The 72089-nt window shown below is 35.3% G+C and overlaps 1 protein-coding gene across 1 annotated transcript; it reads right to left on the bottom strand.

Annotated features, from left to right (window-relative positions):
• Window positions 1-19686: 19686 nt before the first annotated feature.
• Window positions 19687-41354, bottom strand: SYT4 (synaptotagmin 4). The gene is made up of 4 exons (XM_082416191.1): window positions 38180-41354; window positions 34472-35286; window positions 32649-32769; window positions 19687-31246 (listed from the first exon to the last, which is right to left on the bottom strand). Exons 1-4 carry the CDS (start codon window positions 38211-38213, stop codon window positions 30939-30941), a joined length of 1278 nt encoding a protein of 425 aa, XP_082272317.1. The 5' UTR covers window positions 38214-41354; the 3' UTR covers window positions 19687-30938.
• Window positions 41355-72089: the final 30735 nt, after the last annotated feature.

The raw sequence follows: 72089 nt of genomic DNA, 5'->3' as shown, positions 1-72089 counted from the left end.
CTAACTGAGCAAGCATGGCCTACTCAGTTGCTGCCTTTGTCCCCTCTTACCTGGGTGGGGAGCAGATGCCTGAGGATGGCCCACATACAGAGTTGGGGCCAAAACCAAAGCTGAGCCCCAGGGGCTGTGTGACTAAGGACAAAGAACTGAAATCTCTCCATGCAGCTGCACAAGCCACAGATTAAACTCCTGTGATTAGCTTGGGAAATCCAGCACCTGAGGAATATCTGAATGGACAATGATGCTCTCACAATCCAGAAGTGTCTAGCTTAAGCAGCTGTGGACTTTGTGGGCATGTACACATGGGAGTTTGGCCAGGTCAGAGTCTGAGCCACCTCCACAGTGCCCACAGTGTGTCCAGAGACCTACCTAGAAGTCTTGGAGGGCCTTCTGGGGAGGTGGGGGTTAGGTGTGGCTCACCATGGGTGCAAGGACACTGATAGTGGAGGCCCCAGAGAATTTTGTTGTTGCTCTTGTTGTCATTGTTGTTCTATTTATTTATTTTATTTAGTTTTATTTTAATTTTTAAAATATTTTTTACTTCTCTCTATGTTATTTTGTTTGTTTTGTTATTTTAATCTTTTTTTTTTGTATTTTTGTTGTTGTTGTTTGTATTTCTTTGCTTTTTTTTGTTTTTTGTGGGGTTTTTTTTGGCTTTTGGTTTTTGTTTTTGTTAGTTTTGTTTTTATTGTTTGTTTTGGTTCTTGGGTTTTTTGTTTGGTTGTTTCCTTTGTTTTCTTTATTTGTTTGGTTTTGTTTTTATTGTCTGTTTTGGTTTTTGTTTGGTTGTTTTCTTATTTTTTATATTTTTGGCCACACAATCTGGCTTGCAGGCTTGTGGGGTCTTGGTTCCCTGGCCAGGGGTTGAACCTGAGGGCCCACAGTGGAAGTGCCACATCCTGACCCCTGGACCACCAGGGAATTCCAAGCCTCAGGGAATATTAATTGGCATAATCCCTCCCAGAGGTCCCTAGCTCAGCATTAAGACCTGGCCCCACTCAATAGCCTGCAAGCTCCAGTGCTGGAACACCTCAGGCCAAACAACTAGCAAGACATGAACACAGCCCCACCCATCAGCAGACAGGCTGGCTAAAGTCATACTACACACACAGATAAACCAAAACACACTCGTTGACGCAGACCTGCCCACCAGAGGGACAAGACCCAGCTCCACCCACCAGAGGGCAGGCACCAGTCCCTCCCACCAGAAAGCCTACACAAGCCCCTGGACCAAACTCACCTACCAGGGAGCAGAAACCAGAAGCAAGAGGAACTACAACACTGCAGCCTGCAGAGAGGAGACCATAAACACAATAAGTTAGACAAAATGAGATAAAAGACAAATATGTGGCAGAAGAAGGAGCAAGGTAAAAAACTACAAGAACAACTAAATGAAGAGGATATAGAAAGTCTACCTGAAGAAAAATTCAGAATAATGACAGTAAAGATGATTCAAGATCTCAAAAAAAGAATGGAGGCATGGATCAAGAAGATACAAGAAATGTTTAACAGGACCTAGAAGAACTAAAGAACAAACAGTGATGAACAATACAGTAACTGAAATTTTAAAATACACTAGAAGGAATCAATAGCAGAATAACTGAGGCAGAAGAACAGATAAATGAGCTGGAAGATAGAATGGTGGAAATCTCTGTCACAGAAGAGAATAAAGAAAAAATAATGAAAAGAAATGATGACAGTCTCAGAGACCTATGGAATGACATTAAACACACCAACATTCCCATTATAGGGGTCCCAGAAGAAGAAGAGAAAGAGAAAGAGACAGAGAAAATCTTTGAAGAGATTTTCGTCAAAATCTTCCCTAAAGGAAATAGTCACCCAAGTCCAGGAAAAACAGAGATTCCCATACAGGATATACCCAAGGAGAAACACGCTGAGACACATATTAATCAAACTAACAAAAATTAAACACAAAGAAAAATATAAGCATCAAGTGAAAAGCAACAATTAAAATACAAGGGAACTCACAAAAGGTTATCAGTTGATTTTTCAGCAGAAACCCCACAGGCCAGAAGGGAGTGACATGATATATGCATGATATATTTTAAGTGATGAGAGGGAAAATCTTACAACCATGAATAATCTACACAGGAAGGCTGTCATTCAGATTTGACAAAGAAATAAAAAGATTTACAGACAAGCAAAAGCTAAGAGAAATCAGTACCACCAAACCAGCTTTACAACAAATGCTGAAGCAACTTCTCTAGGCAGGAAGCACAAGAGAAGAGAACAAAAGAAGAAGGGAAGAAAAAAAAACCAAAACAGAAAACAATTAAGAAAATGGCAATAGGAACATACATATTGATAATTAAGTTAAATGCTCCAACAAAAACACACAGCCTGCCTGAATGGATATAAACACAAGACCCATATATATGCTGTCTACAAAAGACCCACTTAAGACCTAGGGACACATACAGACTGAAAGTGAGGAGATGGAAAAAGATGTTCCATGCAAATGGAAACCAAAAGACAGCTGGAGTAGGAATACTCGTCAGACAAAATAGACTTTAAAATAAATATTCTTAAAAGAGACAAGGAAGGACACTACATAATGATCAAGGGATCAATCCAAGAACAAGATATAACAATTGTAAATATATGTACCCAACGTACGAGCACCTCAGTACGTAAGGCAAACATTAACAGTAATAAAAGTGGAAATCAACAGCAACATAAGAATAGTGGGGTATTTTAACACCCCATTTACACCAATGGACAGATCATTCAGAGAGAAAATTAATAAGGAAACACAAGCCTTAAATGACACATTAGACCAGATGGACTTAACTGATATTAATAGGATATTACACCCAAAAGCAGCAGAATACACTTTCTTCTCAAGTGCACAGTGAACATTCTCCTGGATAGATCACATCTTGTGTCACAAATCAAGCCTTGGTAAATTTAAGGAAATTGAAATCATGTCAAGCATCTTTTCTGACCACAATACTATGAGATTAGAAATCAATTGTAGGGAAAAAACTGTAAAAAACACACAAACATGAAGGCTAAACAATATGTTACTAAATAATAAATGGATCACTGAAGAAATCAAAGAGAAAATCAAATATATCTAAAGACAAATGAAAACATGATGATCCAAAACCTATGGGATGCAGCAAAAGCAGTTCTAAAAGGAAAGTTTATATAAATACAATCCTACTCCAAGAAAAAAGAAAAATCTCAAATAAAAAACCTATCCTTACACCTAAAGCAATAAAAAAGAAGAACAAACAAAACCCAAAGTTAGTAGAAGGAAAGAAATCATAAAGATCAGAGCAGAAAAAATGAAATAAAGACAAAGAAAACAATAGCAAAGATCAATGCAACTAAAAGCTGGCTCTTTGAAAAGATAAACAAAATTGATAAATCTTTAGCCAGACTTATCAAGAAAAAAAGGGAGAGGGCTCAAATCAATAAAATCAGAAATGAAAAGGAAGTTACAATGGGCACCACAGAAATACAAATGACCATAAGAGATTGCTACAAGCAACTATACGCCAATAAAATGGATAACCTAGAAGAAATGAACAAATTCTTGGAAAGATACAACCTACCAAGACTGAACCAGGAAGAAATAGAAAATATGAACAGACTAATCACAAGTACTGAAATTAAAACTAATTAAAAAGCTTCAACAAACAAAAGTCTAAGACCAGATGGTTTGACAGGTGAATTCTATCATATATTTAGAGAAGAGCTAACACCCACCCTTCTCTAACTCTTCTAAAAAATTGCAGAGTAAGGGAGACTCCTAAGTTCATCCTATGAGGCCACCATAACCCTGACACTAAAACCTGACAAAGATATCACTAAAAAAGAAATTTACTGACCAATATCACTGGTGAACAAAGATGCAAAAATCCTCAATAAAATATGAGCAAACCAAATCCAACAACACTTTAAAAGGTTCATACCTTATGATCAAGTAGGATTTATCCCAGGGATGCAAGGATTTTTCAACATATGCAAGTCAATCATATATTGACTTATATATATATCACACAGTACATTGACATATATTGTGTGATAAACCCACATCAACAAATTGAAGAATAAAAACCATACGATCATCTCAATAGATGCAGAAAAAGCTTTTGACAAAATTCAACACCAAGTTATTATAAAAACTCTCCAGAAAGTGGGTCACAGCGAAGTTCATTCTCAGTGGTGAAAAACTGAAAGAATTTCCTCTAAGATCAGGAACAAGACAAGGATGTTCACTCTTACCACTTTTATTGAACATAGATTTGGAAGTTCTAGCCATGGCAATCAGAGAAGAAAAAGAAATAAAAGGAATCCAAATTGGAAAAGAAGAACTAAAACTGTCACTGTTTGCAGATGGCATGACACTATACATAGAATATCCTAAAGATGCTACCAGAAAAATGCTAGAGCTCATTAATAAATTTGGTAAAGTTGCAGGATACAAAATTGATACACAAAAATATCTTGCATTCCAATACACTAACAACAGAATGTCAGAAAGAGAAATAGAGGAAACAATCCAATTTACCATTGCATCAAAAGAATAAAACACCTAGGAATAAACCTACCTAAGGAGGCAAAAGACCTATACTCAGAAAACTATAAGGTATGATGAAATAAATAAAAGATGACAGAAAAAAGATGGAGAGATATATCATGTTCTTGGATTGGAAGAATCAGTATTGTGAAAATGACTATACTACCCAAGATTCAATTCAATCTCTCTCAAGTTACCAATGGCATTTTTCACAGAATTAGAACAAAAATTTTACACTTTGTATGGAAACACAAAAGACTGTAAATAGCCAAAGCAATCTTGAGAAAGAAAAATGAAGCTAGAGGAATCAGGCTCCCTGACTTCAGACTATAATACAAAGCTACAGTCCTCAAAACAGTATCATACTGGCACAAAAACAAAAATATAGACCAATGGAACAGGATAGAAAATTCCGAGATAAACCCATGCACCTACAGTCACCTAATCTATGACAATGGATGCAAAAATATACAATGGAGAAAAGAAAGTCTCTCAATAAGTGGTGCTGGAAAAACTGGGCAGCTACATGTAAAAGAATAAAGTTAGAACACACCTTAACACCATACACAAAAATATACTCAAAATGAATTAAAGACCTAAATGTAAGGCTGGATACTATAAAACTCTGTGAGGAAAACATACGCAGAACACTCTTTGACATAAATCGCAGCAAAATGTTTTTCGATCCACTTTCTAGAGTAAAGAAAATAAAAATAAAAATAAAAATAAATGGGACCTAATTAAACTTAAAAGCTTTTGCACAGCTAAGGAAACCATAAACAAAACAATAAACAGCCCTCAGAATGGGAGAAAGTATTTGCCAACCAAGCAACTGACAAGGGATTAATCTCCAAAATATACAAACAGCTCATGCAGCTGAATATCAAAAAACAAACAATCCACTCAAAAAAGGGGCAGATAATCTAAATAGAAGATTATGTCTTAAAGAAGACATACGGATGGTTTAACAGCACATGAAAAGGTGCTCAACATCACTAAATATTATAGAAATGCAAATCAAAACTATAATGTGGTATCACCTCACAAGTGTCAGAATTGCTATCATCAAAAAATCTACAAACGATAAATGCTGTAGAGGATGTGTAGAAAAGGGAACCATCCTACACTGTTGTTGGGAATTTATACTGGTAGAGCCACTCTTGTTATCAGTATGGAGGTTCCTTAAAAAAACAAAAGTAGAGGTACCATTTAATCCAGCAATCCCACTCCTGGACATATATCTGGAGAACACTGTAATTCGAAAAGATACATGCACCACAGTGTTCACTGAAACACTCTTTATAATAGCCAGGACATGCAAGCAACCTAAATGTCCATCAACAGAGGAATGGATAAAGAAGATGTGGTACATATATAAGGTGGAATATTAGTTATAAAAAAGAACGAAATAATGTCATTTGCAGCAACATGGATGGACATAGAGAATGTCATACCTAGTGAAGTAAGTCAGACAGAGAAAGACACATATCATATCGATTATATGTGTAATCTAAAAAAAGCTACAAATGAACTTATCTACAAAACAGAAATAGAGTTACAGAAGTAGAAAATAAACTTATGTTTACCTGTGGTCAGGGGTGGGAAGGGATAAATTTGGAGATTGGGATTGAAATATACACAGTACTATATATAAAATACATAAATAATGAGGACCTACTGTATAGCACAGAAAACTCTACTCAAAACTCTGTAATGACATATGTGGGAAAAGAATCTTAAAAAGAGTGGATATATGTATACATATAACAGATTCACTTTGCTGTACACCTGAAAATAACACAACATTGTAAATCAACTATACCACAATAAAAATTTTTTAACAAAAGAGATAAAAAAAATAAAGTACTTGCATCAATAACTTAAAAAAAAGAAACAAATATATAGGTGTTAATCAATTATTTAGTTCCACTGACTTATATGTGCATTCCTATAGAAATATAATATTTTTAAATTTCTGTAACTTTATACTAAGTCTTGAACTTTCTGTTATTCTGTATATACTCATTATTTATTTTTAAAATATAATATAAAATATAATATAATTATACATTTATTACATATTATTTTTCTTAGAGCAATTGTCATTTCTTAAACATCCATTTTGTTCTTATAATGTTATTTCCTCTGTTAAGTTTTCTGTTTCCTCATTGAAAGCATATTTTCCTTTAATGATATGAACTTATTTTACAATAGTTAATTTATAGTGTTTGCTAAATCCAGGTTCTGTATTACTTCAAGGTCGATTTTTATTTACTGACTTTTTTGTATATCTAGTAATTTTTTCTTTGTATAATGGACAATGAAGATATTATGTTGTAAAGTTTTGGATTCTGTTATCCTCCTCTGAAGAATGTTGACTTTGTAGTAGGCAGTATAATTACTCAGTCATTACCTTGTACTACTATAGGCTTGTTTTGATGAATTGTTAGGGCAGCTCTCTGGAAAACATAAAATGTTTCCCTCTAGCTGGATGGTAATCAAACTCCAAACTATGTCTTTCTTGCATATCTTGTAAAGGTTTAATTTTGGACTTTGTTAGAGTGGCTCTGGAGTAAGTCCTAATCTAGGGTGCAGGGCTTGCTTTTTATAGAATTTTCTGGTGTCTCAGCTGGAGGTCTGTGTGCTAATCAGGTACTAGAAATTTCTCCCACACTGTTTAAAAATATGATACCCCCTTCCCAGAATCACTAGACCTCTAGTATCTCTATTCTGCTCTCAACTTCTATTCTTTGGTCACTCTCTTAGGCATTCTCATTCTGTACATATTCCTGCCTTCCCTCAACTAAAGACTCACATGAGACCCAAAGAGGCTTCAGGAGATAACCTTACTCAATTCTCCCTTCTCTGCTGCATTGCAGATACCAACTGCTTCAGCTTCTCCTCAAATATATCTGTGCCTCCTCGTCTCAGCATACTACTGTGTTCTGACTAGATTCTAGCTCATTATGCTGTAGTCAATTATCTTTCTCTAAGCAAAGAAAGACCTGGAACAATTTGGGGACTTATTCTTGAGTTTTCTATCTCTCAGGATTTTCAATCTTACTTTTTTTCCTGTTTGTGATTTTGACTTTTCTCCTCTGGTACCCAGTTTTCCAATGTACAAAATGAAAGCTTTAATCCTGATTGATGTCTAAATTCTTTCCCATTTCTAGTCTTCCATGAGTCTGGAATATATGAGTGACTTTGTTTGCAATGTAACTTTTGTTTCCCATGTCTAGCAGTCCCTACAGTGTTTGAAAGAAACATTAAAATATATTTATGATAAACTATACACAAACATATATAATCAAATTTCATAAATTTAAAAATATGCTGCAATTTCTTGAAATCTATGTCTAAAACTAATATTGAAGAGTAAGCTACATTAAAGATTTGTAAATAATGTCTGTAAGTAATATCCTTCAGCATTTCAGGCAAGTTCAAAAAACATTACAACTAAGAGGTTGAAGAATCTACTTCTCCAATTACTTGAGTACACTTGGAAAGAAATAGAAAAATCTCCTTATAATCATAGCAATTCAGCCTCTTTTACCCAAGAGTATAATTATCAGAGATGTTTTTGCACCTGGATTCACACTTAATATTGGACCACCATGGAAAAAACATTATCTAAATTATTCAAATTAATGAAGTAACTATGTCAAAAAGCACCTTATAGAGAATTTTTTCATTTCTTATTACACGTCAAAAAACATTTGAAAAAAGTTAGTCTTTCTTAAATAGTATACCTTTTTTATTAAAGTATTAGTAACTTACAGTAATATTTTAGTTTCAGGTGTACAACATAGTGATTCAATATTTTTATATCTTACAAAATGATCACGAGGATAAGCCAAGTTATCATCTGTCACCATACAAAATTATACCATATTATTCACTATATATTGTATGTTGTACATTACATCCCATGACTTATGATTTATTTTATAACTGGAAGTTTGTACCTCTTAAACTCTCTCACTAATCCGCTCATCCCCCCACTCCCCTACCTCTGGCAATTGCAAGATTATTCTCTGTATCTATGAGTCTGTTTCTGTTATGTTATGTTTCCTTCTTTTGTTTTTTAGATTCCACATATAAGTAAAATTTTATGGAATTTGTCTTTCTCTGACTTATTTCACTTAGGATATACCCTCTATGTTCATCCATGTTTTCAGCAATGGCAAGCTTTCACTCTTTTTGTGGCTACTATTCCATTTTATATGCATACCATTTCTTCTTTATCCATTAATCTATTGATGGACACTTAGATTGCTTCCATATTTTGACCATTATTGATAATGTTGCAATGAACATTTGGGTGCATATATCTTTTCAAAGTAGTATTTTTGCTTTCTTCAGAAAAACACCCAGAAATGGAATTGCTGATCATATGGTAGTTCTATTTTTAATTTTTTGAGGATTCTTTATACTGTTTTCCATAGTGGCTACACCAATTTACATTCCCTCTAATAGTACACAAGGGTTTCCTTTTCTCCGCATTGTCACCAACTCTTGTTTTTTGTTGTCTTGTTGATGATAGCCATTCTGTATGGTGTGAGTTGGTATCTTATTGTGGTTTTGACTTGCATTTCCCTGATGATTAATGATGTTGAGCATCTTTTTATGTGTCTGTTGGCCATCTGTATGTCTTCTTTGGAAAAAAGGTATATGCAGGTGGTCTGCCCATTTTTTTAAATTTAGTTGTCTGTTTCTCAGATGTTGAGTTGTATGATTTATTTGTATATTTTAACTCTTTACAGGATGTATTGCTTGCAAATATTGTCTGGCATTCAGTAGGTGGCCTTTTTGTTTTGTTGGTACTTTTTTTTTTTTTTACTTTGATGTGGTCCCATTTGTTTATTTGTGCTTTTGTTGCCCTTACCTGAGGAGACATATCTAAAAAATATATTTCTAAGACTGATATCAAAGAGTTTATCCCCTATGTTTTCTTCTAGGAGTTCTATGGTTTTAGGTCTTACACTTAAGTCTTTAATCCATTTTGAGTTTATTTTTGTATATGGTGTGAGAAAGTAATAAAATTTGATTCTTTTGCATGTAGCCGCCCAGTTTTCCCCACAACATTTCTTGCAGATGCAGTTTATTCATTGTATATTCTTGCCATTGATAAATTGATAAATTGACCATATATATTTATATATATACAGAGAGAGAGAGTGAGATCTGGTCTAATATGTCATTAAAGGCTGATAGCCTATGGGTGTTTTCTTGTATGTAACTTATTTTCACCTTGCTGCTTTTAATATTTTCTCTTTATCTTTGCCATTTTAATTATAATATGTAACATGTCTTGGTGTGGTCCCGTTTGGGTTTTTCTTTTTTGGGATTTTCTGGACCTGGAGGTCTGTTTCCTCTCCCAGGTTAGTTAAGTTTACAACTTTATGTCTTCAAATATGTTTTTTGCCCCTTTTCTCTCTCTTCTTCTGAGAACCCTATACTGTAAATATTAGTATGCTTGAAGTTGTCCCAGAGATCTTTTAAACTTCTCATTTTCTTTTAGACCTTTTTTTTTTTCCGGTTCAGATTGAGTGATTTCCACTACTCTGTCTTCCAGGTCACTAATCCATTCCTGTATATCATCTAATCTACTGTTTATTTCTTCTAGAGTATTTTTTACATCAGTTATTGTATACTTCACCTCTGCTTAGTTCTACTTTATATTTTCTAACTCCTTGTTAAAATTTCTAATTTCTTACTCTGTTCATTCAGTCTTCTCCCAAGTATTTTCAGCAACTTTATGATCATTACCTTCAACTCATTAACTGCTAGAGTGCTTATATCCACTTCACATAGTTCTTCTTGGGTTTTATCTTTTTTCTTCATTTGGAACATATTTCTCTGTCACTTCACTTTTCTTAATTTTCTTTTTTTTTTTAATTCTATGTGTTTTGTAGGTTGGTTACTTTTTCTGATCTTGAAGAAGTGGTCTTATGTAGGAAATGTCCTAGGGGACCCAGCAGCACACTCCCCACTAGTCAACAGAGCTATATGCTTTAAGGGTGTCCTCTATGTATCTATGTGGGTCCTTCCAGTGTGGCAGACTGACTACTGTTGGCATGCTGGTAGGCTGTGAGGCTGCTGGTATGGTTGGTTGCCAGGCCTTGCCTCGTGTGGATGTTGCTGGCTACTGGTGGGTGGGACCAAGTCATGAATGGCTGGTTGCATGGAAGGGGAGTCCTGGTCCTGGTGCTTGCCCACAGGTGGCAGGACCAGGTTATGAGGCAACTGGTTATACGCTCCAAGTGGTCCTAAAGCTGGTGTTAGTGTCCTGGTGGGTAGGACCAATTCTTGACACAGCTGGCTACTATGTCTGGGGTAACCTAGATCTGATGACAGCCTGCTTCTTTGTGAGACTGGATCCTGACATGGCTATCTGAGGGGCCAAAGATTTTCTGAAGCTGATGTAGGCCCACTTTTGGGCAAGGCCAGGATCCAGGGCATCCCAAGGTCTTGCTGACCTGCTGGTGAATGGGTCAGGTGTTTACACAGCTGGCTGTGGGGCCCTGCTTGTCCTGGGACTGTTGCTGCCTCATTGGTGGGCAAGGCTGGTAACCTGGGGGTTGATAGACCCTGATCCTGGGGTCTCTAGTTGCATGGCCCTAGGGTTCCCACAATTAATGTCTGCCTAAATGTGGGTAGGGCTAGGACTTAATGGATCCCAGGGAGGGTGCCCACCTAATGGTGGGTGAGGTTAAGTTCCAGGGCTAGTGTCAGTCTGCTGGAAGGCAGGGCTGTATCTGGCAGCTAGTTGCAGGACCCCTGTGGGTACTGGAGCTGGTGCTGGTGCACTGCTGGGCAGGGCCAGGTCCTACATCTGCTGATGGGTGAGACTGTGTCCCAGGGCAGTCAGGGGCTCTGTGGGTCCAAGGCAGATGGCCTGCTTGTGGCTAGAGCTGGGTCCTGACACTAGAGAGAGGATGAAAACGGCACTTACCAGTACCAGTGTCTTTGTGGTGGGTCATGTTCCCCCAAATACTGATGCCAGTGCCGATGTCCCCAGGGTGTGTTTCAATTGCCTCCTGCTTCTCCCAAAGGCTCTCCAAGATCAGCAAGTGGGTCTGACCCAGGCTTCATTCAAATTACTGCTTTTGCCCTCTGTCTCAGATTGTTGATATATTGTGTTTGCCCTTTAAGAGTGGAGTCTCTATTTTTCACAGCCCTCTTGCTAGCCTAAAAGTAAGCCCTGCTGCTGTTCAAAGCCAAACATTCTGGAGGTTTGTCTTCCTGGTATGGGACCCCTGAGCTGGGGAAACCAACTTGGGACCTGGACCCCTTGCTTGTTTGGGTGGACTCTGCAATTGTAATCATCCTCTCATTTGTGGGCCACCTACCTGTGGCTAGGGTTAGGGGTATTGACAATACCACATCTCCACCTCTCCTCTCTGTCTTGTTGTGGTTACTTCTTTATATCTTAGCTGTAGAAGATTTTTCTGCTAGTCTTCAGGTCTCTTTCATGGACACTTGCTCTGTAAATAGTTACATTTTGGTGTGCCCATGGGGGAGGTGAACTCAGGTCTTCCTGGTGAACTCAGGTCTTCCTACTCTACCATCTTGGTCACTTCCCCCTCAACTTCATTCCTTTTATCAACATTTAACAGCTTTTTCAGTACAGGTCTTTTATCTCCTTACATATATTGATTCATTTTAGATAAAGTTTTAAATGGGATTATTTTCTTAATTTATCTTTCTAATAGTTCATTGCTGGTGTATACAAATGCAACTGATTTCTGTATAAATTTTTTATATTTTTATTTTATTTATTTATTTTCTTTCTTTCTTTCTTTCTTTTTTTTGTCTGCATTGAGTCTTAGTTACAGCACATGGGATCTTCATTGAGGCATGAGGGATCTTTCGTTGTGGTGCACGGGCTTCTATTTGTGGCGCACAGGCTCCAGGGTGCATGGGCTATGTAGTTTGCGGCACATGGGCTCTCTTGTTGAGATGTGCAAGCTCAGTATTTGCAGTGTGTGAGTTTAGCTGCCCTGCAGCATGTGGGATCTTAGTTCCCTGACCAGGGATCAAACCCTTGTCCCCTGCATTGGAATGGATTCTTTACCACAGGACCACCAGGGAAGTCCCCCAGTGTATTAATTTTTTATCCTGCAAATTAACAGTTTGTCAGCTCATAATCTTATTGGAATTCCCTTGAATATATCTAGTGGCTGTTCTCTTGCTGCTCTTAAGATCCTCTCTTTATTTTAATTTTTGCTATTTGAATTATATGCCTTGGTGTTTAACTCTTTGGGTTCATCTTCTTTACTACTCTATGTGCTTCATGTACTGGATATCTGCTTCCTTTCCTAGGTTAGGGGTGTTTTCAGCTATTATTTCTCTTTTTTTTTCTATGTAAATTTTTTAACTTTTATTTTATGTTGGAGTATAGTTGATCTACAATGTTGTGTTAGTTTCAGGTGTACAGCAAAGTGGTTTAGTTATACATATATCTATTCTTTTTTAGATTATTTTCCCATATAGATTATTACAGAGTATTGAGTAGAGTTCCCTGTGCTATACAGTAGGTTCTTGTTAGCTATCAATTTTATATATAGTCGTGTGTACATGTCAATCCCAATCTCCCAATTTATCCCTCCCCCCACCTTTCTCCTTTGGAACCATATGTTTGTTTTCTAAGTCTGTAAATCTGCTTCTATTTTGTAAATAACTTCATTTGTATCATTTTTTAGATTCCATATATAAGTGATATCATATGATATTTGTCTTTCTCTGTCTGACTTACTTAGTATGATAATCTCCAGGTCCATCCATGTCACTGGAAATGGCATTATTTCATTCTTTTTAATGGCTGAGTAATATTCCACTGTATATATATACACCACGTCTTCTTTATGCATTCATCTGTCTATGGACATTTAGGTTGTTTCCATGGCTTGGCTTGTAAATAGTGCTGCAATAAACATTGAGGTGCATGTATCTTTTCAAAGTATGGTTTTCTCTGGATATATGACCAGGAGTGAGATTGCTGAATCATATGGTAGCTCTATTTTTCTCTATTTTTAGCTTTTTAAGGAAACTCCATACTGTTCTTGATAGTGGCTGTACCAATTTATAGTTCAACCAACAGTGTACGAAGTTGGTTTTCTCCTTATACTCTCCAGCATTTATTGTTTGTAGTTTTTTTTGTTGTTGTTGTTGTTTTTGATGATGGCCATTCTGACTGGGGTGAGGTGATACCTCATTGTAGATTTCATTTTCATTTCTCTAACAATTACTGATATTGAGCATCTTTTATATGCCTCTTGGTGATCTGGATGTCTTCTTTGGAGAGTATCAACTTAAATCTCCTGTCCATTTTTTTACTGGGTTGTTTGATTTTCGATATTGAGCTGCATGAACTGTTTGTATATTTTGGAGATTAAACCCCCATTGCTTTATTAAATGTTAAGTTGTTTATTTGAGATTTTTCTTGTTTCCTGAGGTAGGATTGTATCACTATAACCTTTCCTCTTAGAACTGTTTTTTCTGCATCCTATAGGTTTTGGATCATTGTGTTTTTGTTTTCATTTTCCTCTAGGTAGTTTTTGATTTCCTCTTTGATTTCTTCAGTGATCCATTGATTATCTAGTAGCATCATGTTTAGCCTCCATGTGTTTGTGTTTTTTACAGTTATTATTTTTATTGTATTTGATTTCTAATCTTATAAAATTTTAGTCAGAAAAGATACTTGATATGATTTCAATTTTCTTAAATTTATCAAGGCTTGTTTTATGTCCCTGCACATGATCTATACTGGAGAATGTTCCATATGTACTTGAAAAGAATGTGTATACTACTGCTTTTGATTGGAATGCTCTATAAATATAAATTAAGTCTATCTGGTCTAATGTGTCATTTAAGGCCTGTGTTTCCTTATTGATTTTCTGTCTGGATGATCTGTCCATTGATGAAAGTGGGATGTTAAAGGTCCCTCACTGTTATTGTGTTACCGTCAATTTCTCCTTTTATAGCTGTTAGCATTTGCCTTATATATCGAGGTGCTTCTATGTTGGGTGCATATATATTTACAATTCTTATATCTACTTCTTGGATTGATCCCTTGATCATTATGTAGTGTCCTTCCATGTAACAGTCTTTATTTTAAAGTCTATTTTGTCTGATATGAGTATTGCTACTCCAGCTTTCTTTTGATTTCCATTTGCATGGAATATCTTTTTCCATCCTCTCACTTTCAGTCTGTGTGTGTCCCTAGTTCTGAAGCGGGTCTCTTGTAGACAGAATATATATGGGTCTTGTTTTTGTATCCATTCAGCAAGCCTGTGTCTTTTGCTTGGAGCATTTAATCCATTCACATTTAAGGTCATTCTCGATATGTGTGTTCCTATTACCATTTTCTTAATTGTTTTGGATTTGTTTTTGTAGGTCCTTTTCTTCTCTTGTTTTTCCCACTTAAGGAAGTTCCTTTAGCATTTGTTGTAGAGCTGGTTTGGTGGTGCTGAATTCTTTGAGCTTTTGCTTGTCTGTAAAGCTTTTGATTTCTCCGTCAAATCTAAATGAGATCCTTGCCAGGTAGAGTAATCTTGGTTGTAGTTTCTTCCCTTTCATCACTTTAAATATGTCCTGCCACTCCCTTCTGGCTTGCAGAGTTTCTGCTGAGAAATCAGCTGCTAACCTCATGGGAGTTCCTTTGTATGTTATTTGTCATTTTTCCCTTGCTGCTTTCAATAATTTTTCTTTGTCTTTAATTTTTACCAAGTTGATTACTCTGTCTCTCAGCGTGTTTCTCCTTGGGTTTATCCTGTATGGGACTCTCTGCACTTCCTGGACTTGGGTGGCTATTTCCTTTCCCATGTTAGGGAAGTTTTCGACTATAATCTCTTCAAATATTTTCTCAGGTCTTTTCTCTCTCTCTTCTTCTTCTGGGACCCCTATAATGTGAAAGATCTTGCATTTAATGTTGTCCCAGAGATCTCTTAGGCTGTCTTCATTTCTTTTCATTCTTTTTTCTTTATTTTGTTCTGCAGCAGTGAATTCCACCATTCTGTCTTCCAGGTCACTTATCCGTTCTTCTGCCTCAGTTATTCTGCTATTGATTCCTTCTAGTGTGTTTGTCATTTCAGTTATTGTATTGTTCATCTCTGTTTGTTTGTTCTTTAATTCTTCTAGGTCTTTGTTAAACATTTCTTGCATCTTCTCGATCTTTGCCTCCATTCTTTTTCCGAGATCCTGGATCATCTTCACTATCATTATTCTGAATTCTTTTTCTGGAAGGTTGCCTATCTCCACTTCATTTAGCTGTTAAATGAAGCTGTTTAATGTTCCTTCATCTGGTACATAGCTCTCTGCCTTTTCATCTTGTCTATCTTTCTGTGAATGTGGTTTTTGTTCCACAGGCTTCAGGATTGTTGTTCTTCTTGCTTCTGCTGTCTGCCCTCTGATTGTTGAGGCTATCTAAGAGGCTTGTTCAAGTTTCCTGATGGGAGGGACTGGTGGTGGGTAGAGCTGGCTGTTGCTCTGGTGGGCAGAGCTCAGTAAAACTTTCTTCCACTTGTCTGTTGATGGGTGGGGTTGGGTCATATCTCTGCTGGTTGTTCGGTCAGAGGTGATCCAACACTGGAACCTACCTGGGTTCTTTGGTGGAGTTAATGGCAGACTCTGGGAGGGCTCATGCCAAGGAGTACTTCCCAGATCTTCTGCTGCCAGTGTCCTTGTCCTTACAGTGAGACACAGCCACCCCCTGCCTCTGCAGGAGACCCTCCAACACTAGCAGGTAGGTCTAGTTCAGTCTCTTATGGGGTCACTGTTCCTTCCCCTGGGTCCCGATGCACACACTACTTTGTGTGTGCCCTAGAAGAGTGGAGTCTCTGTTTCCCCCAGTCCTGTCGCAGTCCTGTAATCAAATCTCACTAGCCTTCAGAGACTGATTCTCGAGGAATTCCTCCTCCAGTTGCTGGACTCCCAGGTTGGGAAGCCTGACATGGGGCTCAGAACCTTCACTCCAGTGGGTGGACTTCTGTGGTATAAGTGTTCTCCAGTTTGTGAGTCACCCACCTAGCAGTTATCGGCTTTGATTTTATTGTTATTGCACCCCTCCTACCATCTCATTGTGGCTTCTCCTTTGTCTTTGTATGTGGGATATCTTTTTTAGTGAGTTCCAGTGTCTTCCTGTCAATGATTGTTCAGCAGTTAGTTGTGATTCTAGTGCTCTCACAAGAGGAAGTGAGAGCACGTCCTTCTATTCCGCCATCTTGAACTAATCTGTTTCATTGTTAATTCTGTTTTGGGTGTGTTTAATTTGAGATGTCACTTTAACATACAAGGGGAATTCCTATGTAACATGGACAGAAAGAAATGCCAAATGAAAAAAAAAAACCTTTAATCTTCAGAAAACGAAAAGGATATTCTTCACATCTCAAAAGAATATACTTTAAAATATATTTCCTATAGCATGCTATTGAGGAATGAATATGAGATTTAAAAATAAAAGATTTAGGCTCAAATCTTTGAGCAAGTTATATAGTGTCTCTGATCCTCAGTGTCCTTATCTATAAAATGGACTCAAAAATAACTTTCTTAAATAATTCACATGGCCTTCCTGACGATTTGATGAGTTATAAGTATATCAAAGTACTTTGTAAACTCTAAATCAATGTTGCCTAAAAGTTGCTGACAATAAGAACTCCCAGCTGAAGTTTCATTTTGATTTCGGTTTGTTGTTTATTTGTATGTTGGTTTTTAAAACATAGTATGGTCTTTCCAGAAGTGTACTGAGACAGAAACTACAAGAGTAGAGCTTGTTAATCTGTCTTTCCAAAAACTCAAGGTCCGGGCTTCCCTGGTGGCGCAGTGGTTGAGAATCTGCCTGCTAATGCAAGGGACACGGGTTCGAGCCCTGGTCTGGGAAGATCCCACATGCCGTGGAGCAACTAGGCCCGTGAGCCACAGTTACTGAGCCTGCACGTCTGGAGCCTGTGCTCTGCAATAAGAGAGGCCGCGACAGTGAGAGGCCCACACATCGCGATGAAGAGTGGCCCCCAGTTGCCACAGCTAGAGGAAGCCCTCGCACAGAAACGAAGACCCAACACAACCAAAATAAATAAATAAATAATTAAATTAAAAAAAAAAAAAAAAAAAAAAAACTCAAGGTCCCCAGTTTCTACTTTAAGATGTTCTATCTTAAGACTTCTTGCTCCAAATCTATCAAATAAGTATTGCATATTTTAAAATTTTTATTCCCTTATATAAACGGCTCTGTGGATTCAAGTCAGTATCAAATATAACTTTATGCACAAAACTTTGCTTTGTTCAAAATTTTCCAATTGGTAGTTCTATTGGTGTAGTGTAAGCCCTGGCAGTTGGCTTTTTCTTTTGTAATGTAAATGCTGAGGCATCCACTTCAATAAACACATTGCCAGCCACACAACTAGATAAAGAGCTAGGCTACCCAACACCACCTCCTCCTTGCTTTAGAGGTCTTGTTTGATTTCGATAACTGACATTTTGGGCCACTTTTTTTTTTTTTTTTCTCCTCCTGTGCTTTAAATACCTGCTTTTATGTTTTTTGTTTGTTTATTAATTGAATATAGTTGATTTACAATATAATGTTAGTTTCAGATGTATAGTACAGTAATTCAGTATTTTTACAAATTATATTCCATTAAAAGTTATTACAAGGTAATGACTATAATTCCCTGTGCTATACAACATATCTTTGTTGGTTATCTATTTTATACATAGTAGTTTGTGTCTCTTAATACTACAGGGCTTGTCCAGCCACAACATTTGTTATCCATAGGCTGAGACTGGCACAAAACAATGAAATAACACAACTCTATAACTACTCTAATGCTAAACCTACAGGGTAATTTTGAAGAATATCAAGTTTACCTTTAGAATCAACCATTCTCTTGAGCACCCTTCCTTTTTATTTGCCATCTTACACTCACATATAGGAACCACGGTTGTCTTGTCCAAGTTACAAGATTGGTTTACACTCATTCACCTCAGTTTGTAACAAATTAATGTATTATGCCTCTTAAACATCTTAAGTAATGTTAAGTAATATGTCAGCATATTCCAAAGTGGACATTTCAAAGAGGTAATATTGAGACCTAAAGAATGAATAGTACAGACAGAAGTATTTACAGCTGGATGGCTCTTTAATGAAAGGCACTATTTCTGTAGAACTTGTTATGTCAATGTGTTTAGAAAGTATCTCTTTTACCTGCAAGGAAGCTAGATCTCAATCAGTTTGCAAGAAGCTATTGAGGGAACGTGACAGCAGCAGAGACCCCAAGTCAGTCTCTGAAGAAGTCAACTGATTTTTCTACTTCTCATCTGACGAGTGAGGGTGATGATTAAGCAAGTGGGAAAGAACTAGTACTGAAGGAAAAAAAGATCCATTTTGACCAAATTATGTCTTCGTTTTAACATTGTTGCTTGAAATTTCTCTATTGTCTTTTAGATCCAGATAGTCCTTCCTGAAAAATGTGGATAAATTGAATTGAACAGAGTTGTTAAATGACTAAATGAGATCACAATAAAACTAAGTTATCAGGCTTCCCTGGTGGCGCAGTGGTTGGGAGTCTGCCTGCCAATGCAGGGGACACGGGTTCGAGCCCTGGTCTGGGAGGATCCCACATGCCATGGAGCGACTGGGCCCTTGAGCCACAACTACGGAGCCTGCGCATCTGGAGCCTGTGCTCTGCAACAAGAGAGGCCACGATAGTGAGAGGCTTGTGCACCACGATGAAGAGTGGTCCCCGCCTGCCACAACTGGAGAAAGCCCTCGCATAGAAACGAAGACCCAACACAGCCAAAAATAAATAAATAATTAATTAATTTAAAAAAATAAAAGAATTCCTTTTAAAAAAAAAACTAAGTTATCCTGGGTTGTACAGAATTATAGAACCTTAAAATATTAGAAGAAAATTGATTTCCCCATGTTAAGAGTAAAGCATAGATTGGAACCTTGATATCCTAACTGCCAGCCCTATCACAATGCAGCTCTGTTTCACACTGCCTGTTTATAATTTTTTCAGTGAACATATTTCTATGATAATTAACATGAACAAATTATGAACATGATTTTTTCATATTTTATAGCAAATTCATTATCAGTTTCAAGCAAAAATCTGGTCTATAGTTCTTGGAATGTCTAGTTTTCTTTTATTTCAGTAGTGAAAAAGCCAACTAGCATGATATTTGCATTTTCTTTTTTCTTTTACTAAAATTTTTATTATATATACCAATAATAGTGAAATACTTCTTACTAGTTTCTTCCCACAAAATATGTCTTCAGAAAGAAGTTATAATGTTTACAACTTTCTCTCTCTGGACAAACATGACTGTAGCTGTGTCTGGCTTTGGGAGTAACTAAACAAACACTGTTGCCCACATACTTCAAAGAGAGGAACAGATAGAGTAAGAAACGTCTTGATATTAATGTGGTATCTGAAAGTTCTTTATTGAATATAAGATATCTTTTCAGTAAGCATTTCGGGAAATAAATATCTTTCTCTCTCTCTCACTTCCTCTACACCTATTCGTACTAAATTGTGCCTTTCCTCCCCAAAATGCATATGCCGAAGTACTAATCCCCAGTACCTCAGAATATGACCATATTTGGAGATAGGACCTTTAGAGAGATGATTAAGGTAAATGAGTTTATATGGTTATATAATTCAATATAACTAATGTCCTTGCAAGAAGAGATGAGGAAGCAGAATGCACACAATGAAGACCAGGTGAGGACACTGGAAGAAGACAGCCATTCACAAGCCAAGGAGAGAGGCCTTAGAAGAAATCAACCCTGAACACACCTTCATCTTGGACTCCTAGCCTCCAAAATTATGAGAAATATAAATATCTCTTGTTTAAGGCAGCCAAGCTGTGATATTTATTACAGCAGTCCTAACAAACTAATATACCATCCATCTTCTTAAATATATTCCTCAGAGTGCAAATCTATGTATTGTCACAGTATAATTCTTTAAGTTGCATTGTTTGTTTCATTTATAATTATTTGAATAAAATTATATGCTAAAATAATGATACTAAGTAATGTTCATCTTTACAAATATTCTAGCCTTAGTATAATTCCTTTTACGGCGTTTGAAACTTAATAAAATTGAAAATTTTACTTTTGCTCTTAATAACATGTTTTATACTTAGGTGTATGCAAAGCACCCAAGATTTTGCATGTGTATATTAATATGCATGAATGAAGGCAGAGCTGCATAGCATAGCAATAAAGTAGGTTAACCAAATACAATTGTAGTTTCAATTACTCTTCAACAAAACGTTTTTCTAATTTTAGTTTTTAATTAATTTCATCTTTTATTTTTATTTTTTTAAGATTGATTGATTGATTTTTGGCTGTGTTGGGTCTTCATTGCTGCACACGGGCTTTCTCTAGTTGTTCTCTAGCGAGGGGGGCTACTCTTTGTTGCGGTGCGTGGGTTTCTCATTGCAGTGGCTTCTCGTTGCAGAGCATGGGCTCTAAGCACGTGGGCTTCAGTAGTTGTGGCATGCGAGCTCAGTAGTTGTGGCTCATGGGCTCTAGAGCACAGGCTCAGTAGTTGTGGCACATGGGCTTAGTTGCTCCACAGCATGTTATATGTTCCTGGACCAGGGCTGGAATCCGTGTCCCCAACATTGGCAGGCGGATTCTTAACCACTGCACCACCAGGGAAGTCCCTAATTTTATTTTTTAAAAATAAAGCATTTTTCATACAGTTGGTATTGTCTACTTGTCCCCTGTACCCCATCTAATCTCCTCATCATTCATGCCATGTCCCCATCATGAATGGTTTGGAATTTTCCTAATTCAAAATACTTTTTCTCTGTTTTCTAGAAACAGTTAAATTAGTAAGAGATATCAATACCTATTTTTAAAACCTTGCAGTTTAAATTACTAAAATGTTATTTTGGGCTTTTTTGGATTCAAAAAAATTCAATACACATTTTCTGAAAAACCATCACCACACAAAATTGATCACTCTCCCCACTATCCTTCTATGCAATCTGGACATTTTGTTATGGAAGAATTATTACGAGCCCTTTTTTTAGAGAAAGAAATTGATACAGAAATATTTAATAACAAACAATCCTCACACATCAAAACAAGTTAGGGTTAGGGTTAGGGTTAGGTAAGAGATGAAGTCAAAATTCAAACCAGGGAGACTCAATATAAATCTCACGTTTTTTTTAATCCATTAACACAGAGGGATAATGAAAATATCATCTTATGTGAGAGAGAAGTTGACTTAATAAATAAAGCAATTTAATCAATTCACATTTTACCAACACAAAATCAAGAAGTATGGAATTTTACTTACCAGGGACTAAATAGAAATGTCTCCTTTAAGCTAGGGAAAATAGTTCCCAGTGCATAGATAAGTCCATTAGTTTTCTCGTAAGCCGTGATTTACCCTCATAATCCACCTCAACATGATTTTCCATATAGTCACGACCACTGGATTGGTATTCAAGATGACATCAAGTTGGCATTTCTGTATCAAACTCTCAAACATGAATGTTCAGAGAAGTAGGCAGTAGTTCTTAAAAACTTTTAGTGGAAAACTCACACATATTCAGTTCCAGGTTCTACCATTATTAAATAAAAGTCAATCTGATGCTTGTTAAACATAGCAAGAAAGACTTTACTCAAAACTATTGCAATAGGGGAGAGGGAGAGAAAGAACTCAATTAGGATATGGCAAAGACAACTGGGGATTTATAATCAATCAGAAGAGGGAAGGGTCAGTGGATGGAATATTACTAAAATGAACTTCATTAGGTATCAAGGGTAGACAGATTCTTGGTTAACTGGCTTAACAGAATTTTTGCTAAAGGCAGGCCAAGGACTTAGATATCAAGGGTGGGTTGGGGGATAGGAAACTTGATCATCTATCAAGAGTGGGGGAGGATTGTTGATAAATCAACTTAGCAGGATCCTTTGCTAAAACTGGCCTTGGCAGGTGAAGGTTGAGGCCTAGAAGAAGAAGAGGCCTCATAGGAGCCTAATTAAAGTTTGGTCAAGGAGGAAATTTTTGTTACTATTTACTTGTTATATGATCTGTGTTAAAAAAAAAAAAAAAAAAAAAAACTAAAACAAACCTGAGGAGTTAATTCAACCATAATTTCCTAGTATTTTCTGTATTTGCCAGAGGTCTGACTTATTATAAGAACTGGGAGTGAAAGAAGCAAAACACATGGTTCTCTGCCAGCTTAAATCAGGTCAGTGTGATGCCATACACACAGTAGGGACTTTATATTCAAGAGGCCCTAAATTCCATTCCATCTTCAATTGTGTGGTTTTAAATGAGATAAAAATCTGAAATTTATCTTTATCATCCATAGAACTAGAGGAATATTTCTTATAATTTGGGTTGTGCTGCACATTAAATGAGATGATTTCAATTAGAAAATGCATTATATTATTAAATTTTAAATTTCAATCCAATAAATGTTAGAGTTACCTTCCACCATGAACAGATACTGGGGATACAGCAATGCCTATTACAGGAGGTTTCCCCATCAAGAGGGCATATAAACTTTAGGCAAGTAATTCCAAGGTGGTGGTTGTTAGCACTAGAGGTAATAGAACACTAGCATCACTAGCATCATCACTATTATCTGCAACCTAGGCCAGGGGAGCAATTTGAGGTTGAGAACTGAACCTATTTCACAAAGGTCTTTTGTCTTTATGGATTTTCTGCTGAAATTATGTGACCTATGAATGTAACAGAGACTGAAGCAATACTTTCATTGTGCTCTTGCCTTCTCTCCCTGAGCCATGTGGACATTTGAGGTGTAGGCCTGGACATCTACTTGCTTGCTGTGATTTCCCAATTGCTCTCTACATGACTTTGTGCCGGCCATCTAAATAGGTCCCTTGGTAATTCTATGCTCTTAAAAATCTTTTGCTTAGATGAACTTCAGCATTTCAGTGGTCATATTTCATGTGTGCTATATGACCTCAATGTTAAATTTCAAATCATCCACAGTAAATTTTCAAGTCAAATTCATATCTTAGTTGCTTTTGTTTTTATTTTTTTAACTTTTTATTTTATATTGGAGTATAGTTGATTAACAATGTTTTGTTAGTTTCAGGTGTACAACAAAGTGATTTAGTTATACATATACATGTATCTATTCTTTTTCAAATTATTTTCCTATTTAGGTTGTCATATATTATTGAACAGAGTTCCCTCTGCTATACAGTAAGTCCTTGTTGGTTATTCATTTTAAATATAGCAGAGTGTACATGTCAATCCCCAAATCTCTAACTATTCGCATCCCCCCACCAACCCCCCTGGTAACCATAAGTTCATTCTCTAAGTTGGTGAGTGTGTTTCTATTTTGTAAATAAACTTCATTTGTATCATTTCTTTTTAGATTTCACATACAAGTGATATCATATGATATTTCTTTCTCAATATACAGAAATCTGTTGCATTTCTATACTTTAACATTAAAAGGTCAGAAAGAGAAATTCAAGAGACAATCTCATTTACCATTGCATCAAAAAGAATAAAACACCTACCTAAGGAGACAAAAGACCTGCACTCCAAAAACTATGAGATGCTGATGAAATAAACGGAAGATGACACAAACAGATGGAAAGATATACAATGTTCTTGGATTGGAAGAATGACTATTGTCAAAATGACTATATTACCCAAGGAAATCTACAGATTTAGTGCTATTCCTATCAAATTACCAATGGCATTTTTCACAAAATTAGAACAAAAAAATTTAAAATTTGTATGGAGACACAAAAGACCCTGAATAACCAAAGTAATCTCAAGGAAGAAAAACAGAGCCGGAGGAATCATACTCCCTGACTTCAGACTATACCACAAAGCTACGGTCATCAAAATAATAAGATACTGGCACAAAAATAGACACATAGATCAATGGCACAGGATAGAAAGCCCAGAAATAAACCCACACACCTATGGTCAAGTAATCTATGACAAAGGAGGCAAGATTATACAGTGGTGGAAAGAGAGTCCCTTCAAATAGTGGTGCTGGGAAAACTGGACAGCTACATGTAAAAAAATGAATTAGAACATTCTTTAACACCATGCACAAAAATAAGCTCAAAATGGATTAAAGACCTCAATGTAAGACCAGATATTATAAAACTCCTAGAGGAAAACATAAGCAGAACACTCTCTGACAGAAATCGCAGCAAGATCTTTTTCAATCCATCTCCCAGACTAATGGAAATAAAAACAAAAACAAAAAAACAAATGGGACCTAATTGAACCCAAAATTTTTTTCACAGCAAAGGAAATAATAAACAAAACAAAAAGACAACCCACAGAATGGGAGAAAATATTCCCAAATGATGTGACCGAACAGGGATTAGTCTCCAAAATTTACAAACAGCTCATTCAGCTGAATATCATCAAAACAAACAGCCCAACCTAAAAATGGACAGAAGACTTAAATAGGCATTTCTCTTAGTTGCTTTTAAATGATCTTTCCTTAACCTCAGATGACATCCTGTCAAGGAATACAGAATCACTTTAGTACTAGCTTAATGCTAAAAGCTGGAGTATAAATCCAATTTTAAGAAACAAACAGTGAAACACAGTTCACCCCAAAACTAATTTGAAAAAGTTTGGGATATCTATTATATGTATAGCACATTGGACTTCTATAGCTTCTAGTATAGTATGAATTACAGTAGCCCCCCCACCCTTATCTGCAGTTTCACTCTCCTTGGTTTCAGTTACCTTCAGTCAACCAAAGCCAGAAAATATTAAATGGAAAATTCCAGAAATAAACAGTTTATAAGTTTTAAATTGTGCCCTGTTCTGAATAATGTGATGAAATCTCACACCATCAAGCTCCATCCTGCCCAGCATTCCCAACTTTTGACATCATCTGTTCCTGACATCCAACCATTGACATTGTCATAGCTCAGTGATCCAGGATCACTCAAAGCATGTGATCCTCCTTCTGACATATCTTCAGAAGGTCAATAATAGCTGTCATTCATCTCACTTCATCTTATCATGTAGGTATTTTATCACATCTTCACAAGAATAAGGGTGAGTATTGTAAAATAAGATCATTCAAGTCAGAGAGAGACCACATTCAGATAACTTTTATTACAATTATTGATATAATTGTTTTATTTTATTATTAATTATTGTTATTAATCTTGTACTATGCCTAATTTATAAGTTAAACTTTATCATAGGTAGGTATGTATAAGAATAAAACATAGTATATATAGGATTCGGCATCCACTGAGTGTCTTGGAAAGTATTCCCTGGGGAAGGGGGACTACTATACATCAAAATAACAACAACAAAAAATTATTTTATATATTTGGAACAAATTTTTCTACTGCTATTCTTGAACAATTGTGGTTTTCACAATGCTTTCCCATCTAATAATCAATTAAATTTGATTTAAAGAAATATTTATTGAGTTTACTATGTACAACCTAGCTACTAGTGAAAATGTAAAGATCAATAAAACACATTTTTCATTTATAAGGGCCTTATCTTACAATGGGAGAGTAAATACTTCTTCCCAAATAACCTGTTCAAAGTAATGCTGCAAAGGAGTACTATAGAGCTGTAAAAATGAATAAGGACTATATATGCAGCTGGAGAATGATATCCATGATATATTGTGTAACATGCTTTTGTTCATCTGATACACAGAAAAATGTGAATATATCTACATATATTTATATTAAAAATGAGAAGAATTAACCCAAAACTTAAATGTCATTATGTATGGGAGAGGAGGGAATAGTTGAGTGTAGAAATAGATGGGCTTCTGTTAATATATTTTGTTTTGTAAATTTATTTTTATAAAATATAATATTTCATATAACTATAAATCAAAATTAAATTCAAAAATCAATTTCTTAAAAATAGAAGCAATCAAAAATTCTACTTGAATGAGTTGGTGGCATAATTACACAGAAACCATCACAAAAGACTTTACAAAGCAGTCATCCAACTATACATTCATGGGGAAATGTACATTAAGAAAAAGAGAACTGCTCCCAACACATGTAAAATTTTTTTTAATTTTCAGAAAAATATCGCTGGTAATAATGTTAGTATTGTTATTTCTTTTTCTAAAAAAATGTTATAAATAGTTTCTATCTTATACATTTTTTTCCTTAACAGCTTTATTGAGGTATAATTTGCATATAATAAACTGTACACACTTAAAGTGCACAATTTGAAAAATTTTGATACATGAATATACCCGTGAAAACATCATCACAATCAAGAAAATGAACACATCCATTACCCCCCAAAATTTCCTACAATTCCCTTTTAATCTCGCTCACTCACACATGTCCAGACTCCCTACTCCAATCGCAAGCAAACACTGATCTGCTTATTATCACTACAGATAAGTTTGCATTTTCAAACATTTCCGATAAATTAAATCATACATTATATACTCTACATTTTGGGGGTTCCAGGGGGAAATAACTAGCTTCCTTCACTCAGCATAATTATTGTAAGCATATGTGTTGTTACATGTATCAATTGTTTATTCATTTTTTATTGTTAAGTAGTATTCTATTCTATGGATACAACACAATTTATTTATCCATTTTCCTGTTGTTGAACATTTAGGTTGAATCCAGTTTTTAGCTACTACAAAAAAAGCTTCTATGAAAATTAATGCACAAGTCTTTGTGCAAATGCATGCTTTCTTTTCTCTTAGGTAAATACCTACAGGTGGAATGACTGGGTCATTTGGTAGTTGTATATTTAACTTTTTAAGAAACTGACTACTTGTTTCTCAAAGCAGCTATACATTTGATATTCCCACCAGCAGTGTAGGAGATCAGTGTAGGAGGATTCCTCCAAATCACCAACACTTGTCATGTTCAAACTTTTTGATTTTAGCCATTGTAATAAGGTGTGCAGTGGTATTTCATTGTGGTTTTAATTAGCATTTCCCTAATGACTAATCCCATTAGAAGATCTCTTCAGTGTCTCTGGTTGCTTTTGGCAAGGAGGTCTAAAATATATTTAAGCACTTAGATGTACTGACCAACTCTTTTAACATACCTGTGCACACTCTTAATACAATTCATATGGTTTAAAACAAAAATACAATGGCAGCAGATTTTGGTTGTATTCCATTTACAAGGTTGTTTTGCCAAGTGTGATAATACAGAACACATCCATACAGATTAGTGCTGTAAAAAATGGCTGATCCTCCTGGTGGTGGATCCCATAGTTCCCATTTACCTTAGCTGGTGTCTGGTGGAAACATTGTAGGTGTTCTGGGTCTTTTTTCCCTACATCTTTAAGAAGAAATAAAGACTTCCATTTCAACTCCATTTTAGTAAATAAATCTATCCAATGAAAGGATATAGGAAAAATGAAAAAGAAAATAAAAGACAGTAATATAAAATAGGTAATGAAAGAGACTAAAGTGAGAAAGAAGATCATGAAAGACAATAAAAGGAAGAGTAAATTAAAAGTTGTGATGGAAAATGGTGAAAATGGTAAACTAACACACAATTGTAAAGAAATTATAATCCAATAAAGATGTTTTTAAAAATGGTAAATAAAATATGGAAAAGTGACCACAATATAGAAAGGGGAAGTCCAAGAATGTGGGCATGAACCATTTTAAGAATCTAGCAGAGCCAATTGATGAGGATCCCTGGAGGAGAGTGGCCTGGTATAGAGAGAAGAGTGAGGTATGCAATGAAATCTTTTCACATACCATCCGTGTGTACTTGAGTCAATTGCCAAAGCTCCTTGAGTCTCAGGTTTTGCTTCTGAATAGGGATAATATCTTTCCTGGATGAGTATTATGAGGATTAAGCAAAATACAACAAGATATGTGGAAGATCTTGGTGTTGAATCTTTATGTTTCTTAATATATGCCAGATGATCTATTAAGGAAACTCGAGAGCTTAGAAAGGAATAAGAGAATCCATTAACAGAAAACTTTAAGTTGAATGGGTTGGTCAAAAGCAGCCATTTATTCATGTCTTATAACGTGATCTTACAAACATCATACAGAGCTGGCACGAAAGAACAGACACCATCTCATATACCATGCTTCCTCCCAAATCACTTCTATTAATTTACAACATCAGAACAAATCAGTTACTGAGTTACACAGTTCTTCAAATATGGATATCTCCCCATTAGGGTGGTTAGATTGACTATTCAGACAAACAGTTAATTTACATGTTTAATACAGGCAGAATGTGTAACAGAATTCAAGATATTCACACAGATATTGTAATACAATATAAAACAGTACAATTTTCAGAAGATGATGAGATCACTATGCCCCTGCCTGTTTCAATTCCTTTCTAGTTTTTCTTCTTTCTTTTCTTAACAGCAGTTGCAAATAGTTTTACTCAACTTTTCACATCGAAAAACACTTTAAATTTTAAGAACTAAAAACTATTTACAAATTAGTTATTGTAATTTTGTAATTATTTGCTGTTGGTTTCATTGTTCTCCTAAAAAAAAAAAAAAATCACCCTCCTCCAACAACAATACTTTGCTTGGTACCACCATTAACTTCTAGAAGCTCTGAAGAATACTTAGGGTTGACTTCTTACAATGTTTCAGAGCTCCAAAATATATTATATTCCTTGACCCATGATACCAAATATACAAACATTAAAAGGCCATATGACTCCCCCAAACCATATACTGACTACAATTCATTTCACATTGCTTTCACAGAAATACTGAGTGGACCAAGATGCTGTGAGTTGACTTTGTGATGGCATGAAGATGATGATTGGAGAATATGCTTGTTTAATCCCCAAATCATCTTAAAGCACAAGAAGAGAGGTTGATTTCAATCTTTGTATATAGAGTGTAAAACATTTTCTTTACATTAGGCATAATCATAAAAAGCATGTATAAGTTGTTTTGAAAATGCATTGTCATAGATTTTACAAACACTGTGGTATCAAACACATTCTCAAAAACTGCTAGATCACTGACACAAAACCTGACTCAAAATGTAAGTTTTTCAGTAGACTTCTTTTCTAACTTGCATATTTAAAATTCAACTGTACCTGAGTTTCACTCATACTTTTCTAAAAACTCAAATACAGTGACATTACCTCAAGTAAATTCTTTCCAAATAATCACAAGGCTTAATGGATTTTTAATGAATTTCAGAGCCCTGGCACTGGAAAGTGGTATAAGATACAAGTTTATAAACTGGTCAACAGACAACAGCTCAAGACAAATTAGCCTAGAAAGACAGTGAAACATACTTGTGCTAATTTGACAGCCTAAATATATTATGTATGAACATATATAAAGTATATTAGGCTTGCCGTGTAACTATTTTTTATTAGTTTGTTGGGTTAAGTAACACTTTCTATCCAGCAATGATTACAACTTCACAACTTTTTTGTCTTCATTTCTTTTCAAATAGTAGCTTAGTCCTCTCTGGGGGAGAACAAGCTGAATGAAGACTTGGTTACCCATGCCCTTTCTGTGTTCAAGGGATAACCTTGAATGTACACTTGCATACTATACATATTTCCTATAAGAAAATGGCATTTCTAACTGGATTTCTCACTGAAGTTTATTTCTTTACCCACTAGCTAACTCAGCAACTTCAAAAAAGTATATAGGGCTTTCTTAGGCCACATTGACATTTGTCACAAGCAGTGAATAATTCAAGGCCATGGTTCTTATGTGAGATTATATTTTATTTTTGACTCACATGTAAACTTAGAGAGGGGAAAGCATATTTCGGCTATAGTATGCTCAACTCAGCCCTTTGATAAAATGATTTCTCATTTTGTTGACTGTTTTTTTTTTTTTTTCAACAAACCTAACTTACCCTTCTTATGATAAAATTGTGTCAAATAATTACAGACCAAAAAGAAATAATCATATACTTTTATATGCAGGACAACCATTTGCACATGACATAATAAAACAATCTAGAGAACATTTCTTTAATATCTTTGGGTTTAAAGAAAAATTGATTTCCCCAGTTGATTAACAATGGATGAATTTTCATAAGAGAAGACATGCTTTTCATTTCTAAATCCTAACAACCACACTGACTTCCAGCGACATGTTCCAATGAGATCATCACCACAGCCATAACTCGGGAATGCAGAGCAGTATTCCTAAAATGCTTGGCTACTATTATTTATATAACTGGTAACCTGCAGGGGAAATTGAATATCTTATGAAAATTTATCCAACTTCTCTAATAAAGAGTAAATTATCATAATACACATTTACAGTTAATTTCTGGTCTGATAATTCAATCCATTTCTAACAACAACAACAAAAAAGCTTTCATAAGCTTGCAATCATGTATCAGAAAAAAAAAAAGAAAGAAAATTTCTCCTTGCCTAGTAAAAATCATTAAGTTCCAACTCATCACGGCTAGGATGCTAACCATCACCGAGCACATGCCACTTGGCAATTTGCCTCCTGGGATAGTCACAAATCTCCTTCCAGTGTTCTCCACTGGCTCCTTCTGCTGCTGCTCCCAGGACCAACCGCCCAATCACCTCATTTCGGGATCCCCTTTCAGAATCCAAAACCAGAAATTCAACACTTATCTCTTCAAGACCCTCACAGGGAATGTCAAAGACAAACAGTTCATTGAACACTGCGTTGGGGGTGCATTTCTTCACATGAGTCTTCTTTTTGGAGATTCTCTTTTTGGCATGGTACAGGTTCACTTTGACATAGGGATCTGCAATGGGGAAACAACATACATTGTATTGACAAAACTTGGCAGGAAAGCCGATCTCAAGATAATGGTGCCTTAGAGATGCCAATAAAATGTGATTATTATGAAAATGAGTCAGAACAAAGTGAAAACATGGATAAAGCTTGGCTTCTCTATTGTCAATAAATTGAAAATAAGTAAGAATGTACAACATAAGAGATAGTGGAGGACGGGAAAGAACTGTAATGGAAGGATGAAGAGATAACATAAAAGGGAAGAAAATAGAATGTTCTAATGACACATTCTGATTACTAATAATTCATTCCAGAGAATGGAATAGAAGGAAAAAATAGTACACAACATCTATCCTTACTGAGTTGTATGACTTTGGATAAATCTCACTAATTCTCTGAGCATGTGCTGCTTTCTCTTTTGAATGGGGGAATGTGCATTTAGAATTCACAATGGCAATGCCTTTTTTGGCTTTAATTTTTTTGTGGTTCTTTAACCACTTGCTGTGTTTGTTTCCTGTTACCCAGTATTGATCTTTCCTGTGTCACCTGTATCCTGTGAATTTTAAGATCATACTACTTTATCACACATTTAATTATATTATTTTGCCCTTTTCTGGTTGCATGAGTTCATTTTAACTTCCTAACCTAAACCTTTAAGACCATGCTTTTAACCTCCATTATCTAATAATAAAACTACAACTAATAATAGCATTGGATGATAATTAATGAAATATATATTTCCAGACCTCATAATCCCCTTTAAGGTAAGTACTATTATATCCAGTTTGTATAGAGTTTAAGAAACATACCCAATGTTACTATGCTAAGAAATGGAAGGGTTAGGATTTGAACTCAGATCGTTTTAAACCATAGGTCATGTGCTCTTTCTCATTGTACTATACAGCAAAGTTTTATTTTTTGTTTGTTTGTTTGTTTTTTTAGTAAAAATTAGTCACAAAACTAAAAGCTAATTCTTAAAGCAGACACCAGACACATAAGGAATTAAAGGAAAGATAATAAAAATACTAGAAATGTAAGGGTAGGCAGGCTCATTTAAAATAGTAAAATTAAGAACTTTTCCTAAAACTTAATTTTATTTCCATCACTGTGTTTTTGGCAATGGCCTCACTTCTGCATTTATTACTGCTTTCTGCTTCAACTCCATTCAGTCTGACATCTATCACATACTAGCTTTGTTTTGGATCTTAGAACTATGCAGTTTTCTTCTTCTTGATAATGGCCTTGGCTCACACTTTTATACCATAAAATGAGAAACAGAAAAACAATCACATAATTTGTGATTGTGAATAAAGGGTGAATCTAAATCATAGTCCAATGTTAGTTATTAACTATTTTGCCTAATATATTGCTCATTTCTACACTGAGCCTGCGTTTTTCAAAAGCATTCTTACCTGAAAGTCCAGACACATCAGATTTAGGCAGGTGCCGAGCTTTTAAAACAACCACAGTGAGAGTATTTGTGATGGACTGATAGCAGAGAGAGATCAGTAACTCACCACGTCCTGAAGACTTCTAAACAAAGAGAGATATGATATAAATATGTTTTTATTATTCTTTAGTTTTGAAATTTATACTTATATTAACATTTTTAAAGCACTATAATAGCATTGTTATTTAACTGTAATTTTTCTACTTATTTTACTTTAATATGCTAAAGAATCAAAGAGTAACTAAAAGCTTTTGTGCAGTACCATCACCTTCTAAAACAACTACCTGCCATCTTGTGGTCTTTTTAGGTACTACAGAATGTTAAAATTCCTAATGAGTTAGCCACACCCATTACTAGAAATGTTTTAAAGGGGGATATTTAAAATGTATCTTACACAGAGGTATTTTTAGTTTTTGCTTTTTAATTAACTCTCCACTTTTTGAAGTTATTAATGGTAATGAAAATTATCTAATTATTTGAATGGATCTGTACATGGTAAAATTACTCATGTTAAGTTTGATTTGATTTCAAATTCTTTAGCTCAGACATTATTAGAATTTGAATTCAGAAAACCTGAAATTTAGTCTGACAGCCACCACTCTCTTAGCCCAGAGGACTGATGGAGTTAAAATTCTCTTCCCCCACCCCACCCAGAGTCCTCCTTTAATCCAAGGAATGAATTAAGTATTGGAGAGAATTGATTCAGAATATTTAATGCTTTGTCTTTGAACAGTATCATAGGGTTTTTCTTTGCATAACACTTAGGTCTTATTTTTACTTTAACATTAGATAAGATGACCAAGAACTCAAAGTACAAGTTCTAACTGAAAGTAACAAAAAGTAAACTTGGTATAACTAAGAATGATGGCTGACCAGAGCTCCTAAAACTTCAATATATATTTATATAAAAGCTGACATGGGGTAACTGTATGAATAAGCACTCCAAGAAGAATAAGAGTAGGGAACAAATCTTTATTCCCACGGTGCCACTAAACAGGTGACTCAAACTACTTAATATTTCTGGATCTTGACTTTCATTAATTTCAACAGAAAAAGGTGAGGATGTGGTCAAAACAAACTTTATGGTATTCTATAAAATTATGCTTTATAGACACCAGTTATTCTGAAATACAACAATTGGAATCAAATGAGCTCCATATTTAAAGGGAAAATACAATTAAATTTGATTAATTGATGTCTTATCATTTTCTAATAATTCCAGAACTACCAAAGTAGCGTAACTGTAAAGGCAGAGTAACTCACTTCCTGTTATACAACATAAAGGTGAATATTTGTAATTCAATATAATGAGATATCTCTTCCTTAAAAAGCAATTCTATGAAAAGTCACTAGAACTTCAAATACTCAAAATGAACTGACATAATTTTCAATTTCAATTTGAATTTCAAATTCAATTATGTTGACATTGAAATATATTTTTAACTTTCTTATGAGTAAGAAATATTTGTCTGCATTTTAGTGGCAATCATAGTCAAAATACTTGTGACAGAAATTAATAAAAATATTTATATAAATGATATTTAAATAAATCCATAAAGGGTTCCTCTTTATTTTATATCATTAAGATACTTTACGCATTTCAGTTGTGGGTTAAAATTTCTTTCATCTACTCTATCCCCCTGCTCCTCATTTGATTATGATTAATAATAGTTAAACATCGTAAAGACGATATGTATAAGACATCATTTTAATAAAAATCCCCTAGATACAAAAAAGCTACAAAAAGATTGTTTATAAATATGTTAAGCACTAAAAATGAATTACCCTAACATTTCTCTTGATAATCTCTCTGTTCATTAACTTTTTTCCATCAGTTAATTCAATTCCTGTGAGAGGAATAAGGACTTCTCCAATTATATCATCTCTTGAAAACCTGTCAAAACTCAAGATTGTGAAGTGCAAGGCCAACTCTTGGATCTGGGTGTAGGGTATTCCATAGAATGTAAAGGTCTCATCAAAAGCTGGGTCCAAGGTCTTTCTCAGAACTCTGGTTTTCACTTTATGCTTCTTCTCTGGGAGAATCATCATTTTGATGTATGGATCAGAGGTCATCGACAGCTCATCCATGGCTGGCAAGCCACGGGCTTCTTTAATATTTACCACAAATGCTTTCTTCTCAAAGTTATACTCTAAGGAGAAGAAGAGGGTTCCCAGCTTCTCTTGTTTCTCATCTGAAGTAAGAGAAGTGCTGGACTTTAAGCTATCAGGGGAAACTGCCTCTTTTTCCCCTTCTGAAAAGAGCTTTGGGGTCACATTCTCCACGTCAGAAGGACTGCCAGCTTTGAGGTTTGTTTTGGGAAAATTGCCATTTAGATCTCTCTTCTCAAGATCAAGACGCAAAGAATTATTTGGCCCAGCTGGTTTATTCTTTACTTCATTTTTCTCATCGGCTCCAAACTTCTTTTTGCTGTTTAGGTTTTCAGGGTAAATATCAACTCCCTTTAGCACATGCACAAACTTATATGGAGGAGTCTTGTTAGATTTGGATGATTTTCTCTGACAGCAGATCCATGCAAACAGAGAGACTGTGAAGACCAGGCCAAATGCACTGAAGATCCCCACCACTGTGGGAATTTCATCTGAAAAATCAAATGACCAATAACATGCATTAATTGGGCAGAGTTGGAGACACCCTATTTGAAAAGCATCCTAAAGCTGGCAGTTGCCATAGGTTGTACAAACTGAATTGCTTTCCAACAGTTCTGGGTGAATTATGTACCTATTTCATGTCACTTTCAGGAATAAACACATATATAACACATAAATAATAAATGCAGTAAGATAGAAAATCCTTCATTTTAGTAATTTTTCACAAATAAAATGAAAAGATGAAACTGGGCCTGGGCCAGAGATGGGAGAATGCTAAATGACCCTGACCTACCTTCGTTTTCTCAGATAACATGAGTCAACTACAGCATAATGAGTCAGTACTAATTTCATTATGTTTTCATTGACATTTTGAGGGTTTCCAGAAGTACCAATTCTTACTATGTAGCTCTAAGTGCATATTCTTCAAATACTGACAGAAATTATGGAAAATTATCTGCAATTGTCACAAAGTCATTAATAATTTCCATCCAAATTACAGAACAGTGGTAAAAGAAATGTACACACATTAGGGAAAAAAGAACAAAAATATATGAACAGTTTATTAATAGTATACAACTTATAAGACTACAAACTCATATGCTGACCCAAAATTCTTCAAACACTGAATTATCCAAAGTACAAATTAATTACCTAAATAGGATAAAACCCAAACAATGGTTATAAATGAATTATCATTCTTTAACATGTAATGAGAAGAGTGCATAGAGATAATTTAGAGTTCAATTTTATCCATAACTGATTTTTTTCCTAGCACATTTCCACATGGTAAATGGCAATCAAATTGAAACTGGCATTTGTTCCTTGAATGAGGGCACGTTAAATTATTGACATTAGGTGACACTGATTTTGCATGAAGCTCATCCTGTTCCATATGTAAGTATATTCTCCAACCAATAATAAGTAATACTGTGTAAGTAAAAGCAGTATTACTATATCTGGACACATTGCATCAGTTGAGTCAATGTTTAATATAATAAAAACTAATATAATTAATGTAATAATATCTGCCTTTAGCTCCATTCCAGTCTATTTTTTAATCCCAAATAGTGAATAATAAAGTTAAAAGTTCCAGTCAGGAAAGGGTTAAGGCTTGTTTAACTAACCCTGAAAGAACAATCTTTTGTTTCTCCCCTCCCCAATCCCCCAAACTTCTGCCTATCTACTTCATAATCACAAAACTGAACTCAAATAATATAAGATTAAGAAATGACAAGAGCAAAAATGCCTAAGAACATAAAAAAGCAAATACAACAATTAAAAATTCTGTAGTTTAATTATATCAAAGAACTGAATTGTGTAGAGGTGAACTTTGAATTTCCCAGATAGAAAAAACGGAATGCTACAGAAGAAGAATGAGGTGAGAGCTAAAGATCATCAGCTAAACTTAGTACCAGCTTTTCAATTTTTCCTTCTATTTAAGTCTTTGTGGGGAGAAAAAAAAAAAAAAAAACAACAACACTCCTGGACTACCTAACAATCCAAGGCCAGGGAGCAAAAGCAAAGTCATGAACTATTCTTGATTCTTTAGTCAATGCAGGAAGAATAATTTTTTAAAAAGGAATAGAAAATAATTTTTTTCCTAAATAAACAATGCCAACACTAGAACATATTTTTAACTAACATAGCCTCTGAAAATTCCTCAGTATTCAAATATTTTTTCTGATTTTCAAATCAGAAATTGGGAATACATATCATATCACAACAATATAAACTCAATCACTCAAATGGACGGCTGTGAAATTCATTTCTGAATATAATATCACAAATTTTCTGTATTTAATATTTATGTCAAATGGCAAAATATTCAATATAATATAGAAGGGCTCATCTACTCCCTGTATATTCTCTACTGTTAAGCTCCTAAGCTTATGAGAGCAAAGATCTCAGTCATTTCACTCAGTTTCATAACAAACTTCTACAAATTCCCTGATATTTCCGAATACATGTAAAGTAAAACTCAAATCTCTTGCCTTTGGAATATAATGGGACCTAAAAATACTACTTTTCTATTTGAAGAAGTACATCTGATTTTTTTTCCTTTTCTTTTTTTTACTGAAAAAGGGGAGAGCAATGGTGCTAAAAATCTGGTATAGGAAAAGGGAAATTGAACAGGAAAATATAAGTCCTAAGTATAGTTTCCAGTAGCTTTTAGCTAACTGACTTGCAACATTTCCCTTATCTCTCTGGGCTCCATTTACCTCACCTGTGAAATGGAATGGGCTCAGCTAGTTAATTTTGAATATCCCTTTAACCCTAGTATCATAGGATTCTGTGTCTTTCGCTAGCAACATATTTCAAGGATACAAGAAAAACATAGCAGAGAAAAAAATACCTTATGGTACACTCTGCAATAAAATATACAGCCTAAATGCCCAATGTTCAAGTTATTTTATACCAAGATCAAACCCTTATGTAATCACAGAAACATCTGGCTTCCCCCAATAAGTTAAATACAGGTTTACGTACAAATAAAAATCACCTGCAGAATTAATGAAACCAACAAGCAAACAGACCTCTTTACTTAGCGCGCGCTGCAATTTACAGGGCTACCTGAATGATTAGGAACTTCTTGGATGTAAAATCGCCCTGGCAGAAAGCAATTTTAAGGAGAAAGATATCAAGGAAGGGAGAAACCACAGAGATAAGCCACTATTGCCCTTTAACAGTTCTCATTTTCCTACCTGGGAAATTTATGCTCAACATCCCGCGAACACACACACGCACACGCGCACACACACACATACACACACACACATACACACACACACATACACACACACACACACACACACACACACACACATACCTCACCCCAGAGCATTTAAGGAACAACCGCAGTTATAAGCGGAGTAACTTGCTTACCAAATTCTTCCCGGCTGGTAGCGATCGGAGCCATTTTTTGCTGCGTATTCTGTCCGAGGTGCTGAACGGAAACTCCCTAGCTTGGTTCACTTGCCTGGATGTGAAGCGACAGGGCTTTTCCTAATGCTGAAAACAACGGCGCAAAGCACAGGGGACCTAAGCCTGGAATAGGGAGGAGGCAAAGAGGGAGGTCCACTCGCCCTCGCACAGTGATTTGCCACCCCTCTTCCTGTTTTGGCTCTTCAGAGACGATTGTCTCCGAGACTCTAGAGGTGGCTGAAACCCGAATTGACGCAATCCTGACGCTACAGGGTTGAAATCAGCACCTCCCTCCTCCAAGCCTCTCCTCTACCCTTCATTCTTTCTTCTTCCCTTCCCTCCTGAGAATTCAACACACATTCATCAATTATTTTAACTGTTGGACTACGTTTGCTATTCTGTGAGGGCTCAGAGGTACATAGAGATGTCTCGAAACTCATCAATGTCAATTCCTGATATAAAATCTGATCATCTAGATCAGTAAAAATGTGTCTATGTTATCAGAATAATATAATTTACAGAGGCGATTTGAGGAAAGAGTAAAAAGAGAGAAATTTCTGCATCAGTGATCCACTGTAAAATGCAAATCTATATTTTCTTGCTATTTAAATTTTTGTTTGATATATTATACTTATATTAGAAAAAAACTCACTGCACATTGATCCATTTGAAATAAGATAACAGTTTTCCCATTATTATCACTTATTTTCTAATAAATTATTACTCTAAACATTTTGTTGATTCTGTTGCTCAATCTGTCTCTTAGCTCTCTTCTTTTAATATCTGACATTGGACCACTTAAAGTACTTAGGGACAGATGGGAATAATCTCTTGTGTATTCCAACTCACAGTTTTGACTTTTACATATAATGAGATTGTTTTGGGAATGTCATTTCTGGATAAAAGTCTAATATGTTTGTGCAAATTAGTTACAAGAATCATACCAAAATCTAAAATGACATTGATAATTATTGGTTATTTTCAAAGGAAAACATATTTTTTCTGAACTGATGATATTCCCAGGGTTGAGGAAGTCGGAAAATACGGTGTCAGATTCTGATTAATTTTAGTCTGAAGACTGTGACCTTTTAAAACAAGCATTAGCAATTTTCCAGAGAAGAGAAATGAGGCTGTAACTTCAACCTTCAATTAGTGGTCCACAAAGAATTCCTCTTCTCTGGAGCTCAGTGAGCAAATGACATTCAGTGTGTGCTGGGATGGGGGAAGAATGGGTATGGGGTGAGTCCATAAAGCTACTGTACAAGTGACAGTTTCCTGCATACTGGCAAGCAGCTGCTCTGAACGTCAGGACTGTGTCTGGGGAGAAATTGGCTTCAGTCTTTTACATCATGGAAAATTTTATAAACCTAAGTCCCTCTTCTTTCCTTTTCTACTCACTCCCACATACTTGGCATTTTAACATTCTTCTAACAGATTTTTTCTTTAGCTTATATCTTCCTGCTATGAAAACATACAAACTAACTTACTGTATTCAAATTTTTCATTGGCAAAATCTGTGTTTTCTGTCCTCATCTTTCCATTTAATTCAGATTACTTGCTTTCTTGATTTTGCATGCACTGGTGAGGTTGTTCCTATGAATAAATATCCATTAGACAGATGAAAGAGAGAGTGGCATTTTTTTGTGATATGTATCACAGGTAAACAAAACATATGGTGTGAGGTTTACTAAAATATGTTTTCTAGCTAAGTTATTGCTACATACGGTTATACTCACTTGTAAACATAAGTACCTTATATATGTGTCCTATATAAATTAATATCTCATTAATTTTACCTCAGGTGGTAAAATGCTATTATCCAAAACCTGTCTAGATTGTTTAAACTCTGTTTCTACAGAACGCCACCTTACCCTGGGCTGTCTCATTTCTGAGGACACATTGTGATAAAATTACCTCTTGCCCAGAGCTAATGCTATTATGGATGTAGTAACCCTTTCATTATTTGCTTTAAAAGCAAACTGAAAATAAATATTATTAATTAAAATGTCAGATGTTTCCCTCATTTTCATATGATGAATAGCATATTATTCATTATCTAATCTCTTTAGACAAACTTCCAGCAGCACCAGATGAGGAGTGGGAAGCTGATGCAACGTAGAGGAAAAACCTGTAAGTTTCTTGTGATTGAGATTCACACCCTACCACTGTATTACATTCTCTTTAGATCCAGCAAACAAGTAATCAATTCGCTGACGTAAACAATACCACTCTTGCAGCATTGATTTGGGAGGAGGAGTAGTTGCTAGGTAACCACCTTATTGCCACCCAAAACACACAGTCTCAAGCAAGTTCCTGCCCTGAGAAACAAACGCATCTGTACAAGTGGCATTGTTTACTTCAAAGTGATTCTTTGACTGTTGAAGTGCTTCAGCGTTTACCGTATTTTATTTCTGATTGCAAATATGTATAGATATTTTGAGAAACAATGAGCAGAACACTTGAATTCAATCTGGCCTTAAGAAAGCCAGTTGATTTTAAAGATTATAGTTAAATAATTACATGATCGTTTTTATTCATTTTACTTATTTTTCTGATTTCTATTTAATATATAGTTTAATTTGTAAACTTTATTTTTATGGCTTATTAATTATATAATTTAGTCTATATTTTCTCTATTTCTTTCCTTAAAAATATTATTGGTGAATGTGTTTAGAACTTCCTGCTAAGCAAAATAAAATTTCAAAAAGTTTTGAAAATGTTTCAATGATCTTCAGTATTCAGTAATCTTTAGTAATACCCAGATCAGTAATACAAAGGCATTTTACTGGTCTGAAGGTAGAGTAGAATGAAGTATATGATAATGGATAATGGATAATTGTTTTAATATTCCATATCATTCTATTAAGAATGCTAGCTCTAATGTTAAAGGAATAGGTTTGTATTACAAGCATACCCAAGTCAAAATTCTACAAGACAATTCCTTTCTCAATTGGTATTACAGAAATTCCTTCACATGCAAAAGTTCTATATTTGTTTTTCTTCAAACTATTCAGCACTTACTATGTGCCAAGCTAAATTGGGCTCTGATGGCTCATGAGTGAAAAACTCATTAGCTTAAACCAAAAAAAAAAGCCAATAAACTTTCTTCCTTTCTTCTTTTCCTCTTTCAACACATCCTGATGAAATATGTAATACCTCCTAGGTTTTACCTAAGTAGGGGATTTATGCTGATCAAGATGATAAAAATGATCCTTGATGTCATGGAGCTTACAGACCATAGAGAAAATAGCCAGCCCTTCCTTTAGAACTGGGCAGAAACTTTTCAGATCATAATTGTAATCATATATCTTTTATTTGGTACTTTCTACCAAACTTGGTCAGCACTATTCCACAGCCATCACTCTCTATCCCATTCAGTCTGTCTTTATTGATCTTGTTCTTCATAACTGTAGATTCATTATGATACACTCAGATTGCATTCTTCCTTCTCCTATGAACTGTCCACATCTTTTCTCCCATTTAAGAGAGTTTCGTTTATACTATGAAGTTTCTGACTTATCAGCACTCATGGATCTATTCTGATTTAAATTTTTATAACACTATCTCTAGTGAAGTCCTTTAATTCAGCTTGACATATCCTTGGTTACATGCCAAGAATTCCCAAAAAGGTAAACCAGAGGCCTCCACTTATTCTCCCCCCAAATATTCCACAAGTTTCACATTTGTTCATGATCTTGGCACCAATTTTTTCATATCTCTTGGTTTCATTTTATTTTTACATTCCAGGCCTGTTTTTAGGTTGTGATCTTTGAAGCAACTTCTACAGTTGTTGAATATTGGTTCTTCAACAAGAATTTGACCTGGAGCCATTCTAGAAGTTTGTCCTGTTTCCATTTACTTGAAGGTATTTCTTGCTAGCTCCTCACAACACATCCGTCTTCCCTATTCCAATCCTAAGTGAGACTTCTCTTAGCCTTCTTTCAACAATAAACATATATATTACCTTAAAAAGCAGCAGTAACACTCATCTGACATCTCAATAGATATGAGAGAAGTCTGAAGACAATTGAATAACTCTAAAATGATAAAAGAGAACAACCGTCAATCTAGAAATTTATCCTAGCAAAAATCAAGATGAAAGAAAGAAATTTCTAGAAAAGCAGAAGATGAGAGTATTTATTGCCAGCAAATGTTAACTAAGCGAAGGAAAATGATCACAGACCAAAATACTGAAATGCAGAGTAAAACAAAGAACACAGAAAGGGTTAATATGTGTCTAAGTATAAATGAATATTAACTGTTTAAAAGAATAAAAATGTATTGTGATATATAAAATATATGTAGAATTGCAATGTATGGCTAACAATGCTTCAAAGACTAAGAGAGAATAAGTTGAGTTCTAACGTTCTAAATCTTGGAAATGGTAATAGTAATAATTTATATTTAACTTTTAATCTCACGGGTAACTCCAAATGAGTATCAGGGGACAAAATGTACGTAAGAAGTTAGTAAGTGCCAAAGAGCTAATAAAAAGTAAAAGAAAGAAAAAGGTAGAAAAAAGAAACAGTTGGCCCAATAGAATACAAATGAAAATTTGGAGGATAATAACACAAACATTAACTGAAATGGACTAAATATTCCTATTAAAAGATGGGGGGTTGAATTGTCAGACTGGAGAAAAAGATAGAAACCCAACGCATCACTCTATGATGCTTATAAGAGACAATGTTTAAAAAGACAGAAAGCATCAAAGTAAAAGGATAGAAAATATATGTCCTGTACACTAACTGAGAGAAAGTGGTATGTATTCATTTTTCTACTTATCTACTTGGGATAAGTAGATTTTTATGTCAGACACAAAGGTGTTTGGAAGATAATATTGGATATTTTATAATGGTAAATTTATAACTATACCAGGAAGATATAAAATGTCTAAATTTCTATATGCTCATTAATACAGCTTCAAAATCTATAAAGCTTAGGTTGGTAGAATAATATGAGAAATAGACAAATCCACATCATAGAGGAAATTTTTTCAAAACTTTTTCATAACTGATAGCAGCAGACAAAAATCAGTACAGATACACTGTACCTAAACAAATTAATAAATTTGAGCTAATTAAAAATACCTAGTAATTTTTACAAGTAAATATGGAACATTTAGTAAAATTGATCATGAGGTAACCATTAAATGTTTCAAAATACCTCAGAAGACTGAAATAATTCAGTTTGTTCACAGAGATATTAAGCAGGAAATAGTACAGTAAGCTATCTAGAAAACCCCTTATTGTTTGAAAACTAAGCATTAAACATGTAAATAACCCATGGCTAACAAAGAAATCTCAGTAGAAATTAGGGGAAAAGTTTCAAATGAATGATAATTACAATATATATTAAATTCTGTGGAATACAGCTTAAAAAATGCTGAGAGAGTATGTGGTCTTAAATGCACATACTAGAATAGAAAAGATTCTGAAAAACAAAAATTTAACTATTTACCAGGGAAAATAGAAAAAAAAAAGCAATTCTATGCAAGAAATGTTGAGAAGGAAAAATGACAGAAAATAAATTAAAACAATTTTTAAAATACTGCATAAAGAGAGCTAAAAAATCTAAAATAATTTATTTGAGAAAATTAATCTTATTGATAATTCCTGGCAATATTGACAAGAAAGAAAAGAGGGAAAAATAAAAGTTACAAATGAAACAACAGAGCAAAAAAGACAAGCCATAGAGCAGGACTTAGAGAATATATTTGCAATGAATATTCTTTTTTTGTAAAGAAAAATCAATTTTAAAAGACAAACATTCCAATTAAAAATGGAAAAAAGCCCTATCACAGGCACTTCACTAAGAAAGATACATTTTAATGGCTAATGATCAATGAAAAGAGCTTTGCAGCAGCAGTCAGTCATCAGAAAAATACAAATTAAAACCTCCCACAAGAGATAGTACTACACAACCACCAAAAGGCCTAAAAGTGTAGGGGAAGATGATACAGAGTGTTGATAAGAATGTGGGGTAATATGAAATCTTATTCACAGATTTTTTGGCTTTTATATTGTTACAAATATTTTGAAAACTGTTTGACAATATTTACTAAAACAGAACATAGACATGTGCTATGGCCCTGTAATTCCACCTGTGGTTAAATTCTAAACTGAAATTACTACACCCAAGTACAAAAATGTTCATAGCAGCATTATTTGCAGTAGCCAAAAATTGGAAACATCTTACCTTTCCTGTCAACACTAAATTGAATAAACACTCTATACACTATAATACTATACAGAAATGAAAAGGAACAAAATGCTACTATATATAACAAGGGTGAATCTCATAAAAATTATGTTGAATGAAAGAAACCAGATAGAAAAGTATAAACAATATAAGATCCACTTATTTAAATTTCAAAAAAATAAAAACTAATCAGTGCTAATAGAAGTCATATGGTGATTATCTATGAAGGAGGCATAACTGAGATGGAGCACAGACAGATTTCTGGGACATTAACATTCTATATCTTGATCTGGGCAGTAGATGGTGAATCTTTTTTTTAACTCATTGAGTTACTCAGTTACAACCTGTGTTCTATTTTTTTTTAATTTTTATTGTAGTTGATTTACAAAGTTGTGTTAATTTCTGCTGCACAGCAAAGTTATTCAGTTATACATATATATAGATACATTCTTTTTTTATATATATTCTTTTCCATTATGACTTATCATAGGATATTGAATATAGTTCTCTGTGCTATACAGTAAGACCTTGTTGTTTATCCATTCTATGTATAATAGCTTATATCTGCTAACCACAAACTCCCATCCCATCCTTCCCCCAAGCCCTTCCACCTTGGCAACAAGTCTGTTCTCTATGTGAGTCTGTTTCTATTTCATAGGTTTGTTTGTGTCATATTTTAGATTTCACATATAAGTGATATCATATGTTATTTTTCTTTTGCTTTTTGACTTACTTCACTTAGTATGATCATCTCTAGTTGCATCCATGCTGCTGCAAATGGCATTATTTTGTACGTTTTATGGCTGAGTAGTATTCCATTGTATATATGTATCACGTTTTCTTTATCCGTTCATCTGCTGATGGACATTTAGGTTGTTCCCACGTCTTGGATATTGTGAATAGTGCTGCTGTGAACATGGAGGTGCATGTATTTTTTTGAATTAGAGTTTAGTCTGGATGTATGCCCAGGAGTGGGATTGCCAGATCATAATTCTATTTTTAGTTTTCTGAGGAAACTTCATACTGTTTTCCATAGTGACTGTACCAAATTACATCCCCAACAACAGTGTAGGAGGGTTCCCTTTTCTCCACATGCTCTCAAGCATTTTATTTGTAGACTTTTTAATGATGGCCATTCTGATCAGTGTGAGGTGGTACTTCATTGTAGTTTTGATTTGCATTTCTCTAATAATTAACAATGCTGAGCATCTTTTCATGTGCTATTGGCCATTTGTATTTCTTCTTTGGAGAAATGCCTATGTAGGTCTTCTGCTGATTTTTCAATTAGGTTGCTTGTTTCTTTGTTGTTGATTTGTATGAGCTGTTTGTATATTTTGGAAATTAATCCCTTGTCAGTCACATTGTTTGCAAATATTTTCCCCCATTCTGTATGTTGTTTTTTGTCTTGTTTACGGTTTCCTTTGCTGTGCAAAAACATGTAAGTTTGATTAGGTCCCATTTGTTTAATTTTGTTTTATTTCTATTGCCTTGGGAGACTGACCTAAGAAAACATTGGTATGATATATGTTAGACAATGTTTTGCCTATGTTCTCTTCCTGGAGTTTTATGATGTCATGTCTTATGTTTAAGTCTTTATATGTTACATGTCAAAAAAAAGTTTACCCAAAACTCTGGGTGTGTGTGTGTGTGTGCACTTAACATTGTAACATATTTTACAAGGGCAATTATATTTTCAAGGACATATACACAAACAAATTAGGGTAGATATTAAAGTAGATTTATGTACGGGAGGAAACGATGACTGGCAATTGGACATAAAGCAGAAAAGTAAATTAAATTGGAGATAGACTGTGTATAATTTATTATGCATCTATGTTTTAAATTGTTTTCCAAAAATTGAGTATTCCTTTGAACTTTAACTTTTCAACTATCTAGTCAGTTTCACTTCTATCTCATAGTCAAAGAGCTGCACTTCCACCTCGGATTTACAGTGAGCCATCAATTCTGAACTATTTTCTTACCCAGGTACAGATACTATAAAAATAGATGATTATTATGAGATTTGAAACTACTAGGAACTGGCACTGCATAAAGATTATAAAAAGAAAATGTATGTGAAATGTGAACTTCTTGAACTTCTACATAAGATGAATATGCATTTTAAATGTATATATATATATATATATATATATATATATATATATACACACATATATAATACAGTTAGGGTGAAGTGAAGTTCAGGGGGCTGGAACCATTATCTAACATCAGATTGGAACGGTAAGGTTGGGAAGGTTTAGAACTCCATGACCTTTAAGCTTCCTTCCAATTATTCCATGCGAAGAAACAATTCACTACCCCAGCAGAAATAGCTCTAATCTCCATTTTACTGAACCCATTCTGCATAGAGTACCATTTCCACTGCCAAAAGTCAAGTATAGCAATACAAATGTGCAAAATAAAAAATTGATGGTGAAATGTGTCTTTGACATACTTATCCTTGCCTTATGCAAACCTTTTTTACCTTTCAGTACTCACTTCTTCACAAACTTAATATTTATCTGCTTATCTGTTTTCCCCTCTCCCTTTCACAAATGCATACTTTCTCTTGGGTGAAAAACTAATAACAATTTCTCATAACTTACTTTTAAATAAAATCCTTTTTTGACTTCTCTTGAGGAGATAGATTTTTAAAATACTTATATGTGTGAATATAACCAAAGATCCTTATCTACTACAGGAAATTAATAAGAGTGAAAAATCACCTGTCTGCCTACCTGAGCCTCTAAAATCATGTAATGACTATATTATTTTGTCTCTCTTCTCAGTATCTCCCCTTGGAAAGCAGGACACCTACTCATGAGCAATATTGGGGAAACTAAGATCAGATTTTGATGGTATTGATTTAATAGTGGCAAGGAAGAAAAAAAGAGAAGAAACGCTAAAGTTTAACTTAAAAACTACCATTTGATACCTGAGAAGGTATCCATAATCTGGAGAAAGAAAAAGTCAATGGTAGTTTAGTAAGTCAAATCATCACTATTAAAATGTTATCTTTTAAGGTAACAGTTCACAATAACACAGATTAGTTAGAAATTATGAAATTAATTTAGTCTGGTTTGCGTATTTTACTGCTCCCCATCTTTCAAAGGAATCTTTTTCTTTTTCTTTTTTTTAATTTAAGTATCAATATAACCTACTAATTAACTTTGGGCACCAAACCACATTTGGTCCATTTGATGTATAGTCATAGCTTCCAGAATTGCTGACTAGCCCTACTGATGTTCTAGAAAATTATGAACTTTATCAAAATATTTGGCTAATGTCCAAAGAGCCAAAGTGTAAGAGAAGAAAAAAAGGTAACAACACAGAGGAAACAACACAGGGAAGAGGTGAAAAATTGGGAAAAGAATAACAAGACTACAGAGAAGGGAATAAGTTAGGCAGAGATGAGTGAGAAAGGAAGGAAGGAAGAGAGGTGACAGCAAAGAGAAGAAAGCAAACAAAAAAAGAAATTCATTTGAATAGAAATATTTAAAAACATATAATTTAGTAGTCTACTAGCAAACTGCAGGTTAGTAGCCACAGAAGTTTGCTTCCTTTTGACTCTTCTTGCTGTTATTACTATTATATTTTCCCTCTATCTCCTCCTTTTGTCTGTGAACTTTTCTTATCCTGGGCTTTGTTTACTTTTTTCTTTTTCTTTTTTTTTTTTTTAGCATCTTTATTGGAGTATAATTGCTTTACAACGGTGTATTAGTTTCTGCTTTATAAGAAAGTGAATCCCCTATACATATACATATATCCCCATATCTCCTCCCTCTTGCGTCTCCCTCCCACCCTCCCTAACCCACCCCTCTAGGTGGTCACAAAGCACTGAGCTGATCTCCCTGTGCTATGCGGCTGCTTCCCACTAGTTATCTATTTTACTTTTGGTAATATATATAAGTCCATGCCACTCTCTCACTTCGTCCCAGCTTACCCTTCCCCCTCCCTGTGTCCTCAAGTCCATTCTCTACATCTACATCTTTATTTGTGTCCTTCCCCTAGGTTCTTCAGAACCTTTTTTTTTTTTTTTTTAGATTCCATATATATGTGTTAGCATACGGTATTTTTTTTTCTCTTTCTGACTTACTTCACTCTGTATGACAGACTCTATGTCCATCCATCTCACTACAAATAACTCAGTTTCCTTTCTTTTTATGGCTGAGTAATATTCCATTGTATATATGTGCCACATCTTTATCCATTCATGTGACGATGGACATTTAGGTTACTTCCATGTCCTGGCTGTTGTAAATAGAGCTGCAATGAGGACTTTGTTTTCATTTCTCTCTCTCTCTCTCTTTATGTTGAAGTATAGTTAACATACAATTTTAGGTTAGGTTCAGATATACAACATAACAATTCAACATTTAAATACCTTACAAAATGATTACTATGGTATATCTAGTAACATATACAATGTTATTAAAGTATTATTGACCATACTATATATGCTGTATACCCATGAATTATTTATTTTATAACTAGAGGTTTGTACCACTTAATCCCTTTCACCTATTTTTCCCAATCCTCCACATAACTCCCCTGTGGAAACCACCAGTCAGCACTCCATGTCTACAAGTCTGTTTTTGCTTTGCTTTGTTGTTTGTTTTGTTTTTTTGTATTCCACATATAAGTGAGATCATAGGATATTTTTCTTTCCCTGTCTGACTTATTTCAATTAGCATAATACCATCTAGATCCATCTATGTTGTCTCAAATGACAGGATTTCATTTTTGTATGGATGAGTCATATTCTTTTGTATATATACCACATCTTCTTTATTCATTCATCTATCTTTGGACACGTACAGGGACCAAATTTTGGCCGTTGTAAATAATGCTGCAATGAACAAAGGGTTGACATATCTTAGAATTAATATTTTTATTTTCATAGAGTAAACACCCAGAAGTGGAATTTCTGGATCAAATGATAGTTCTATTTTTAATTTTTTGAAGCAGTGGCATACTGCTTTCCATAGTGGCTGCACCAATTTACAATCTGTCCAACAGTGTAGGAGAGTTCCTTTTTCTCTGCATCTTCACCAACACTTGTTATTTGTTGTCCTTTGATGATAGCCACTCTGACAGGTGTGAGGTATTATCTCACTGAGTTTTTGATTTGCATTTCCCTGATGATTAGTGATGTTGAGCATCTTTTCATGCATCTTTTGTCCATCTCTATGTTTTCTTTGGAAAACTGGCTGTTCAGGTTCTCTGCTCATTTTTTTAATCAGGTTATTTGTTGGGATATTGAGTTTTATAAGTTCTTTGTAAATTTTGGATATTAATCCTTTATTAGATATATAATTTGCTAATATCTTCTTGCATTTTGTAGATTACTTTATATTTTCTTGATGGTTTCCTTCTCTGTGCAAAAGTTTTTTAATTTGATGTAGTCTCATTTGTTTAGTTTTGCTTTTGTTGCTATTGCCTGAGAAGACAGATCCCCCAAATTATTGCTAAGATCAATGTAAAAGTGCATACTGCATACGTTTCCTTTTAGGATATTTATGGTTTCAGGTCCTACATTTAAGTCTTGAATCCATTTTGACTTTATATTTTATATGGTGTAAGAAAGTAGTCCAGTTTGATTCTTTTGCATGTAACTGTCCAGTTTTCCCAGTACCATTTATTGAAGAGTCTGTCTTTTCCCCCACTGAATATTCTTACCTCCTTTGTTGTAAATTAAATGACCATATATGTATAGCTTTATTCCCAGGCATTCTATGATCAGAATCTTATGTGTCATTGATCTATGTGTCTGCTTTTGTGCCAGACTGATTTGAATATTATAGCTTTTTAGTGTCGTTTGGAATCAGGTAGAGTGGTACCTCTAGGTTTCTTCTTCTTTATCAAGATAGCTTTCATTTTGGGGGGTCTTCTGTGATTCCATACAATTTTGGGTATTATTTGTTTCAGTTCTATGAAAAATGTCATTGGTATTTTGATAACATTGAAACTGTGGATTACCTTGAATAGTATGAATATTATAACAGTATTAAATCTTCCAAATTATGAATACAGGGTTTCTTTCCACTTATTTTTGTTACTTACAATTTCTTTCATTGATGTCTTATAGTTTTCAGAGTACAGAGCTTTCACTTCCTTAATTAAATTTATACATAGGTACTTTATTCTGTTTGATGCAATTGTAAATGGGATTTTCTTAATTTCTGTTATGTATAGAAATGCAGATTCCTATACACAGATTTTCCATACAGGAAAGAACAGATCTCTGTATGCTAATTTTGTATCCTGCAACTTTACCAGATTCATTTATTAATTCTGATAATATTTTTTTATTGGAGTCTGTATATTTTCTATATATAGTATTATGTCATTGGCAAACAGTGACAGTTTAACTTTTTTCTTTCCAATTTGGATTTTTTCTATTTCCTTTTACTGTCTGATTGCTATGGCTAGGACTTCCTATACAATGTTAAATAAATGAGGAAAGAGTGTGCATCGTTGTCATGTTTCTGATCTTAGAAAAAATGCTTTCAGCTTTTCACTCTTGATATGTGGTTGGCTGTGGGTTTGTCATATATCGCTTTATTAAGTTGAGGTATGTACCTTCTATACCAAATTTCTGGAGAGTTTTTATCATAAATTGATGTTGAATTTTGTTAATAACTTTTTTTTTCTGTACCTATTGAGATGATCTTATGATTTTTATTCTTCAGTTCCTTGATGCACCCTATTACATTGTTTGATTTAGTGTTACTGAGCCATCCTTGCATCCCTGAGATGTTTTACACTTGATCATGGTATATGATCCTTTTAATGTATTATTAGATTTGGTTTGCTAATATTTTGTTAAGGATTTTTGCATCTATGTTCATCAGGGATACCAGCCTGTAATTTTTTTGGGGGGGAGTGTCTTTGTCTGGTTTTTGTATCAGGGTGATGGCCCCAAAGAATGAATTCAAAAGCATTTTTTCCCTATTCAACTTTCTGGAATAGTTTAATAAGGATAGACATTAACTCTTTTAAAATATTTAGTATAATTCCCCTGTGAAGCCATCTGGACTTTAGTTTTCTAGGAGATTTTTTAAATTACTAATCCAATTTTTACTGGTAATAAGTCTGTTCATATATTCTATTTCTACCTGATTTAGTCTTGAGCAATTGTATATTTCTATAAATGCATCCATTTCTTCTTGTCTGTCTATTTTATTGGCATATAATTGCTCATAGTAATCTCTTATGATTCTTTGTATTGTTTGTTGTAATTTCTCTTTCATTTCTGATTTGATCGATTTGGGTCCTCCCTCTTTTTTTTGATGAGTTTGGGTAAAGGTTAATGAATTTAACTTATCTTTTGAAAGAACCAGCTCTTACTTTTATTGATTATTTCTATCATTTTTTGTCACTATTTCATTTATTTCTACCCTGATCTTTTATTATTTCTTTTCTTCTCTTAACTTTGTGTTTTGTTTGTCCTTGTTCTACTCGTTCCTTTAGGTGTAAGGTTAGATTGTTTATTTGAGATTTTTCTTGTTTCCCAAGGTACACCTGCATAGCCATAAACTTTCCTCTGGAACTGTTTATGCTGCTTCCCACAAAATATTTATTTATTTAATTATTGCACTTTTATTTTATATATAGTGCATTTTTGCATGACATTTATTTTGAAGAGCGTGTTTCCATTTTGTGAAAAATAAAGACCTTATTTAATGTAAATTTTATGTGCTCATTTAGTATGAATCCACTGATACTGTAAGTTTGTTATGAGCAGAGGTTATATTGTACTCACTTTTGCTTCCTATTCCTCCCCAAACATCAAACACAGTGCTGATGGAGTAAAATAATGGAGTGCTAAATTAATCTGGTTATTTGTCAGTGGGTATGTCTAGAAGAAAAAGCATATTTCTGAGTATGGATCATAAGCCATCTGTGAGAGCTGAATTGAATTGAAAGACCTTTGTAATTCACAGGGAGAGAGTTCAACATAGCAGTGGATAGAGCATGGTCTCCAGAGACACTCTGGTTTTAAATCCTGCCTGCCACTTACTAGCTAAGTATTCATGGAAATTTTATGATACGTCTCTTTCTCAATTTCCTCAACTGGAAAAAAATGGAGCATTAAAAAAGTACCTAATTTACATAGTTGATGCAAAAATTGAGTTAAAATACATAAAGCTCTTGGAAGAGTGTCTTGTTCTGTACATGGTAAGAAGTTTATATGTCAATTATTATCATTTTAGTATATAATTATATTTATATAAATATTCTATATCCTGGACCTAGATGTCTGTTTCCTTTCTCAGTTTAGGGAACTTTTCAGATATCTTGTCTTCAAATGTGTCCCATTCTCCTTTCTCTAGCTCTTCTTCTGAACCCCTTTAATATGACTACTATTATGCTTGATGTTGTCACCGAGTTCTCTTAAACAGTCCTCACTTTTTAAATTATTTTTTTCTTTTTCTGTTCAGTTTCAGTGATTTCCACTATTCCGTTTTCCAGCCTGCTGAACCATCCCTCTGTATCATCTAATCTACTTTTGATTCCATCTAGTGCATTTTTAATTTCAGTTACTGTATTCTTCCTGTTTGGTTCTTCTTCATGTTTTCTAACTCTTTGTTAAAATTTTTAACTTCTAACTCTGTTCATCCAACTTTTTCTGGTTCTTTGAGTATCTTTATGATTATTACCCTGATCTCTTGACCATGATCACATAGATTGCTTATCTCCAGTTGACTTAGTTCTTCTTCTGGAGTTTTATCTTTTTGCTTCTTTTGGAACATATTTCTCTGTCACCTCATTTTGCCTAATTTGTTGTTTTTATTTATATGTATTTGGTAGATTGGCTACTTTTCCCAAACTTAGACTTAAATTTTTGTAGATGTCCTATGCATACCAGCAGTACACTCCCCTCTGGTCACCAAAGCTATATTCTTACGTGGGCTGTGGGGGTTTTTCTATTTTGCAGGCTGACTACTGTAGCAGTCAGGTAGTAGTGGCTGTCTGCTGGTTCAGTTGTTACCAGGCCATACCTTGTACAGAAGCCACCATCCACTGGTGAGTAAGACAGGGTCAGGAGGCAATTGGCTGCAGAATCCCTGGAGGTTCCAGGAGTAGTGCTGGCTCACTGGTAGGCAGAGCTGAGTCCTAACATGGGTGGTTGTGACCTGGGCTCTTGGATCTGGTGTCAGCCTGTTGATGCATGGGACTGCTGCTGACACAGCTGGCTGCAGTGTCTGGGGTGCCCAAAGCCCACTGGTGAGTGGAACTGGATCCCAGCATGGCTGGCTCTGTGGCTTTGTGGTTCTCGGAGCTGGTGTCAGCCTGCTGGTGGGCATTGCCAGGGCTCAGGGTTTCCCTGGCCTAGTGCCAGCATACTGATGTGTGAAACCTGATCCTGGAGTCCCTGGCTGCAGGTCCCTGGATGTTCTGAAGCTGTTGTCAGCTTGCTGGTGGGTGAGACTCAATCCTGAAGTGGCTGGCTGAGGTTTCCAATGTGTCCTAGAACTGGCATTGACCTGCTAGTTGGCAAGGCCAGGATCCAGGGCATTTCAGGCCTGGTGCCAGCCTGCTGGTGGGTCAGCTGGGTCCTGACATGTCATATACTGCTGTGGCCCTGCATCTGGTTTCCAACTGCTGGTAACCAGGCCAGGGGTCCCCAGGGCTGGTTCCTGCCCACTAGTGAGTGGAGTCAGGTTCAGGGGTCCCAAAACCTTTCTACTAGCTGTGTAACTGGTTGATTTACTCCCTTTACTATAGTTTCCTTTAGCAGTGAGATATTTTTTCTTTTATAATTTTCATATTTCAATTGTAACCTTTTTTTTTCCACTTAGAGAATTTCCTTCAACATTTCTTGTAAACTTGATTTAGTGATGCTCAAATTTTAGCTTTTTCTTGTCTGTAAAACTTGTTATCTCTCCTTAAATTCTGAATAATAACCTTGCCAGGTGGTGTATTCTTGGTTGTATTTTTTCCTCTCAACACTTTGAATATGTCATCTATTCATCCATCTGTCAATCCATTCTGGCTTGCAAAATTTCTGCTAAAAGGTCAGCTGACAGTCTTATGTGTGCTTCCTTGTAGATAACAAGGTAATTGTTGCTTTACTGTTGCTACTTTTAAGATTTTCTCTTTATATTTAATTTTTGACATTTGATTTATGTGTCTTGGTGTAGACCTCTATGAGGATCTCTTCAGGACTCTCTGTACTTCTTGGACCTGGATGTGTGTTTCCTTTCCTAGCTTAGGGAAGTTTTCAGCAAGTATTTTTTTTCAAATAATTTCAATGCTCCTTTCTCTCTCCTCCCTCTGGGACTCCCTATAATGTGAATGTTAGTACCCTTGATGTTGTGCCAGAGGTTCATAAAATTATCCTCAAATTTTTAAATTCGTTTTTTTTTTCTTTTTTCTCTTCAGCTTGGGTGATTTCCACTACTTTTTCATCCCAAATCACTGAACCATTCTTCTACCTCATCTAATCTATGGTTAATTTCTTCTGTATTTTTCATTTTAGATATTTTCTTAAGCTCTGATTTTTTTCTAAATCTTTGTTGAAGCTCTCAGTTGTTTCACCCATCCTCCCCCCTAGGTCCATGAACTTCTTTATAATCATTGCCTTGGGTAGATTGTTTATCTCCATTTTGTTTAGTTTTTTCCTAAGGTTTTGTTAAAACAAAAGAATACTTTGTTTGGAACACATTCCTCTCTCTTCTCATTTTGCTTAATTCTCTGTGTTTATTTCCATTTATTAGGTAGGTCTGTTATATCTCCTAATTTTGGAGAAGTAGCTTTATGTAAGTCATATTCTATGGCCCAGCAGCATGCTCCTCTTTGGCCACAGGAACTATATTCTCCAGAGCTGTCCCCTATATGTGGTGTATACACCCTATTTTTGTGGGGGGAAGAAAACTGTTGATGCACTGGTAGGCAAGGCTGATGCTGACCAGCTTGTTGCAAGGCCCAGCAACCCATGACTGCTGCAGGTGGGCAGGTGAATAAAGCAGTTTTCCTGCACAGCTGGGTTGTGGGGCCTAGCAGCATCTAAGTGCTGCAGGCATGCTGGGGGGCAGGGAAGGCTCCTAGTGGTAATAGGCTAGAAGGAAGATTCCAAATAGTTCTTGCCAGCACTGGTGTCAGTACAGTAGAATAAAATCACAAAAATTGCTACTTCCAGTGTCTCATTCCCCAGGGGAGCCCCAGTTTCCCCCTTCCTCTCATGGAGGCTCTCTAAGTTCAGAAAGGGGATCTGACCCAGGCAAATTTTACACTGATGCTTCTGTGCTGGGATTCACATGCATGAGAGATTTTGCTCACACCATTTAAGAGTGGAGTGTCAGTTTCCTACAGCCCTCCAGCTCTCCCAAACATAAGTCTTGCTGTTTTTGAAAGCCAGCCTTTTGGGGATTTCATCTTCCTGGTGCAGGACCCTAGGCTGGGAGCCTGATGTGGGGCTCAGACCCCTCACTCCTCAGGGATGACCTCTGCAGTTGTGATATTCTTCCTGCTTGTGAATCACCAACCCAGGGTGTGGTCCTTACTAGAAAGTGTCTCCACCTCTCTTACCCATCTTATGGTGGCTCCTTCTTTGTATGTTTATTTACAGAAAATATTTTCTGCTGGACTTTATGTAATTCTCAGAGTTAGTTGCTCTGTAAATATTTGTAATTTTGGTGTGCCCATGGGAGGAGGTGAACTCAGGGTCTTTCTACTCTGTCACCTTGATCCACCTGCTGGGCTTTGTTTTCTTTATGGCTATTTTTTAATTCAACATTTTAAATTGTAATACAAGAAATTGATTCTTTCCTATGGTTCTATGAATTTTAACACATGTATAGATTCATATAACCACTACCAAAACTAAGATACTGTTCCATCACCCCTCAAAACTTCCTTGTGGCATATCTTTATTTTTCTACCACCTCCCAAGTATAAACTCTAGCAACTAATATGTTCTACATCACTATAGTTTTGTCTTTTTGAGAATATCATATAAATGTAATCATACCGTATGTATTGATACTTTGTAACCATGTAAATGGAATAATACAGGATGAATGATGACTTTCTTTTACTCAGCATTACTTCTTTTCAGAATTATTCAAGCTGTTGCATGTATTATTAGTTTCATCATTTTTATTGCTAAGTGGTATTAAATTTTGTGAATAAACCACTGTTTATCATTAACCCAATGAAGGACATTTGGGCTGTTTCCAGTTTTTATCTGTTACAAATAACACTGCTAGAAACAATCATGTCCAGAATTTTGTGTACATATGTTATTATTTTGCTAGAGTAAATGCCCAGTTGTTTGAATGGGTCTAGTGGCACGTTTATGTTTCATTTAATAAGAAACTGCATGGGACGTCCCTGGTAGTCCAGTGGTTAAGAGTCTATTCTCCCAATGCGGGGGGCCCAGGTTTGATCCCTGGTCAGATCCTGCATGCCTCAACTAAGAGTCTGCATGCTGCATCTAAAGGCATGCTGCAATGAAGATTCTGCATACTGCAACTGAAGATCCCACATACCACAACTAAATGCCCTGTGTGCCACAATGAAGATCTCACACATGACAATAAAGATCCCGTGTGCCACAAATAAGACCCAGCACAAATAACTAACTAACTAAATAAATAAATAAACATTAAAAAAAAAACAAACTCACCAGGTTATTAAAAAAAAAAAAAAAAGAAACTGCAAAACCGTTTTCCAAAGTGGTCTTGCATTTCCGTCAGTAATTCATGAATGTTCTAATTGCTCTACATCTTCACCAACAGTTGGTAGTGTCAGCATTTTTTATTTTAGTTTTTCTACCAGGTGTGCAAGGTGTGTATAGAGATAATACATTTTGGTTTTAATTTGCATTTCTTTAGTGGCTAATAAATAACACTGAACATTTTTTCATGTGCTTACATCTGTACATCCTTTTTGGTAGAGTGTCTGTTGTTAAAAGATAGACTGCAGAACAATAAAATTTTTTAAAGCTTATTTGACATACATTATTTCTAATTGGGCAGCACTGAAATGAAAGTAGTTAGGAGTGCTGCACGAACAGGAACTGTGACAAGTTTTTTATAGAAAAGACTAGGAAGCAAAGCAGATAAATTTTTTTGATTGGCTATAACAAAGTGGTTGCCTTATAGCTCAATAGCTGAGTTGGTTATTTGTGATTGGTTGTTCTTAAGTTTCACTTTCTCCAATTCTAGTGCATTTACTCTGCCTTAGGTTTCAGTTTGCTTATGTAGGCTACCAATAATTTGAGCCCCAGTCTACTTGCCTCCTTGTTTAATTACATTAACACTGTCCAAGTACTTTACAGTTTTTAAAAACTGGGTTGTTCATTTTGTTACTGCTGAGTTTTGAGATTTCTTTGTATACTCTGGTGGAATATCCTGTGTGATTTACAAATATTTTCTACCAATCTGCAGCTTGTCTTTGGATTTCTCTAGACAGTGCCTCTGGTAAAGCTTTTTTTTTTTATTTTGAAAAACTATGATTTATCAATTTTTCTTTAATGGATCATGTTATTGGTGTTAGTTCTAAGAACTCTTGTTCCAAACCCAGCCAGGAAATGTTTCTTTTAAAAGCTTTTTATAGTTTTATGCTTTCATTGAGATCTATAATCCACTTGTAGTTAATTTTTGAATAAGATATGAAGTTTAGTTTGAATTTCACTTTTGTTTACATACAGTTTATGAACACCATTTGTTAAAAAAAAAAAAAAAAAAAAGACTTCCTTTTTCCCTTGAATTGCTTTTGCAATTTTTGTCAAGATAAAATGATCATATTGGCATGGGTCCATTTCTGGATTGTATTCTGTTCCATTGAAGTATATATATATATATATATATGTCTATATTTGACAATATCACATTATTACTGTAAATTTATATTAAATTTTAAATTCTAGTAGTGTAGTTCTCCCAACACTGTTCTTTTTTCCAAATTACTTTACCTGTTGTAGTTTCTTTACCCTTTCATATAAATTTTAGAATCAGCTTGTGTACATCTATAAAGCTCTAGCTGGGATTTGGGCTGACATTATATCAGATTCATAGATCACTTTGAGAAGAACTGATATATTTACTATGTTGAGTCTTCCAAACCATGATCTTGGTAAGTCTCTCCATTTACTTAAGTCACCTTTGATATCTTTTATCAACATTTTCGTGTTCAGCATACAGATCCTGTGTATGTTTTTTTCGATTCATGTCTAGGTATTTCATTTTTTGGAGCTATTGTAAATGATGTTGTGATTTTAAATCTTGTTTTCCAATTGTCCATCATTTGTATGTAGAAATACACAATTACATTTTCTGTGTTGACCTTGTATCCTACAACCTTACAAACCTCACTTATTAGTTCTGGGAGGGTTTTATATAATTATTCTCTGGGATTTTCTGCATAAAATTTTATGTCATCTGTATTATATTTTTAACCTGCATATAAATCTAAAGTTATTCCAAAATAAAAGTTTATTAATTTTTTTTTTCATAGAAGGTACATAAACCAATGCAAGACACCAATTTATGGGTCCTCTTTCCTCTTATAGGAAAAAAGGCCATTTTAGAATATTAGTACCAAATGTAAATTTTCATCAGTGTTCTGGTTTAGCCATGATAAAGCAAAGGAAAAGTATCATAGTACAGATCATATATATATATAATCTGTATCAACAAATACTTTCCCCAAAGGAAGGATTTAAATAGGTTCACTGAGTACAGAAGTTAGAGTTTATTAGTGTTTGTATAGGATAGTAATTGTTAAAACGTTGGAAGTAACCTGGGAAAAGTTTGTGGTACAACTTAAACACCAACAGGATATTTTTACTTGTTTGAGTTGTACATTCAATAAGGATTTATTGAGTATCTCTACCAATGGGCCATTGTAGGGACTGTAGGATGAATTGGAATATCTTAGTTATACTACAGAAGCGTACATTCCAGTGAGGATGATAAGCTTATAAACACCATCCAAGAATCACAATAATGTGTGATAAGTGCTATAAAAGGACATGCACGTTTACTCATTCTATCCTATTGATTATTTGAAAATATTTTATGCTGTGAAAGAGTAAGAAGTCTAAAGTAGCTTTATATTACTCTAAATCCTTAACAAGAGTACATGAATTTTATTTCAGGCTATTCCCAACACTCTTCCAAACCCAGTCATTCATGAATTATGCCTTCCCTGCCCAGAGATTATGAAACTACACCAACTAGTCTTCAGGATTTTAGTAGCAGCAATTGGGGCTATCTCTAGTTTGGGTTAAGTCATTCACCAGACTATTCATCCCATATGAATTTGTCATCCAAGTTCATCTCTAAAATTGTAAACCCTTGTTAGATTCCTCTTTTCTCTGTTTATGGAGTTAACAAACATAATCAACATGTGTCTATTGAGCATATACATAGACATAGATATGTTTTAGAAAACAGAAGCATAATGATGATCCTTGTCCTTGAAAAACTCATACTCTACTGGATAAACAGGTTTTATTGTCACATTCTAGACTAAAAGTGCTATCTGGACTCAGAGAAGGAAGGAATCTAATTCTGTAAGCTTTTCCTACTGGTTTTGTATTTTGATACTTTAATAGTATTATTTTCTACTAAACTGTTTCTAAAATTTTTCCCTTTTATTTCTCTCTTTAAAAATGAAAGACAAAGAGAAGAAGGGTGTTGGGTATAATTCTAACTCTGGTCCCTGTTTTTGTAGCAACATCTCTCTGCCAGATAACCAGTGTAAGACAGCAATTGTACTCAACAGTTGTCTTTGGTATAAAAACTTTTAAAAACAAAATTGTCTTCAGTATATGTCTATTTACTTTCTACACTTTCTATTTTTTTCTTCTTCTTCATCTTTCAAGCATTCAGAGCTGTCAATATTTACCACACAGCACCCTACATGGAGTACAGAATTTACCCACAACCCAAACTTTACTTTCCCTTCACTTTTCTCACCTTTATTTTAACTTTCTTGGGATTTTCCCTGATCTTGCTTATCTGATTGATTAGATTCAATTCAGTACTGGGTCATATTGACTTTCTTTACTTACTCCCTGCAGGAACTATAAATAATTTAATAGCTACACTATTTGCAAAACCATCTAAAGAAGTAAGTAACATGAACTTTGTAAGGAAAAGACAGAAAAACTTTTAAGTGTCATGGTGGGTACACTACATACAACAATGCTTTTGTAGGAATTTACCCTGTCTTAATAATTCCCTGAATGAATCTGTCTTTCACATAATTTTTTCTGTTATTAGAGGATATACTTTTTCTCTATGTCAGGATATTTTGAAGTCATCAAGCAGCTAGAAAAACCTCAGATGAATCTTAAAGACAAGAGATCATTCAAGAAAACAGGGATGAAAGTAATTTTCCTTATTTCTTTTGCATGATCTTCAATAACTCTGTAGTCAAAACTAAAATCTGAGAACAGATAAATGATAATAGATTCCAAGACACAAATTAGGCACATTAACCCAAGGTGGGAGTAAAAGAAAAACTCATGCTGCTTGAAATGTACAATTTATTTCTTAATTTTCTACATGCAATGGAAAATACTTGGGCCTAACTAAATGAATTCACCAGGTTTATTTTTGAGGCACAATGTACAATAAATGAAGTACCTATTGGAGTGACTCCCTTTACTGTTGGGAAGCCAATTTGTTCAGTCCTTTCAGAATTGGATTATTAAATTATAATTAGAGGGCAAATTGTGAGGAGGCAATGTTCAAATCCTTTGAACCATACTTCCTTGTGATTTATCCTGGTGATGTTTCAGGAAAAATATGCAAAGTACTCTCTTGCTGTAGATGCCTTATCAGTAGGGCTTTACACTAACTTTTAGTAGAGTTAATGACCTCCTTAGGTAGATACTCAAAAGTTAATAACATTCTCACCTATATATATGATTCTTACAAGAGAAATATTCAGATCTAAAGACACACACAGATAGAAAGTGAAGGGATGGAAAAGGTATTCCATGCAAATGGAAATGAAAAGTAAGCTGGGGTAGCAATACTTATATCAGAGAATCTAGACTTTAAAACAAAGATTGTAATAAGAGACAAAGAAGGACACACAGAACATTTCAGGGAGGTGGTCAAGATGGCAAAGTAGGAAGACCCTGAACTCACCTTCTCTCATGGGTACACCAAAATTACAACTATTTACAAAGCAACTATTGATGAGAATGACCTGAAAACTAGCAGAAAAGATTTTCCAAACTAAAGATATAAAGAAGTAACCATGTTGAGATGGGTAGGAGGGGTGGAGAAGTAGTATAGTCAAGACCTACACCCTTGGGTAGGTGAACTACAAACAGGAGAATAACCACAATTGTAGAGGTTCTCCGTGAGGAGCAAGGGATCCAAGCCCCACATTGGGCTCTCAATCCTGGGGGCTATGTACCAGGAAGACGAGCCTCCAGAAAATCTACCTTTGAAAGCCAACAGGGCTTTTGTACAGGAGAGTGAGAGGGCTGTAGAAAACAGAGACTCCTCTCTTAAAGGGCTACACAAAATTTCATGCGCTCTGACACCCAATGCAGGGACAATAATTTTTTTTTTAATTATTAGCACCTTTAATTATTATTTATTTATTTATTTGGTTGTGTTGGGTCTTCGTTTCTGTGCGAGGGCTTCCTCTAGCTGCAGCAACTGGGGGCCACTCTTCATCATCGTGCGTGGGCCTCTCACTATCGTGGCCTTTCTTGTTGTGGAGCACAGGCTCCAGACACGCAGGCTCAGTAGTTGTGGCTCATGGGCCTAGTTGCTCCACGGCATGTGGGATCTTCCCAGACCAGGACTCGAACCTGTGTCCCCTGCATTAGCAGGCAGATTCTCAACCACTGCGTCACCAGGGAAGCCCCAGGGACAATAATTTGAAAGAAGCCTAGGTCAATTCCATTTGCTGATTTTTGAGAATATCCCTGAGAGGCAAGAGGCAACTGGAACTTTCCCTGGAGATATAGATGCTGGCAGTGGCCATTTTTGGAAGCTTATTTTACCAGGAGAACACTAGTGCTGGCAAGCACCACTTTATGTTCCTCCCTCTAGCCTATTAGTGCCTGGGAGTTATCTCCAAGCCGCCCAGCAGCATCAGACCCAGGACTTTCCAGGCTAAGCAGCCAGCCATGTGGGGATTAGCCCCAACCACCAGTGGGCCAACACCAGCTCTGAGATTTGTCAGGACATAAAGCCAGCTTCCCTGACGCCCAGACCCACCACTAGCAAGCTGGCAGCCCCTACATGAGGAAAGACCTGCCAGGCAACACGGCCAGACGCTATCTCTGCTTACCAGTTCAAGCACAGTAGTTGGCCCCAACACAAGAGGCCCACATAAGGAGTGCCCGTAGTTCTAGTGACCAAAGAGATTATGCTGCTGGACCCCATAGGATGTAAAGCCATTCCCCCAAGATTAAGAAGCATAACAAACCTACATAGTACATAGAAATAAAAACAGGGAATTAGGCAAAATGAGGAGTCAGAGGAGTATATTCAAAATGAAAGAAAAAGATAAAACTCCAGCAGAAGAACTAAGCAAACTAGAGATAAGCAATCTATTGGATGAAGAGTTCAAGGTAATGATCATAAAGATGCTCATCAAACTTGGGAGAAGAATGGATGAACAGAGTGAGAAGTTTAAAGAAGAGTTAGAAAATATAAAGAACGAAAGAAGGTTAAAAATATAATAACTAAAATCTTTAAAAGACATTAAAAGGAATTAACAGTAGATTAAAAGATTCAGAGGAACAGATAAACAATTAACAGGAAAAGAGAGTTGTGGAAAATTTTCTGTCACCCAAGGTAAAAGAAAAAGCTTTTTTTTTTTTTAATGACGATTGTCTGAGACCTCTGAGACAATGTAAGTGTACTAACATTAACATAATAGGGATCTTAGAAGGAAAAGAGGGAGAAAAAGGAGCAGAGAACTTATCTAGGAGATAATAGCTGAAAATTTCCCTAACCTGGGAGAGAAAACAGACATTAATGTCCAGGAAGCACGAAGAATCCCAAACAAAATGAACTCAAAGGGATCCACACCAAGACCCCTTATAATTTAAGTGACAAAAATTAAAGAAAAAGAGAATCTTACAAGCAACAAAGGAAAAGCAAATAGTTACATGATGACATGATACTATATATAGAAAACCTTAAAGATGCCACCAAAAAACTATTCTAACTAATAAATGAATTTAGCAATGTTGCAAGATACAAAATAAATATAAAGAAATCTGTTGCATTTCTATACACTAAGAGCAAACAATCAGAAAGAGAAATTAAGAAAACTATCCCATTACAATTGCATCAAAAAGAATAAAATAGCTAGGCAACAATCTAACCAAGATTTTAAAAGACTTGTACTTGAGAATGTATTTCAATAACGAAAGAAATTGGAAATGAAATGACACAAACAAATGGAAAGATAACCCAAGCTCCCAGATTTGAAAAATGAATATTGTTTAAATGACCATACTGTACAAGGCAGTATACAGAAGCAATGAAATCCCTATCAAAATAGCAAGGCATCTTTCACAGAACCAGAACAGATAATTCTAAAATCTGTATGGAATCACAAAAGACCCTAAGTAGCAAAAAAATCTTGAGAAAGAAAACAAAGTTGGAAGTATCTCGTTCCCTGATTTCAAACTATTCTACAACTCAGTCATCAAAACAAAATTTGTGTGGTACTGGCACAGAAACAGACACATAGATGAAAGGAACAAAATAGACAGCCCAGAAATAAACCCATGCTTATATGGTCAATTAATCTATGACAAAAGAGGCAGGAATATGCATTTGGGAAGAGATAGCTTCTTCAATAAATTGTGTTAGGAAAACTGGACATGTACATACAAAAGAATCAAATGGGACTAATTTCTGACACCATATACTTAAATGTGAGACTAAAATGTGAGACTTAGATGTGAGACCTGAATCTGTAAATCTCCTAGAAGAAAACATAGGCAGTATGCCCTTTGACATCAGTCTTAGCAGTATTTTTTTTTGATATGTCTCCTCAGGCAGTGGCAACAAAAGGAAAAATAAGCAAAAGGAACTACATAAAACTAAAAAACTTTTATTTTGTGATGGAAACAATCAACAAAATAAAAGGCAAATTCTCCTACTAAATGGGAGAAGATATTTACAAATGATATATCTGATATGGGTTTGATATTCAGAATTTACAAAAAACTCATGCAACTGAAAATTAAGAAAAAACAAAAACAGAAACAACTCAATAAGTGAGCAGAAGACCTTAGTAGACATTCTTTCAAAGATGGCCAACAGACACATGAAAATTTGCTCAACATAATTAATCATGAGAGAAATAAAAATCAAAACCATGATGAGATATCACCTCACACCTGTCAGAATGATTATCAGCAAAATACAACAGATAACAAGTGTTGGCATAATGTGGAGGAAAGAAACCCTCTTGAATTATTGGTGGCATTGTAAATTGGTATAGCTACTGTGAAATAAAAATATTGAGATTCCACAAAAAATTAATGATGGAACTGCCATATGATCCAATAATTTCACTTCTGAGTATTTACCAGATGAAATCAAAAATTTGAAATGATATATGCACCCCATTGTTCATTGAAGCATTAATTACAATAGCCAAGATATGGAAGCAACCAAAGCGTCCATCAACAGATGAATGGGTAAAGGAGAAGTGGTATATATATATATATATATATATATATATATATATATATATATATATATATATATATATATATATAATGAAATATTACTCAGCCAGAAGAAAAATGAAATCTTGCCATTTGGGACAACCTGGATGGATTTAGAAAGTATTATGCTAAATAAAGTAAGTCAGACAGAGAAAGACAAATATTGTATGATCTCACTTATATGTGAAATCTAAAAAAGAAAACAAAACAGACTCATAGATACAGAGAACAAACATGTAGTTAGTTGTCAGGAAAAAAGGTGTGGGGGAATGGGTAAAATAGGTGAAAGGGATTAAGAGGTACAATCCACCAATCATATAATAAATGTCATGGGGATGTAATATACACCATAAGAAATATGCTCAATATTATTGTAATAGCTTTGATGAGGACCAATGGTTACTGGACTTATCATGGTGGTCATTTCATATTGATGCAAATGTCAAATCATTATATAGTATACCTAAAACTAACATAATACTGTACATCAACTATATTTCAATTTAACAAGTCAACATTTTCATCCACTTAAAAATATATTCTGAACTGGGTAAGACAGTTGAGAATTCTATTTCCAAAGCACATCTGCACATGTATATCTTCATCTCTGCATGCCTGCTACATGCAGTCTTGCATTTTGTCTAATTCTATATTTCAAATGGCCTTTGTGAACTTATGAATAATGTTTCTTTATCTGCATGAGCAGCAAATTACATGTGTAATATGGTATCTGTACACATACCGTGAATTGCATTTTCTCTTTTCAGGTCTCTGTAGATTTAGCCACAGTCATCCAATCTTTGTATAATTTTACTTCCAATTGTGATGTTATGACACTTGCTTTAGTTTACTTTGTGTCATTATTTATTGGGGTTTGACTCTGAGGCACAGTGTTAGAAAAATAAAATATATTCTCTTTTTATTTTTCTACATCACTAAATGGTACAGATGCCTCTTGCACACTATATTTCTGTAACATGTAGAACATATTGTGTTTCTGTCCTATTCCTGTTATTTTGATTTTATTTTTTATTTTATTAGACAATGTGTCTTTTTATAATTCAAAAAATACATAATAGATTAATATATTAAAAATCTTACACTATTATTGTCTTGGTTACTTCAAAACCCTGAACAAGTAATCTAAAATGATATGCTTACTTATGATGATTTTATCAAACTAAAATGACAACATTCTTTCATGTACAGCAATGAATGTTTCCAAAACACAAAACCTAAGCATAATCATTATAACTGTTTGGGAGGAAAAGTTTGTGAAGGTCACTGAGAACAGTGGGCACAATGTTTATCTCTAAATAAAGCAGAATGGGGAGGAAACCATGATGGCAGAGGAGTAGGAGGACATGGAGTTCATCTCTCTCCACAAATGCATCAAGAATACATCTACAGACGGAACAGTTCTCACAGAACACTGGCTGAACACTAGCAGAAGACCTTGGACACTGGAAAGGACAGGGAAGATCCCTGCATAACCAGGTAGGGTGAAAGAAAGAAGGGAAAAAGAAGAAGCGAGGAAGCAGGATGGGATATGCACCCCTGGGAGGAGCTGAGGCAGAGGAGAGGTTCACGCATCTGGGGAAGCCCCGTCAACAATGTGGAAATTAGTTAGGACAGAAGGGGAGCAGCTGAGGCTGTCAGAGGAGGGTGAAACGGCCAGTCTGTGGCAGAAAGGACAGAGTGAGACCTACATAGATGGTCTGTGCCACAGCCCTGCATGGTGCACACCAGGACGTGTGCACAGGGGTCTGAGAGCTGGAATGTGAGGATTGGAGAGCAGTCCCAGGGGGAAGACTGCTGTTGTCTGTGAGGAGACAGGCTGAGAGGATGGGGGGAGGTAATCCCCAACTGGGAATGCTTCTGCAGGAAACTGAGACTGCCATAGAAGCAAGGTGACACAGTTGAGTAACGTGCAGTGGGTGGAGCCGCCATTGAAACCTCTCTCTCCCCATGTGTCAGCCCCCTTCCCTGCCAGGCACTAGAAAAAGCCCCCACCAGAGCTGGCCTTCTCGTACCTGCCACCAGACACTAATAAAAGCCCCCACCAGGGCTGACCTTCTTGCGCTGGGCTCCAGGCACTAGGAAAGGCTCCCACTAGTGCTGGATCTCTCACACCTGTGGCCACTGGCTTTCCCATGACCCAGTAAGTTGTGCCACCTGTGCACCCCGTCATCATCAGGACAGATTTGAGTGCTCCAGGGCAGCCTCAGGAGCAGACTCCCATGAGTGGCCAACAGGCAGAGGTGGGGCTAAAACCACAGATGAGCCCCAGGGACATGGTGACTAAGGAAGAGGAACAAAAATCTTTCTGTGCAGCTACACAAACTGCAGATTAAATCACTGCAATCAGCTTTGTAAACCCTGCATCTATGGAATACCTGAATGGACAATGAGTGTTCCCACAACTGAAACCAGTCTAGCTCTAGCAGCCATGGACTTTGGGGACTGGTACACGTTGGAGTTGGGCCAGGTCAGAGTCTGAGCTGCCTCCGCAGTGCCCACAGGGGGACCAGAGACCTACCTAGAGGTTTTGGAGGGCATTCTGGGAGGCAGAGTTTGGCTGTGACTAACAGTGGGAGCAAGGACACTGACAGCAGAGACCCAGGAAAATATAATTATTACTATGTTTTTATGATTTCTTTTGTTCTTTTGTTGTGGGGATTTTCATTTGTTTTTATATTTATTTAGTTTTTTTAAATTAAATTTTTTAAATATATTTCTATTTCTATGTTACTTTTTTGTTGTTCTGTGTTTTTTCCTTAGTTTTTTTCTTTCCTTTGTTCTACTTTGTTTTTTCTCTTTTTCCTTTGTTCTATTTTTTCTTATCTTTTATCATCTTTTTTCTACCACTTTTGTGTTTGTTTTGTTTTGTTTGTTTTATCCCTTCAGTTTGCATTCTGTTTTTGTTTTATTATTTTTTATTTTTGTGAGTTTTGTTTTTTAATTGTTTGATTTCATTTGGGGATTCTTTTGTTTGCCTGGTTGGTTTCTTGTTTTCTCTGTTTTTGTTTCTTATTTTGTATGTGTTTGGGTTTGTTTTTTTGTTTTTGTTTTTGTTTGTTTAGTTTTGCTTTTACCATTTGTCTGGGGTTTTGTTTGTTCATTTGTTTGTTTTTAATTTTTGATGTTGCTGTTTGCTTGTTTTGTCTTTGCTATTTGTCTTGGGTTTTGTTTGTTTTCATTTGTGTTCTTCTGGCTCTTTTTTATATTTTCCATTTTTCTTTTCTTTTTTTCCCCTTTTCTGCCATGTGTGGCTTGTGGAGGTCTTAGTTCCCAGGCCAGGGGTTGGGTCTGAGACCCTGGGGTGGGAGCTCTCAGTCCAGGATGCTGGAACGTCAGAGAATTCCTGGCCACAGGGAATATGAATCAGTGACAGCTCTCCCAGAGGTCTCCATCCAACTACAAGACCCAGCTCCACCCAACTGTCTGCAGGTTCCAGTGCAAAAGGCTCCACACCAAATAACAAGCAAGACAGGAACACAAAACCACTCATGAGCAGATAGACTGGATAAAGTTGTACTAAACCCACAGACACCCAAAACACACTGCCTGATGTGGCCCTGCCCATCAGAGGGAAAATATCCAGCTCCACCCAGCAGAACTCAGGCATCAGTCCCTCAACCAGGAAACCTACACAAGCCACTGGACCAACTTCACCCACTGGGGGCAGACACCAAAAGCAAGAGGAACTACAACCCTACAGCCTGCAAAAACAGAGACTCCAAACACAGTAAGTCAGACAAAATAAGACGAGAGAGAACTATGTCGCAGACGAAGGAGCAAAGTAAAAACCCACAAGACCAAATAAAGGAAGAGGAAATAGGCAATCTACCTGAAAAAGAATTCAGAGTAATTGTAGTAAATATGATCCAAAATCTTGGAAATAGAATGGAGAAAATATAAGAAACGTTTGGCAAGGACCTAGACAAACTACAGAACAAGTAAACAGTGATGAACACAATAATTGAAATGAAAACTACACTAGAAGGAATCAATAGCAGAATAACTGAGGCAGAAGAATGGATAAGTGACCTGGAAGATAGAATGGTGGAAATAACTGCCACAGAGGAGAATAAAAAAAAAAGAATGAAAAGAATTGAGGACAGTCTCAGAGACCTCTGGGACAACATTAAATACACCAATATTCTAATTATAGAGGTCACAGAAGAAGAAGAGAAGGAGAAAGGGTCTGAGAAAATATTTGAAAAGATTATAGTTGAAAAATTCCCTAACATGGGAAAGGAAATAGTCAATCAAGTCCAGGAAGCACAGAGAGTCCCAACAGGATAAACCCAAACAAACATGCTGAAACACATATTAATCAAGGTAACAAAAATTAAATACAAAGAAAGATATCATAAACAGCAAAGGAAAAGCAGCAAATAACATACAAGGGAATCCCCATTAGGTTATCAGCTGATTTTTCAACAGAAAGTCTGCAAGCCAGAAGAGAGTGGCGTGATATATTTACAGTGATGAAAGGGAAAAACCTACAACCAAGATTTCTCTACCCAGCAAGGCTCTCATTCAGGCTTGATGGGGAAATCAAAAGCTTTACAGACAAGCAAAAGTTAAGAGAATTCAGCACCACAAGACCAGCTTGGCAACAAATGATAAAAGAAATTCTCTAGTCAGGAAACAAAAGAGAAGAAAAAGACCTACAAAAAGAAACCCCAAATAATTAAGAAAATGGCAAGAGGAATATTCATGGCAATAATTAATTTAAATGTAAATGAATTAAGTGCACAAACCAAAAGACACAGACTGCCTAAATGGATACAAAAACATGACCCATGTATATACTGTCTACAAGAGACCCACTTCAGACGTAGGGACACATATAGACTGAAAGTGAGGGGATGGAAAAAGATATTCCATGCAAATGAAAATTAAAAAAAGCTGGAGTAGCAATACTCATATAAGAAAAAAATAGACTTTAAAATAAAGACTGTCACAGAGACAAGGAAGGACACTACGTAAGGATCAAGGGATCAATCCAAGAAGAAGATATAACAATTGTAAATATTTATGCACCTAAAATAGGAGTACCTCAATACATAAGGCAAATGCTAACACCCATAAATGGGGAAATTTTACAGTTACACCAATGGATAGATCATCCAGACAAAATATTAATAAGGAATCATAGCCTTAAATGACACATTACACTCAATAGACTTAATTGATATTTATACGACATTCCATCCAAAAACAGTGGAATACACATTCTTCTCAAGTGCACATGGAACATTTTCCAGGATAGATCACATCTTGGGTCACAAATCAAGCCTCAGTAAATTTAAGAAAATTGAAATCCTATCAAGCATCTTTTCTGACCACAAAGCTATGAGGTTATAAATCAATTACAGGAAAAAATACTAGAAATTACAAACACATGGAAGCTAAACAACATGCTATGAAATAACCAAGAGATCACTGAAGAAATCAAAGAGGAAATCAAAAAATACCTAGAAACATATGACAATGAAAACATGATGACCCAAAACCTATGGGATGCAGCAAAAGCAGTTCTAAGAAGGAAGTTTATAGCCACACAATCCTACCTCAAAAACAAGAAAAATCTCAAATAAATAATCTAACCTTACACCTAAAGCAACTAGAGAAAGAAGAACGAACAAACCCGAAGTTAACAGAAATCACGAAGATCAGAACAGAAATTAAAAAAAAAAAAAAAAAAGAGCAAAGATCAATAAAACTAAAAGCTGGTTCCTTGAGATGAAAAACAAAATTGATATACCTTTAGCCAGACTCATCAAAAAAAAGAGAGAGGACTCAAATCAGTAAAACTAGAAACAAAAAAAAAGTTACAACTGACACTGCAGAAATACACGAGATCATACAAGCAACTCTATGCCAATAAAATGGACAACCTGCAAGAAATGTACATGTTCTTACAAAGGTACAAGCTTCCAAGACTGAACCAGGCAGAAATAGAAAATACGAACAGACAAATGACAAGTAACAAAATTGAAACTAATTTAAAATCTTCCAACAAACAAAAGTCCAGAACCAGAGAGTTTCACAAGCAAATTCTATGAAACATTTAGAGAAGAGCTAATACCTATCTTTCTCAAACTCTTCCAAAATAGTGCAGAGACAAGAACACACCCAACCTCATTTTACAAATCCACCATAACCCTGATACCAAAACCAGACAAAGATATCACAAAAAAAAAGAAATTACAGGCCAATATCACTAATGAACATAGATGCAAAAATCCTCAACAAAATACTAGCAAACCAAATCCAACAACACATTAAAAGGATCATACACCATGATAAAGTGGTATTTATCCCAGGGATGCAAGGGATTATTCAATATAGGAAAATCAATCAGTGTGATACACTATATTAACAAATTGAAGAATAAAAACCATATGATCATCTCAATAGATGCAGAAAAAGCTTTGAACAAAATTCAACACCTATTTATGATAAAAAACCCTCCAGAAAGTGGGCATAGAGGGAACCTACATCAACATAATAAAGGGAATATATAACAAAACCACAGCAAACATTACTCTCAATGAAAACTGAAAACATTTCCTCTAAAGTCAGGAACGAGACAAGGGTGCCCACTCTCACCCCTATTATTCAACATAGTTTTGGAAGTCCTAGCCACAACAATCAGAGAAGAAAAATAAATAAAACGAATCCAAATTGGAAAAGAAATAAAACTGTCACTGTTTGCAAATGACATGATACTACACATAGAAAATCCTAAATGTAGCAACAGAAAGCTATTAGAGCTAATCAATGAATTTAGTAAAGTTACAGGATATAAAATTAATGCACAAAAATCTTTTGCATTCCTATATACTAACAACAAAAGATCAGAAAGAGAAATTAAAGAAACAATCCCATTTACCATTGCAACATAAAGAAAAAAGTACCTAGCAATAAACCTATCTAAGGAGTCAAAAAAAAACTGTATGCAAAAAATTATAAGAT

This window comes from Balaenoptera physalus (genome assembly GCF_965194825.1).
Source record: "Balaenoptera physalus genome assembly, chromosome: 12".
NCBI lineage: Eukaryota > Metazoa > Chordata > Mammalia > Artiodactyla > Balaenopteridae > Balaenoptera > Balaenoptera physalus.
The sequence above is the reverse complement of the archived record's forward strand: the minus strand, read 5'-3'. Positions and strand labels throughout refer to the sequence as shown.

Excerpts from the sequence above, each read along its gene's own strand:
- SYT4 (XM_082416191.1), bottom strand. The coding sequence starts at position 38,213 with ATGGCTCCGATCGCTACCAGCCGGGAAGAATTTG. Across the intron at positions 35,287-38,179 it reads TACCAGCCGGGAAGAATTTG|ATGAAATTCCCACAGTGGTG; the intron begins GTAAGCAAGTTA and ends TTGATTTTTCAG. Across the intron at positions 32,770-34,471 it reads TTATCAAGAGAAATGTTAGG|AAGTCTTCAGGACGTGGTGA; the intron begins GTAATTCATTTT and ends CTCTTTGTTTAG.